The following is a 69,852-nucleotide window of genomic DNA, read 5'->3' on the forward strand; positions in this document are numbered from 1 at the left end:
AATGGACCAGCACAAACAGAAGCCTCAGGCCAAGCAGTCTGGACATGAAGCACTTTTTAGGCCCTAACTTGAAGCTGGAGCCCAGGATTCAGATATGCTCCAGATATGAATCAGTGAAGGAACACAAGTGAAGAAACACAACAACTCCTCTTCCTCCTCCTCTTCACCATAGTCCTCAGAGCAATGCATGTTCCAGCAGGCTCCTTTGGTCTCCATCCCACCCTCTGAGGCACCCCCAGCCCCACCACAGCCCCCTTCCCTCCTCCTCACACACTCTCCACTCCCAGCAGGAACTCTTCGCTCCTTTTGCCCATTGGCTGCTGGTTCCCATCCCGTACATTCCCTTCCATTTAGAGATATTGTCAGTTGAGAATCAGAGCTCAGATGTTTATTATTTCTAATGTAATCCCAAGCCAAAATAGGAGGCAGGGTGTTTAGTCTTTGCCTGGGCTCTCACTGCTGAAGAATGGCAGCTGAGCCAGCACCCGGCGTTCCCCATCACACCACGCTCCCCACGGACAGATGGCAAACCCTTAACTCTTCCAGCAGCTCCCAGATATTTTTACTGTCTATTGCTTTTTCGCCTCTGTTTATTTTTCAAGCTGAAATAAGCGGAGTGATGGGAAAAAGAAATCTCCTGCTGAGCGTTGCATCAGATAGCAGATTCCCATAAGGATTAATTTCAGTGGAAACAGCAAGGCCTTCGTTTTTTTGGCAGGGTGAGCACGGCAAGGGCTGAGGCCTGCATCACCCAGCACAGCAAAGCAAAGCTGCTTTCTGTGCTGGGCACCTGTGGACCCTCCTTTGGCCTTTTTAGTAGAGAAAAGGTAAATGTGTCAAGACACCATCAGAAGACCTTGTTGGTTCAGATAATAACTAAAGATCCTTCAATCACAGAGCCAAGAAAACTCCATCCAAACTGTTTGAGGCTTGTTTGAGCCAGTTTGGTACTGCTCAACCAGGGCATCCCAGGGGAGTGGGTGATTCCAGGCAGGCAGAACTGACCTGAGGAGCACACCATGCCTGCCCACACTGTGATGCCCTTCCCTATCCAGAGATGGAGCAGATCCACAGCATCCTCCAGGCCAGCACTGTGGGAACCTTATGGGGATTTGGGAACATTAAGGGGATTTCCCATTCAGTGCTTTCACTGACTTCTGGGGTGGCATCACATGATCCAAAGTCAAGTTCTTCGAAATTGAGATTGCATCACCAATTTTTGTCTCCCAGCAGCTGTGCTCTGTGCTGCAAAGCAAACTGCCCAGAATTCAGCAATTGTTTTTAACCCCGGGCAGGCCATGGATGAATTCACAGGAAAAATAAAACACCTGACACTGCTTTTGTGGTGCCATAGATGAAATCCAGTGAAGACAGAGCAAAAGTGAAGAAATTCCAGGTGGGAGCATTTGGGGAATGAAGAAAGAGCACAGCTAGGCAGTGGTGAGGTTCTCTTACTATTTCCATCCTTAAATCTTAAAGAAATCAATAAAATCTTCCTGAACAGAACCTTTCCCCATAAGAAAGGATCACAACAAGGGGTGTAAGTGTGCCTCTTCTGCAGCCACATTAAAACCATCCCTCATCTGGGTGGCTCATCTGAGAAGGGCAGCTCTTGTGAGAGCTGCAGAAAGGTCAGGGCATGGCCTGGGGGCTCCGAGGGCTGCAGGATGTCCAAGCACAGGGATGCACATCAGGAGGAGGAATCTGGGAATGAGCTGCTTTAGGAATAAGCTCCTCACGTGTCAGCATGAAACTCCCGTTGACACACACCTGCCTCACTCCTGCCAGAAGAGAGCAAGGAGCTGCTTTCATCTTTCTGTGGGAGCAGGGATGAGGCTGGAGCCCAGCATCAATAAATTAATGGAAAGCCTTTGCTTTCGAGCAGAGGCACTGCAGATCTCAGCAGGCTCATCACAGCTTTCTGCTCCTGCCTAAATGAATATTCAGCTGCTAGGGAAACTGCAGGTACAGGCTCTGCCAACACCTTTCTGGGACACAGCAGCAGCTCTGCCCCAATTCTTTAGTGTCCCCTGTGCAACAAGCTGGTCCAGAGCATGTTTGTAGGAACAACCTCCTCTGCCCACCAAGGGGACCAGACCCAGGAGTCCAACAAGCTCCTGGCATTCCTTCATGCCATCCATGCCAGTGCAGCTGACAGCTCAGATTCTGAACCAGAATTCGTCCTCCCAGCCTCACTCTGCTCACAGGTGAAGGCTCTACCCCTGCTCACTCCCCTGAAGCAGCCTCCCATTCCCAGTCCCTGTGTAGTGACCTGTTTAGGCTTATTTAGACTCTGGGGTAGCTGCATTCCTGCAACTGCAAGAAAACGCTGAGTCCTCTGTGCCTGGAGCCAGGGATGTTTATTGGCACTTGAAATCCCATCCTTTTGCTGACCCACCCCAGCCTGGGCAGTGCTGGCAGGGGTGCAGCTCAGTGCTGCCAGCAGCCCCTGGCATCCCTGTGTCCCCCAGCCTGCCCACCCAGCACTCCCAGGGATGGATGGGCACCCTTGGAGCCACCTCCCTGACAAGAGCCCGGGGAAATCCTTTGCCCTGTCCATCCAGTGGCCCCCTCCCTGCTCAAAAGAGGGGAGTTTTCCCATTTGTGCCAGTCAATAGGAGCTCGACTGAAATGCAGCAGCCTGATTGCCTAGCAATGGTGAGGAGCAAAGAAAACTGCCTGTGAGCCAAAAGCTTACAATTAAGAAATAAAATGAGGAACTAACAGGAGGATACAGCCCTGGCAGCTGGCAGGGATGTGAGTGGGATCAAGGGGAGGCAGAGGGTGGCTGTGGGCAGGGGAGCAGCCCAGAGGGGTGAGGGAGGAGAGGCAGGAAAGGTGGGAAGCAATGCCCGAAACAGCATCCCAGTGGATGCAAGCGGACCCACAGAAAGTTTGTTGAGGCCAAAAAAAGGATATTGCAACAAGTGGAGGGGATGTGAAGAAAGAGAAGGTGAGAGTTTTAGCTTTAGGAAAGGCTTAGCAAGGTTATGCAAGCTGTTGAGGTGCCCAGGATGTGAAGACATGGGAGGAGGCAGGAGATGAAGACAGCACTCAGGTTCTGGCAGCAAAGCAGCATCCTGGTATTGCTGAGCTCAGGGAATCCCTGAGCTGAGAAGCAGAGGTTAAAAGCTCTGATCTGGCCGTGTTGTGCTTGAAAGGGTGGTGAGACATTCACGAGATGTCAGACAGCTCCTCTGAGATATGAATTTGGACAGGGAGAGGAGAGCCCAGAGAGGGGCTGCATGCCTGAGTCATCACCATAGAGATGGTATTTGAGTGTAGCTGCAATGAGATTACCCAGAGACACAGCACGGAGCACGGACACAGCTCTGTGAGCACCCAGGGCAAACCAGGCTCCCACTGCAGCCCAGCACCAGCCACCGAGGGGCCACAGGTGGCCAAAACTGGGACATGCTCCAGGCAAGGCTCAGAGCAGAGCAGCCACAGCCCTGCCTCACCTCCAGAGGATGACTTGGACCCTTCTCCTCAGAAGTCCATCTCTTTTCTGTGTGCTGTGTGCTCTCCACACGGGAAATCCAGGTCCTCAAACCATCAGACACCAAACTCAAGCACTTCAAAGGAGGCAGAGCTGAGCTTCTGAGTCTCACCTCTACAAAAGAGGGGAAACCACAAGCTCACACCCCACAAGGGCAACTCCTACAACAGCGAGGAGATCTCAGGGGCACCAGGGACCTCGGAGAAGTGCCCAAATGAGCTGCTGTAAAGCTCCAAGCTGTGGTCAGTCCTGGAGAGTGTGACCAGGAGGTGGCAGGCTCAACTCGTCCATGGATGGTGGCTCTTCTGCAGGAGGGCCTGGGGGCGAAATCGCTCACAATGTGCTTCTCACCCATCAAAAGGAATCCGGAGAAATTAAGTGCTGGAGGAAGAGGGGGAAAAGAGACACTTTGAGCTTTTTTGAAAAGCAACAGCTTGGGAGCGATGCTTCTGCCACCAAGGTTGATGCCTGTCAGGGTCACCGTCGTGATCAACACCAGGACTAGCGTGGGGACAATGGCCAGGACTGCTCCTCTCCACTCCTGTTACAGATAACACACAGGAATCGACGGAGAGGGGGAACATATCTGCACTTCCAGCTGTCCCTCCCCACCCCCAGCATCCCAGCCCCTGGGAGAGCATTTGAAACATTGCAATCGCTATAATTAGAAGTAACACTCACTTTCCAAGAGGAAACTGTGCAAAAGGTTGATTTCCTCTTTAATGCCATTTCAGATCTGCAGCTCCAGTGGTGAGGGGATTTGCAGAGCCGCAGCCTGGATCACTAAGAAGAATTAAGAGTTTTCTCCCACTTCCGTGGGGATTACTGTCTCCAGGTGCAAGATGCCAGGTCCTAAGGTGCAGAGGAGACCGTGCTGCTCTGTCCAATCCCTCTGCAAAGAGCAGAGGCCAGAGGCATTTCCATTATCATCATCTCATCAATATTATGCATTACCCCCAGGCTAATTAGCACTGCTGCATACAGCACTGACTTGGGAATGCCAAAGACTTTGGGAACTTCGTGGCTGGAGCTTTCAACAGAGCTGCAAGTCACAGGCAGGCTCCTTGTGATTCCATACAAGGAAATATTCACAACATACAACAAAAATAGCCTCCATCACTACACGTTATAATCACATCAGGGAGTCTCCAATCTCTGCAGCAATAAATGATGCCCTCTCTCCTCACCCAGAGCACTCTGCAAACACCCATTTACCCTCCCAAAATCCAGAGATGTGCTGCAGAGACTAAGCCACACACCTCAGCTAGCAAAAAAAGCGTGGCAGGGAGTCAGCAGCAACGCCTGGACTATAACAAACTCTTTATCTTCTCCGATAATCTCAGTAACACAAGGCAAGTTTAGTTTGCATTGTCCTTTGCAACCTTTCTGAGACCTTAAGGCCAAAAGAAGCTGCTACATTTTATTCCCCTTCAGAGTTATTTTTGTGCTGAGCCCAGGAACTTGTGATGGATAAAAGCACCTGCAGAAAGGTCATCAGCCATAGCTCAAAATTATTCAGAGATAAAGAAGCTCTCCCTGGCAGAGTGCTCTGCTGTTTCAATCTCACACTATTGAAAAGGTTTTCCTGGTTTCTAATTTGAACTCATTTGCATTTTGCATCCAGATGTTGATCCTTGCTAAGCCCCATAGAGCTGCCTACTGCTCAACTCAAGCATCACAATCAAATCCTTTTGATAAGCTAAAGGCAAAGGGCACTTTGATCTCTCAGAAAGACACCAGACCAGTTCCTGGAAATGCTCCTTCAGCCATGAGGATGGAGTCTTAACTGCGATGAACTTTCTTGCTCAGATTCCTCAGCCCCTCACATAAATTCACCAGATTCACTCAGATTCTCTTTCCAACCACCACTGACACAAAGGGCATTTCAATCAGCCCCCAAATGGTTTTCTTGAGACAGAATTAGGCTCAGTTCTTTGATTTTAAAAATATCTTTTAAATAATATTCCCAAACTTTTTCAGACAAGCAGTCAGACAACATTTTTTCCACTCTTTAAATCCAGCCTCGGAAGTGAGATGTGCCATCCCTGAGTCGTTTGTCACCTTTACCCTCCTCTGTACTGCCAGAATTAGACATGTGTGTGTCAGCCCAAGCTGCTGATCCCTCCTGCTTCCCCAAAAAACATCTGCAGGGCTGTGAGTGGGTTCTCTGGAAGCCGTGGCTCCCATACAAGGCAACTGGTCCCTGGCCAATGAAGGGCAGCTGGAAAGACCTGACCAAGTAAGAGATTGACTTGGCTGAGCATCATTTAATTCTCTACAGGGGGGACAAAATATACTTCAGGTCACCTAAAAAAGTGAAATATCATGTCTCACTTGTTTCCAAAGAGTGATGTAGTTTCTGTGTCATGCTTTTTCCCAAACAAGCAGAGAATAAACTGTATGTGGTGGTGAGTTGAATGCCTTCCTCCTCCCCCTGACTTCAGAGGGAAGAATGCCTTGGATGGATAAACTCCTCCACCAAACCTGCAGGTACCCTCCCCATGCAGCAAGGCTGAACCTCCAGCCTAGGCAGGTCCAGGCTGCTCTGCAGCAAGGCTGAGCATCAGGCTGCCCCATCCCTGGGAATGTTCAGACCCAGGCTGGACAGGCTGCAGCAACCTGGCATAGTGGAAGGTGTCCCTGCCCACGGCAGGGTGTAGAATGAGTTCAACACAAACAAAAGTGTGATTCTGTGATTCCAAGATCAGCATCAGCCCATTGCCATTGCCATTGCCATTGCCATTGCCATTGCCATTGCCATTGCTGGGCTGCAGCTGGCAGGCAGTGTGCAGGACCCTGGGGAAGCTCAGGTCACTCCACAAGTGCCTGTGCAGACCTGGCCTCGTTGTGTGTGGAAAGAGAAAGGCAGTGGCACACGTCAGGCAGATTAAAAGGTGACAAATAGATGGATAGGGCAGGCAGACAGGCTGTCTTTAAATAGTCTTCATATCTTTGCCATTATATCTGTCTGTGAGGGTTTAAATTATGAGCCTTACTTACATCTTTGAAAGAATTTAAAATGCTTAAATCCTTGTTAAAAACTAAACTAACAAAGCTTGGCTGCATACTGCCAATCCACGTACTTTTAATCCACAATGAAAGCAGTGCATTTGATTTGAAGGGCTACAGAGCTCTTATGGAAATACCCTGCAAACACTGAGCTCCAGCTAATGACCAGCCTGCTATAGAAAAGGTTTGGTGTCAGATACAGATCCTGGCTGAAATGAGTTCGTCAAAACTCCCCCATCTCTCTGAGTGAAGAATCAGATATTGAATGTGCAGCTTGTCCTGTTTTGAGACACTTCACGAGCAATAAATGAGATATTGAGGGCCCAGATGTTGGCAGGGATATGGGAGAAATCATCTAGCTGCCTCTCACCCTGGGGAGTGCAGGGAGAGCAGCAAGACCCCGAGTTAAATGCTTCCAGCAGGACCAGCAGCTGCAGCCACAAAGCAAAGCAGCCACACATCCTATGAGCTCTGCTCCCCCACGCCCAGACACAAGGAGGATGTGTCAGGTGAGGCAGGTTCCCAAACCTTTGGAAAAGCCCTTTTGTAGATGATGAAGCCCCAGAGAACACCTCCAGTTCCTGTCAGTCTTTATTTATCATCCTCTTTAAGACAGACAGACGAGTTAACTTCCACCCTCCCGTGCTGATCACATCCCACTGTTTGCAGAACTGCACTGCTCACAGACAAACCCCAAACTTCCCAGCTTCTACCAAAATCTGCAGCATGGCCAGAGCACAGCACAGCAGCTGTGACACTGCTGTCACCCTGCCACCACCTGCACCCTGGACAGGAGCTCCGTCCTGGCTCCTCCAGAACTGATGTGCTCTGAGGGGGAATTATGGAGGTGGCTCTGCCAAGGAGCATGAAAAAGGGATGGAATCCACCCCACTGGAGCAGGGGTGGCACACGGGAACATCCTCACCATGGGGATTTCCCCACCGGAGGAACACGGTCGCTGCCAGATGCGGTGCCTGTTCCCCGTCCAGCCTGCAGCTGGATCTCATTGCCGGGGGAAAAGCTTCTGCCTCCTGACTATTCTGTTTATTCTGCTAAAGACCATAATCATTCTGCTGTTTGGGTTTGTTTGGAGCGGGTTTTTTTTAGCAGGCTCCTATTTCTGTGAGTTCATGTGCTGCACTCCCTCTGCTGGCTGGCTCACTTGGGCTGGGGAGAGGCTCTGGGGAAGGAATCCTGGAATCTGAGAATCCCGGAATGGTTTGGGTTGGAAGGGATCTTGTGGCTCATGTCATTCCAACCCCTTTCCATAGGCAAGGACACCTTCCACTAACCAGATTGCTCCAAGCCCTGTCCAATCCAGCCTTGAAAACTTCCAGGGCTGGGGAAGGGAAAAAACAAAGCCCTGCTCTAACTGGCTGTGAAAAGTACCATCATAAACCTTCCCTTCCTAAATGTGAGTGGTAAGACCTGAGAGTGGCATTCTTGTGTCAGCTTTACTCCTTATGGGTAAGCAGAGTGCTGTCAACAAAGAGAAATGGGTGGTTTGATAAAATTCAGCTGATCTTTGTTAAGGATAGAGAAACTCTCACACTTGAAAGTCACGTCAGCAAAGAGACAGGTTTGTACTGCTGATGGTTTGGAGCTGTGGTGTTCAAAGTCCCTCAGCATGAGTAATTACACCCAGCAGAAATCGTGAGCAAAAACATGAAAGCAGATCTTGAAAATCTTGATTATAGAAGGGCAGGAGACATCTCATGAGGGGGAAAAAAGGAGATGCTTCCACAAGGAGTCCTCCCAAGCCCCTCATGCTTCAGAGAGCATTTCTCACACACAGAACTACTCTTGGGAGCCTTGGAGCCATCCTTCCCTTCTTGGAAAGCTGGTGGATGGGATTAAGCCCAGGGTCCTGCAGCATTCACAGTGCTACTTTCATCATCAAAGGAGCAGAGAAATCTTTTGATGGACATTAACCTAGGAGCAGGGAGTTTTTCATCAGCCCTATTCAGTAGGCAAGCCAAGAAACAGTAAGGGCTCTCAGAATCAGCCAAATAAAAGGCAAGACAACCCCCTGTATAGATACTTTCTTACTAAAACTATTAATAAACATCACACATTGCGTCAACCTCTGAAGGTCAAAGCAATCTTTTTCCCTAGTGGAAGCTCTTAATGGAGGTTTTTGAGCTGCATTTTATGCCTAAATGTGCTTCTTTAATGAGTGCAATTTAACGTCTGCCCAGGTAAAGCACCTTGTTGTACATGTGCTTTTCTTTCTGGTTTTATTACACCTATTTGGCTGATGGTGCCCGGCCAAAAGAAATGAAAGATGCTGGGAAATACAAATGGAGTTTCTGAAAGTGTTTGTCTTCATAATAAATTAAAAAAAAAAAAAAAAAAAAAAAAAAAAAAAAAAAACTAAACAAAAACAGGCTTATGAAGCAGCATGCTTCAGTACTTGTTTACTGAGATTTCGCTGTACACCTTTTCCTTTTATAAAAAGGCATTCAAACATTAAAAAAAAAAAAAAGGAATTATTCTGCTAGATGAGCTGTGGCTCGAAAAGGGAAAATAAGATGTCTGTGAACAGCCTCTGACACCGAGGCCTTGAGGGCTCCCTGCACTGCCCTGAAGCAATGGATGAGAATGGGGAAGTAAGGCTGGGAGCAGAGGATAACCCTGAAAGAAAATTCCCCTCTGGGGCTGGGGAACCTGATCCCTGCTCCACCCTGGAGGTGTTAGTCCTGTGTTCCTTGAGCTTTCTCCCAAGCCTTCCTGGGAAAAAATAAAAAAGATAATTTCTAACATCTATATCTATACAAATATATTTAAGGTCTGTTTCTTCAGCATCCACGAGAAATGTGGTGTTTGAACACAATCATCTGCCCCTGGAGTTGTTCTCAGCCTGAATCAACAGCTGGGCGGGTGAGGATCCCTCTGCTGGCTCCAGCAACGTGTTAGTTACTGAGATTTTCCTCAGAGCTTTCCTGGGTTTTCATTTTTTTGAGGCTTATCATGTTTTATTTAGGAGATGTACTTACTATAAAGGATTTGTGAGCTAGAAGGGGCTTTTTGCTGTCAAGAGCAGCATCACAAAGATTGGTTTTCTGCAGCTCTCATACCTTATTCCCTTTGTGTTATTGGTAATTATGTAATGTTAAAAGAATCTTAAGAAGAAGATGTAGGAAGAAATAATCTCTGTTCCCCAAACCTACAGTTCTGAGTTAAAGAAACAACAGTGAGTGACAGGTGGCAAAAGACAGATGGGGAGAAGGCTAAAAGAGATCTCTAATTCTATCAGTTTAATGAGTTCTTTCCTTATCAGCTTCAGCCCTTGTCCAGGTCTGCTAAGTGGTTTTTCTTAGAGATAGAATCACTATGAATTAGTGTGTGGCAGCTCCTTTTGTTACACAACTGAGCAGATTTTCGATAGTTCAGTCTCTGAAGAGCTGAGCTGGTCTCAAAGCCTGGCTGCTAAAGGGAGCTCTGCTGACAGAGCTGAGCTCTGCTGACCATCCATCCCTGTGCAGGGCCAGCCTGGGAGGACACGGCTCTCCCACCCCCCCAGGCATTATCCAGGGCATCCCTGCAAGGAATTCCCTGCCTGAGACTGCCCTGGGGTGGGGAGCCAGCTCTGGGAGCCAGGGCAGCCACGGTGCTCAGACCAATGTGTGTGGCTGCATCCACACTGCAGCAACCCAGACTGTCCTGGGAAATGCCTTCCACTGGCCTAGGAAACAGTGTTTTGGGGGAAATCATCTTTCCTTCGTTTGCAAAGGTGTTTTCCACCTGGGAGAGCCATGCACTGACTGAAGCAATCCTTGCTCTTCACTCTTCTGCCCAAGGAAAGAGGGGCAGCCTTGGCCCAGAGCTCTTTGAGAACCTCTGGAGTGCTGTAGAGCAAGGATCTCACTTGTCTCATTTTTACCACCATGAAAACCCATCTTGTTTCACCTTGGACCACAGGAATACCAGGAGCTGACCTCCATTTGGCAAGCTGGATAAACACTAAACCTCAATGTGCAACCATTTAGAGAATTTAATTCTCACAAAGGCCACTTCCAGCAGCAAAAAGAAACCTTGAAACCAAAAGAGCCAAGCAGCAGGTGGGCCTTGTTTATTAGGCAAGGATACTTCTTTCTCCAGCATGTTTGAAATTCAGTTGTGCTTTATAAACTGAAGATTTAAAATGTGACTACATTTATTCCTTCTTGTCTTGTCCAGCATATTTTCTCACTGATGAAAAAGCTTTTCCTTGCTCTGCTACAGAAGACAGGGATTGAAGCCTTGTTTTGCCTGGAAGACAGAGGCACATATTTCACATTCATGAAGGGAGGTAGGACAGGTGCCACTGAAGTAGGGACCCTTTGAGCCCCACAGCTGAGAGTTGGGATTTTTCCTTCTGATATTCATCCCTCTGATGCTTAGGTGACAGCAGAAAAATTTATTTCAGTTTTGTAGCAGAAGCTGACAGAATTGATGCATTACTGCGTTGGGAGATTTAATACATATGAGCAGGCACTGCTAGATCTGCCCTGGCTCTGATTAAATTAAATACTGTGGAGTCAGTCTCCTGAATTTCTGTTCACAAGTAAGAAACAGCGTGAAGGTGGGAACCTGCATTTTGTTATGGGCTCACCAATATAACACTGTAATGAAACAATTAGGAGCAAGCCTTGTGAATAACTGTATTACTCTGGGTTTGGATTTAAGGGCTCTGAGAGAAATTTAAGATTTTTCAGCTTCATGCAGCTACTGACCCGAACTCAGCTGCTTAAAAGCCGTGTAGATTAGCTGAAGAGAATCTGAGCTACACAGGAAAAGAAGCACAGATTTAGACTCTGTGTAGAAACAAACAGGCACCTTCATTGAAAAATATGCCAAATAGATACAGATATAGATATATAGCTATCTATAAATACACACATACAAATTCTCTAGGTGCACCCCTATGTATTATCTGTGTGCACTGTTATTTTAAGCATATTTAAATCTGTGGCAAGCGAGTGTCTAGAACAGAAACTGTTTTCATTTGCAGTCACGCAAGGCCTGCTGAGAAACCTCGGCTGCACCTCCTTGGGAGAAAAGAGCTTTGCTGCTGCCTTTGAACCTGTACACCACATCAAGGGGGAAAGGAAAACAACACACCAAGGACCTCAATAGACAGGGATTATCTTGTTTGCTGTAATCACTTCAAAATGGCCAACTGCAGTTCCCAGGAGTCAAGTGCTTTGCCCTGTTTCTATAATAACACCTCGCTGTGCACTGCCTGCTTCCCACACCGAGTGTCCCGAGAGGAGCAGGGCTCTCAGGAGTGGGGCAGTCACCAGACAGCTCAGGAAGGCTTCAGGAGTTTCAGTTCCCGAGCAGGTTTTGCAACAGCAGCAGCAGCCTGGAGCCCTGGGGACGGGGCTGTTCGGGGGTGTGGACGGGCAGGAGCTCACGGAGCCCCCCGAGGTGTCCATGCCCAGGCACTGGGGCGGCTCAGGGGGTGCAGCCTGGCAGGGGCACCGACCCTCCACGTGAATCCAACACGCCTGGCATCCCCCTCGCAGCGCTCAATGTCATCCTCAAAACCACTTCCTCCTCCTCCTCAGCACATCCTGTGTGATTTCCTGTGTTGTTTTGTAAGAGCAGCACAAATGAAAGGATTCCTCATTTTTAGAAAGCCTTTCTCTGTCTTTAGCAGCTTTTCTTTCCAATCTACTTACAAAATCCCTCTTTAAAGCATTTTTCTACCAGGTTTTATTGTTTCTTTTCTTTTTTTTTTCTTTTCCCCTGGAATTCAGAGTATATTTTCTCTACAGTCAAAATCCTTTTCCACGCTTTTTTGCCGTTGTTTTGTTTTATTTTTATTTCAATTGCTGTTAAGATAGAAGCCCCAAGATTCACAATTTCTGTTACAAAACATATTTACAGCACAGCAAAGCTTTTAGGTCATGCACAGGAACAAATTTTTCACTGAAATCACTTACTGATCTTAATAGCCACAAACACTGTTGGCTTTATTTCAAGTAGAAATTAATTTCCTTTCCATCTTCTTCCCAAAATCTACTGTGAAAAGCTAATGTATTCAGAGCCATTTGCAGGCACCATGCACCACTCCCACTGTGGTTGGGATGCCACTCCCTCCCACAGGAATGTAAACTGCTGACTCAAAGATCCAACTTCAACACTGCTTTGATGGATCCTAAGTGAAGTTGGAATTTTCTGGCAGTTTTGGCAGAATTTTAACCTCCTATACACTCAATTAGATTATTTTAGTCTCGGTTAAACCACCATCCTCCTTCCACGGTGGGTTGTAAACCCTCCAAACACCCTAAACTTTCTTTTTTTTCCTATTAATACATGAACTAAATCAATTTACCTTCCTGCTAGGAAGGGTACAGCCCTAAACAGAACCCAGCTGAGGCAAAGGCAGACTGTTTACACTCCACAATATTCCTCTGCTCAGAACGTGTTATTCTCCATGGTTTGTTGGCTTCTCTGCTCAGAGTCAATCCCATTTACTCAGTCTCTGTTGTTATTAAGAACATTGCCCATGTAATAATCCCGAGGGTCTGTGCAGCACAGACAAATTCAAGGCTTGTTCACACCATGGGGATCAAACACATTTGTTCCTCCTGACCAGCAGCATTTCCTGTGATAATAATAGTTTCTGGTTACCACATATTTATCACAAATTCCAGTTTCTGAGAACAAAACGAGTGTGCCTCAGGCTGCCCTTGATGTGAAACTCGGCAGATTTGGTTCACATGATGTGATGAAAACAACCTCAGCTCCCAGAGTTCATCCATGGGTTTGTACTGATCCTCCCTGTGACTTTCACCTCGCCACATTTCAGCCATAATATCTGTGTTTAATCCACATTGAGTATAATTTTCACCTGTGGCCACCTTGTTTTAACCTGCAGCCAGCTATGTTTTACACTGAGGATTGGAACCAGGAGCTGAAGTGGGTTTATTCTGAAATACTGCTGAGACTCCAAGGAACCTGTGCTGGGAGCAACAACAATTCAACAGCAGTTTCTGCTTTACACAGGCTGTTTCCAGAAGCTCACCCTGCCTGTCTGGGCTTCACCCTGCCTGTGAGACCCCTGTGTCTGTGTCCCAGAGCTGTGGTTTCCCAGGGCTGGGATCTGGGCAGTGCTCCCCAGCTGCTGTGCCTGCTGCAGGTGTGTGTCAGCAGCAGCAAGGCATGAGCAGAACTCCCCGAGTCCCAGTTTAATGTGGGTGCTGAGTTTGCAGTCCTTAGTCAGCTAATTACTATTTGTGGCTTCAGTGAAATGAAGATTGTGCTGTTTGGGATCTTCCCAGGCCTTTTACAATGATCCCTTGGTTAATGTTTGTGGAAGATTAGAATATATATGATACTTTCTGAGCACCATGTATGTATAAACATACATATAAGTTTTGTAGGGTTTTTTGTGGGTTTGTTTTTAGTTTTGTTTTTTGTTTTGTTTTTTTGGTTTGTTTTGGTTTTTGGTTTGTTTTGGTTTGGGGTTTTGTTTTTTTTTTTTTGCTTTTTAAGATCCATCAAAACCGTATTGGGATTCCTTGATCTCCTGAGCAGCTGATACCCAGTGGCTCATACCTTCCCCGTTGTTCTCAGACAGAAGCAAAGCACACACAAGGCAGCATCTCTGTGCTTTTTATCCTTGGCTAGACCATGGCAGCCCCTCGTGCCTTTGACTCATGTCCTCAGCTCCCACTGCAGCTGGGATGGCCACTGGTGACCTCAGCACTTAGACTGGGATTGAGCCACAGTTCCAGGAATGCTGCCTGGCCCAGCTTCCCCACTGGTCTGCACTGGGGAGCTGTGCTGACTTGCTCTGCCCAGCACCTGCACACCCAGTTCCTTCCTCGGATTTTGGGTTGGTTTCAGTTCCTGCCTTGGAACTGAGGAGGGATTTGGATCTCTCAGGATGCTCTTGACAAGCTGGCACAGTCTGAGCGAGTCAAACAGAGCCCCAGCCATGGCAGACTTCCCCTGTGGTCCCTGAACATTCCAAATCCTCTTGGTTTACAGTGCAGTGAAATGATTCCCTGTGAGTTGTGCTTCTGCTGCAGATATTCTGCTTTCACCCAGAGACAGCTTTTCTGAGAACTTGAAAACATTGTTCTTTAACCAACGAAATTGGACTTTGAATCTCATGAGTGGCAGGGACTAAGTACACTGTGCCTGTAATGCCCCATCTGTCTTCTCTGAAGCTGCACAGAGCTCGAGGACCTTTGGGCTCATGAAACCTGAACTAAAAATAGTAATTACTGGGAAACAAAGGGGACAACCTGACCCCGCAGCTGGCAGCCTCAGCACAACAGCAGTGATATGTAATTGCTGCATATTTCTGAACTACACTTGAGAGCAGCTTCCAGGAACTTCCAAGTAGAGATCCACGAACAGCTCTGCCAGATGGTTCCTCCTTGCAGGAGAGAGGGCTCCTTAGACTCTTCAATCTCCATCCCAAACACAGACTAGGCTGTCTGGCATATTGCAGCTCAACCATCAGCAAAATATCCCAAGTGGGCCAGACCTTACTCTTTTCTCTGACAGCAGAGGATTTGAAGAGAATAGTGAGGCTCTAAATAATCCTGATTAAATAAGACTGGGTCACTAAAAGAGTGATGTGGTGGTAGAAATCCCAGTGTAGATCAGGGTCCTGAATTATTTGGCAGCGAATGGATATCCTGCAGTTCTTGCAGAGAAAATGGGCATAGAACAAGAAATGACAAAGACTTGAGTTTGTGAAGGTTAAAGGACAGATCACCATCAAAGCCACAAGCAAAGTGTCCATCTTCTGAGCCTGACAGCAATCCCTTTATTCATTGGTTTACTAAAGAAGCTATTGACATTTTAAATTAGTACTAATGTCAGTTGACCTCTTCTATCTACTCCCTTGGCCAGATGACCTTTGTATTTTATCATGTAACTCATACCAAGTAATTCAAAAAACCTCTGTCTTCATACACAAATATTCTCCCACCTTCTTCCTCTCTTTTCCCCCTTTTAGGCTGCTTTGCAATGCACAGCTGTAATAAAGCTTCAAGACAGAGAAACTCCCACACACAGAGGACTATTGCTAAACCAAAAGCATCCCTCTGGCTAACACAGCCCAAAAGAGGGCAAGGTGAGTGGTGTTTGCAGAGCCCACTGCTGAGAAAAGAAAACCATGCTGGCCTCCCACGCCTTTGTGGTGGAGAGCAGCGACTTCCCAGGTCAAGCCTAGCACAGGTAAAAAGCAAAAGAAAGAGGCTGGGGTTGTCGGGCTGCTCAGAGCTGCAGAAGCCCAAAATCTCCTTGAAAGCTGAGATTCTGCTCTCAGGATCTGAGCCTAAGTTAATCATCAGAGGATTTCTCACCAGGGATCCAGCTGCAGCAGTGAGAGGCAGGGCTAATGAATGCAGTGTATGCATCAGACTGGTTCAGCCTATCCCAAAATGTCACTTTTCAGATGTTGTCTGCATGATAAGAACCTGGAAGAGCAGAAATAAAAAAGACATTTCATTTTTCACAGTGTATTCAAGTTTATCCATTGCTTTCCATGGGGGGACACCCTCTAATCCAACCCACTAAACTGAGGGAAAATATTCCAATGATTATCACAGATATTTTCATGGGGTAAAATCCTCTTGCCTAGCGTTACAGAAGAAAAAGAAATTTGAAATGAATTTTGTATCACAATTCTATGGTCCCTTATGCCAGGTTTGAGCATGAGTGGATCATTTAGCAGGACAAATTCAATCCAGATCGTGCCTGGGCACACAATGACGTTTCTGTTGGAGTAGCCAGAGCTCACAACACGGCGTTTGTGCTGGCTGGATGCCGCCAGCAGGAAGAAAGACAATATCTAATCTGGCATAAAGCCTACCAATACAGACCTCATGGCATAACTTCTTGAACAACTTCGAATGGGATCAGTGCTTTGGGTTGTATGGTCTAGGATTTTGTACCCAGGAGCCCTAAAGCCAGGTTTCCTGTTTCATCAAACTATGGCCATTTTTTGCTGTGCTTGTGTTTCTGCATTAAATCTTCTCTTATTACGAGAGACCCTTATCCCATTTGAGTCCTTGCTTTAATCCATGATAGTGCTGTACTCTCTATAACATGCATTCAGGATCTCCCTCACAACAGCGTTTCCCAGTCTCTCCTGCAGATTTGTGTGTGCATGTAATTGTGTGTAAATTCTGTAAAACAAACATCCCAGCTGTTTGCTCGACTGGGCCAATGGAAGCCCACGAGCTGCCTCTGGTTTGTGCAGCTCCTCTAATTCTGCCCACGCAGCCATGGCAAGTGTCAGTGCTGGCCTCTCAATCCATCTCTGCAATGGTCATTTAGTGGCATCTGATTTCTGAAGGGACCTTCTCCAGTGCAGAACAGGGTTGGAAAGGCTGTGCTTGCTCTCATTCCCAGAAGGTGCTGTTTTCTAAGAAAACTGACAGAGTGCCAGGCTGTCATTCCCTGAGGAACTTGGAAGAATCTGCCCTGTGAGCTGTTTTACCTGCTGACACTTCTCATCCAGTCGGTTTTACCAGAGTAATCCCTCTAATTTATGGCTACAGGCTGGCGTTTGTGTAGTCTTTGGAAGAAAACTTATACTGGAAAAGTTGCTTATTTTAGAACCCACGGCCTCAAGGAAGATATTTTCCCCTAATCCTAAACTAAATGATATCATACTTGGCTAGTGCTGTAACCATGGTAGTGCAGTTATTTATGACTCTGAAATTAATGCTATAGTTAGCAACACTAGAACAGGGTTTCTTCTATGCTACTGTCCAAGTGCTTCCCTCCCCCAGCCCAAGGCTACACTGGAAAGCAAGACAGAGTGTCTCCAAAGGGTCTTTAATTTGCAGTAAACAATGTCAGCCCTTGCTGATTTCCAAAACTTGGCAACACACGAGTGGATATGTACAAAGATGCATCTTCTAAGCAAAACAAAACACTTGGCTGTGTTTTTATTGATCTTATTTTGTGAGGAGATTTATTTGGGTTTTGTTTGTTTTAGTTCTTAAAGTAAATGTTAATTTCTGTGAAAGGACCTGGAACTCCAATGTGCAAAGTCAGGGCTGGCAAGAGGAGGGAGAACTCGGTTGGACACTGCTCATCAGCTCCAGCATCAGGGAATCACCACGAGGGCAAAGAGAAGAGGTCAGCTCTTATGCCTGGGACACTCTGGAAGTCACCTCCTGGAACTGGATAGCCTGTGTATACAAGATATCCGGGGAACAAACCAATATTTTTCCAGCCTGATCCCTCTGCAAAGAAATCCCAGAGAAAGTTGGGGAGAATCCAGCAAAGTAGGACAGAGGAAACATAGAAAACCACACAATCCTGAATCCTTCCTGGTCAAAGATCAGGCAGTTCCCTGGTTCCACAGTGCAGGAATATTCCTGTCAGGAATACTCATGGCCACATCCTGAGGGTCAGATGGCAGCCTGGGGACCCAGGCACCTCTCTCTGCCCTGGGAGGGGACTCGTGCCAGCAGTAGCTTCTGCATGCCTTACACAGTGCATCACCTCTCAGTCAGGGAATGAAGAGAACCATAAAACAAAACTGCCATAAAAGCACTGAAATAGAAATAGCAAGGGCAAAATGCAAAAGGAAAATTAAATAAATAAAAAGAAAACAGAAGAAAGGAGATACAGAGCCAAGTATGAAGATGTGATGGGACTCTGCTCTAGGATGCAAAGGCAGCCCATCCTCTGATCCACCCCTTGAGGCAGTTTGAGTGAATTAAGCTCAGGCCACAGTGCCATCCTCAGTGCCTGCTCTGGGACAGCAGCCTGAGGCTCAGATACAGCACAGCACTGTTGGACACTTGTGCCACTACCATTTGATGTATATTCTGACTTCATGTCAGCTCTGCTACCTGGATTAACATTTTTATGCTGCCTCTGAACAGCAGTTAACAGAGCAGCCTAATTCTGCTTATGCCAAGAATAAAGAGGATCCAAGTCATTACCCCCCAGTTTAGGACTTTCCAGATACTCTGGCCTTGGGCCCAGTCTGATTTACAAGTTGGTGGAAGAAAGTCTCAGGGCCTTCACTGAGAAGAAGATAAGGCATTCTGGGAAAATTTATTGGGTGAGAATGTAGCATTTATTTGGGGTTTCAGTTTTATTTTGGTTTACAGTCCAAACTTTCAATTCCCAGAGCCACAATTCCCCCATTGCCTTTATGGGATTTATAGTGGAGTCACTTGACCGGGTTTTGCTATGTCTAACATCTTTCTTTATTTTTTCCTTTTTAATTTTTTTCTCTTTTTGACCACAGGCAAAGCAAATAAATCATCTGACCTCGTGCCAGCAAACTGCCATAGGCACTTTGAGACTGGAGGAGTTTCTCCTGCCCCAAAAGAGCATTAAAAAAAAAGCTGGCTGATAACTTGGATGGGGTTCAGGTATGTTTGTGCACATACCAGCAGTTAAACTTATTTCTTTTACTATCTTATCTGTCCATTTCTGGTTTTAAAGGGGAGGAAGTTTGGCAGGCAAGTTACTCTTGGAATGCACTCAGTAAACCATGGGCAAGAGAAGTGAAGAGCATAAACAGAAATAACCATAGGTACAGCAGCTGGGAGCCTGACTGCTGGCTTCTATTCCTGGCTTTACCCATGACTCAGTTGGTGACCTCAGAAAGCCACTTCACCCCTCCATTCTCCAGCTTTCTCACAGGCAAAATCACCCATCCCACAGGTCACCCCAGGGAGAGGGACCCCTGAGTCCTTCAGATGGGGTTTTTTTGCAGGAAAAGCCCCATCCTGCTCCCTCTGCCAGCCCCAGACCTCTCCACCACGCAGGATCAGGACCTGGTGCCTCCCTCCCCGAGGGGAGCTGGCAACTTTACCCGAGTGCATTTGGTGAAGGAAAAGCACTATAACAAAATGTTGCTAATTTTAGCCTGACAGCATACAACACATTCCTGCTCTGGACAGAGCTCTGCTATCAGCCAACTTAATTATCCACTACCTTTGCCCAGTTCCCTCCTTATTAATTGTGGCCAAAGCACTCAGCAAGGCCAATTTGCTGCTCGCTCTCCATTTCTCCTTATGCAAGACCAATTCCTTGACAGCTGGACCGTGAGACTGCTACGCTGGACAGTTTCTGCTTCCCCGCCTGTGCTTCCCCCCTCGCAGCTCTAAACATTTCTCTCCACTTTGTTCCTGCCCGCCTGCAGCAGATTCCTGGGATGTTCGTGCCAGAGCTGTCCCATGGTTGGGGCAGGATGGAGCTGCGCTGCTGCGAACCTGCAAACACCCTGGAATGAGCCACTGGAAAAGCAGACTCTGTTTTTGCAGGAAAATGGTGCTTGGGAACGTCCTGCACCGGTCTCCATCCTCATCCTCGTGGGGTACAGCCAAGGAGGATCGCAGACACGAGCAGGAAAACTGAAATAAAACTCAGAGAGCCCACGGACAGTCTTAACCCCTCTGTGCGCATCGGGACTAGCAGCCGCACAAAGGCATCCTGGATCTATCTAATTTCTGTATAAAAACAGGAAACTGCCCCTCCCTTCGCCAAAGCAGAGGGAGAGCTGCTCGGCTCGCATCTGTCTCACCGAGAAAAGGGGCGGAGGAAGGAGCAAACCGCTCCCTTCCTCTCATCCCGGAGCGTGTCACTAAGGATGCGGGGCTCAATCTGTTCCTGGGGTATTTTTAAGTCTGTCCCCAGGACAGGTCTTGGAAAACAGTGAGAATATTTCAGAGCTCAGAGCAGACAGGGTCAGACCTCTCCTAACACCCATTTCCAGCAGAAGCAGAGTGGGGGATCGGTACAAGCAGCAGGGCAGGGGTGTCTCCCCAAACACCCTGGGAATTTCAAGTGGGGACTCTGGTTCGAGTGCAGTTTGGGCTTAGGGCAGCTGAAGGCCAGTGTCACCTTATCTGAGGGCTGTTAGTGACCTGGAGGAAATGAATCCTCACACACAAGTCCTGGCCTCCCCTCCTCCTCCAGCTCTCACAGCAGGGAAAGCCGAGACTGATTCAAGACTGAGCAAAAATAAACCCTTTCCCTTCAGAAACGGTGCTCCCCACACTGAGCCGGGCTTTGTGAGGCAGGGGGAAGGCTCTTACTTCTGACACTTAATTCTACAGTGAAAATATCTTAAGAGTGCAGCGATGTCAAATAATACCTGGCCTCTGCCCCACATCCACTACAGAAAGAAGAGGGGAAAGTGAGAAAATATCTATTTTCCTACTGTCTTTATTTCCCTGGATTGGGGAAATTTTCTATCATAAGTTGGGAACTCAAATATTTTCTCAGGGCACTGCACCCTGCTCTCCTTTACTCCATCATCTCACCGGGTCTTAATGATGCAAGATGCCAATATAAATCCTGCAGCTCAACTGTGTTTGCTCTGGCATTGCAGGCAATGTGAATCAGGCTGCAATCAAAGCTTTACCCGTTTCAGTGTCAATGAAATCAATGAGAAATAAGGATTGTATGGTGTTAAACCAAAAACCACATACAAACATCATCGTTTTACATGTCAAAGTTGTTCTCGGCTTAGCATGTAAGTGAGAAACCTCAAAAGCATGACCAGCTTTTCTTGACAGTGACTCCTGGACGTTGCTGTGTTAAAAAGGAAATATCAGGGTGATATTTGTTCACACACTCATAACCATCATTTGCTTTGCCTGCCGTCTTGCAGTCAGCAGGTCATGAACTCTGTGTACTAAATGCTTTAGAGATGAGGAAGCAATGGAGAAATGCTCTTCGTGCAAGTAGAATAAAAAAGGCAGAATGTAGTTCTCAGGGTAGATTATACAGCTGAGAGTATCTTTATCTTTTCCTTTTGGGCAAGTACTTTCTTTTCATGATAGACACTTGACTTCTCAAACCTTCCTCTCAAATATACTCATCTCATCTCTAAGCATCAGCATCACCTTTCCCCTGCAGCCAAAGAGTGGAGACTTCCCTTGGGCTCTCCACACATCTGCAGGAGCTGTTCCACCTGCCTGGGAACTTTTGTACAGGGACCAGACCAAACCGTGCTTGTTTTTACAGCTGGAAGATCTCCAAAGTGTCTCTCAATTCCTGTCTGTTCCAATCTGCTGTGATAGTCCTAAAATATCTGTGACTTTTTAAAATGTGGTCCAGCTTTTTCCATTGTCCATCTTGTATCTGCCCAGATCTCCTCTGCCTGACTCGATTTCAGCCAGAAGTAATGAGAGGAGTCCAACCACCTCAACTTTGTCCTTCTTGTCACCACTTCTCTCTGACATACCTCATAATGAGTGTTCAGCCACCTCTCAAACACTGATGAGAGTTTGAGAGAAAGTCTGTAAGTCACTAAGAGGCTCAGGTGACAACTGTGGGGGTAATATGGACTGTAAGCACTATCAGTTTGTGCCACCCAGCAGCAGAGCTGATAACGTGCAGTGACTCCTTCAAGGGCAGCATCTTTACACCACCACGGGCAGGCTTTGGGACCTTTAGCCCCATCCTGGAACACCAGCACTGGCCCTTACGGCCAAAATTTCTGCTAAGCTCCTTCTCCCTGCCCACCCCCTCCCAGCTTGGCACCAGAAAGCAAACAAACAGCTCTGGGAGCTGCAGAATCTGCAGAGTCTGGCTTTCAGCAGGCTGGCGTCTCTTGAGGGACCGACCTGGGTGCCTGTGAGGGCACAAACCCTGACTGAAGCTTTTCCCACGGTTTGGGCATCAATCAAATGTCAGCTCCAGTGGATTCTCCAGTGTCTAATAAGGTCTGACAGCATGTGTTGATTTTTCTCACAGCTGCAGCCCTGGCAGGGTCATTCTTTGCCCAGCTGTTTGTAATGGCACGAACTTAGCTCTAACTGTTCTGTTTTTGATAGAACTGGCCAAAGGGTTAAAAAGTTTTTGAAGAGAATAATTTGGAAGAACATGAGTGGGCTGATACACAGTGTGATTGCATAAGCTCTGTTTCATTAGGAAATCAAAATAATCGACCCTTTTCCCTCTAAATGAGATAGAATTTAAACACTAAGCCTGGTAGCGAAAAATCCTCTTTTCAACTTTGCTCCACGACCTCCAGACACACTCCAGAACTTCAAGTTGCTGCTTTATCTTCAAGCTTGAGTACAGGAGAGGCAATCTTTGCACTTCAGGTCCCTGTGGAAAAAACGTGACCCCAACCAGAATGACTCTTGAGTCAGCCTGTGAGCAGTCCTGGGGAGACATGGAGATATGCAGGTTTAACACATATGGGAGCTAAGGCAGAGATTGGAAATGTGTCTCTGACATTCCACAGGAAGCTTTGAGGCCTTAAAAGAGTAAAAAGGCTATAAAGGGTGCACAGGTACTTCTCACAGGGGAATAAATTAGCTGTGATGAGACTGCACAGCTCAAACCAGGTATTCTGCAAATAGCAGAATAAAAAAAGCTCCACCACCGAGATACACAGGACGGATTTATGCCCTGGAGCAGGGCGGGTCTCCAGAGCAGATCTGCTTCCTGCACCCTCACGTGCCAGCTCTGTGCACACACAAGAGCATCACCTCAACGTGTCCCCAGCTGCCCTCAGCAGAGGAGCTGCACATTCAGGAACAGGGTGAACATGACCTTTACAATCTCAGCTCTGACAAGCACTTCCTGCGGGGTGACAGCACAGAGTTGCTTCTCCTCTGCCTCTCCCTTGGGCTGTAGAAGATCAAGGGCTGTTACTCCCTCAGAGCCCAGTGCCAGGAGCATCTCTTTTGGTCACTCCAGTCTGAATATTCTCTGCTGCTGGGAAAGCTTTAAAAAGCCCAGGTAGATGGGGCGGGAAAGGTTTTCCTAAAGCAAAACATCTCTGGGAGCCTTCATCCATCCAGCCATCATCACCTGCCAACCTCTCAAGGAACACACAAGCTGGAAACACCCTGGAAAGGATCAGCCCATTCTGCTGTTGCAGCCAGGCTGAGACTGCAGAGCACTTTGGAGATGGGATGGAGCAACTGCTGACAGGATTTCTCCAGCAAATTATGCTTTGCAGACTCGTAGGGAACCTTCCTGTATCACAGTCCTGACACAGGCTGGCTCATCTCAGATATTCATCAAAAGAGGCCTCCTGCTTCTGAGCATCCTGCCTGGAGTTACTGGAGTTCTCTTTGAAGAGGAAAATCAGCTCTGCAGGTGCTGGTGTTGTGTGCTGTACTCACAGCTCCCTGCAGCCTAAGGCACAGCTCACGTCTGCTCACCCAGCACCTTCTTAGCATCACAGAATCAGAATAAAATAGAATTGTTTGGGTTGGAAAAGCCCTCTAAGATCATCGAGTCCAATCATTACCCCACAACTGCCAAGTCCACCACTAAACCATGTCACCAAGTGCCACATCCACATGGCTTTTAAATCCCTTCAGGGATGGTGACTCCACCACTGCCCTGGGCAGCCTGTTCAATGCTAGACAACCTTTCCTGTGAACTTGAGGCTATTTCCTCTTGTCCTGTTGCTTGTCCCATGGGAGAAGAGATCAACCCCCATCTGGCTACAATCTCCTTTCAGGTAGATGTAGAGAGTGAGAAGGTCCTTCTGACTGAGCCCCCTCATCTCCCTCAACAACTCCTTGTGTTCCAGACCCTTCTCCAGCTCCGTTCCCTTCTCTGGACACCCTCCAGAATTCACAACGTCATTCTTGTCAACGAAACACTGGTTTTGAGGTGCGACCTCAGCAGCTCCCAGCACAGGGAGGGCAGTCGCTGTCCTGGTCCTGCTGGCCAGTTCTGAGCCTACTTAGCAACACCAGCAGAAAATTAGGGGAAACTGCGACGGAGTGCCCAGCTCTTGCTATCAGGACTTCCTTCGAATGTGTCCGTCGGGTACCCGAGGAACCGGCAGCAGCTCCCGGGATGGTGCGCGGCTGCCCCGCGCTCCTGGGCTGGAGCTGCCCCGCACTGCAGTGGGTCCGCTCCCCTCTCCCCGCTCCCTGCTCCGCACAGGCTCCTTCTCCCGGCGATCGCGGGGACTGGGAACCGCCAGAGCACCGCCGGTGCGTCCCCAGGCCATGGGGACCCCCGAGACTCCAGGGATGCCCGAGCCACCGGGACCTGCGGAGCTCCCGGACCCCCAGAACCGCCGGGACCTGCGGAGCTCCCGGCCCCCCAGAACCGCCGGGACCTGCCGAGCTCCCGGTCCCCCCGAGCCGCCGCCGGCCGCGCTCCCGGCGGAGTCGGGCGGCACCTGCGGGCAGGTCCCGCTACTGCAGCGGCGGGCGCGGGGCTGGCACCGCCGGGACGGCTCCGGTGCGGCCGCGGGAACGGCCCCGAGCCACCGGCACGGGGAGCTCCGGGCAGCGCCTCCGCCCCCGGCTGTCCCCGCTCAGCACCGACACGGCCCGAGAGAGCTGCCGCTCTGTCCGCCGGTGCCTCCGAGCGCGGCAGGATGATGCCAGTCCTTTCCCGGGAGCTCTCCAGGCTGGCACGGGGGAAGAGCAGCTTTCCAGACCCGCAGCAGTGTTCCTGGCTATTGATGGCAGCATTTCCAATTGCTGGAAAAGATGCAAGGCCGAGCTGCTGCACCCTGAGCACCCAGTGCTGCGAGTCTGGCTGTTCACTGACAGCCCCATTGTGCACGGGGTTTGGAAGCTCCAAGCATTTCCTCCCAGTCCGCACTTTAAAAAAAAAAAAAAAAACAAACACAACCGTGATTTCTTGTCATCATCTGAAGGGACAGACTGGATGGAGACTCACAACAAATCACAAGCCCAAATCATCGAATCCTGCAATGGTATGGGTTGGAAGAGACCTTAAAGCTCATCTCATTCCAACCTGCAATGGGCAGGGACAAGGCTGCTCCAAGCCCCTTCCAACCCGGCCGTAAACAATTCCAGGGATGGGGCAAATGTTCGTGGAAGTTTCTAAAAATCCCGAATACATACTAAAAAACGGTTCCTGAAGACGTGGGAGCCTTTACGGGCATTTGTGAGCTTTCAGTTAAATGAATTGCTAAAGAAAATCGTGAGGGCTTGTGGCCCGGTCACACAGCAGGAGGGAGCAGACTGGCAGTCACAATTCCACACTGGAGTTACTCCGAGGATTTGCAAAAGTTGCAGTCAGAGGAAGGACCCTGCTTTGTCTGCAGAGATCCTGGGGCAGCTGCCCCCGGGTGAGAGCTGTGTAGATCCCACTGTCCTGAGCTGGATGGGTGAAAAGAGGAAAATCCAGAGTGCTGAACAGGGCAGATTGAAATTTGTGGGAGGCACATCGGGTCTCTCTGATCCCCCAGTGCAGAGGCAGAGGGATTCAGCTCAGAGATGCTGCTTGCATGGGTGGGGGTCGGGGTGGAGTTTTCACTGCAGGAATCACATTTGGGGCCTATTTTAAACACGTCCCCCACGTCGTCGAGTGCACGTCTCGAGGATTGAAATAGATGGTGGTTTGATCATTGTCTCTCCCAGGGAAATGGTTTTTAATGAGGTTTTAAATAATAAAGTGGGATCATTTCCCTGGCTGGCAAGATAATGAAATTTTTATGCCTCCTTTCTCTCCCAAAGTTTTATCACCCTTTATTTTTAGTGATGTGTAATCCCTGCTTTTGAGAAAAAAAAAAAGGCAGAGAAACCATGACATAGGGAAAGCCACTCCATGGCAGGAGTGGGAAGCAGTTGAGGGGAAGCTTCACAGACAGCCCTTCCTCAGCCCCTGGGGATGGGAGAACACCCAGAGGGTCAGAGGGGATCCCCAGTGTTGGTGCAGAGCGCCAGTATTGGATGCACAATGCTGGGTGTAAGTACTGGGTGCAGGGTGTGAGTACTGGGAGCCAGTACTGACTATGTGATGCTGGTGCTGGGTGCAGCACTGGGTGCAGAGTGCTGGTACTGGGAGCCAGAACTGGGTATGTGATGCTGGTGCTGGGCGCAGTACTGGGTGCGCGGTACCGGTACTGGTTATCATTAGTGGGCGCGTGGGTGCTTGTCCTGCATGCCAATATCTGACACTGGGTGCTGGTGCAGGGTGCGAGCACTGGGTGCAGGGTGCTGGCAGTGGGTACCAGTACCGGTTCTGTGATGCTGGTGCTGGGGCACAGCAGTGGGTGCCGGGTGCTGGCGCTGGGGGCAGGGGGCTGGCCCCGTGGGTGGTGTGTGTGTGCGGGTGTGTGTGTGTGTGTGTGTGCGTGTGTGTGTGCCGTGAGGAAGTGCCAGGGCTGCAATCGCTTTCGGAAGTGGCCGGCGGGGCCGGGCCGGAGCCTGCGCAGTGCCGCCGCCGCCGCTCGGCTCCCGCTGCCGCTCCCTCTCCCTCCGGTGCCCAGCCCGGCGGCAGCGCAGCGGCGGCGGCCGGGGGCGGCGGCGGCGGCGGCGCGGATGCCCGGCCCGTGAGTACCCGCGCCCCGGCCAGGGGCTGCCGCGGATGGGGGGGACGCGCACCCATCGCCCCCTCCCTCGCCCGCTGCCCAGCCCAGCCTCGCTCCCCCGGCGGACCCCGCTTTGCACACCCCCTCTCCCTCTCCCAGCCCCTTTGCACGCTCCCCCTGCATGGACCCCTGCCCCGGGCATCCTCCCTCCTGCACGGCTCCCCCCACACGCGCCGAGCCCCGCGGAGGATGGAGAGCCCTGCCCGCGCCTGTCTGTCTGTCCGTGCGTCCGTGTGTCCGGCTGCTGCCTGTCACCGGCCCCATGTGCGAGCGCTAGGGTGGGGGGATGCTCCGTGGGGACCGGCCGGCGGGGCGGGGGGACCCCGAACACCGAGCAGGGAGGGGGAACTCCCCGCCGCATCCCCCCAGGGGAGGGCAGGGCTCCTGCCAGGAGGAGGAGGAGGATGGAGAGAGGGGGAAGGAGGGGGGCACCCTCCAGCCGCAGGGCCGGCTGCACCGGGGTTTGCCCAGCCCGGGGCGGGGGTTGCAGGGAGGATTCCCCCCCCCGGAGGCCTCCCCAGTTCTTCTGCACCCACAGGTGGGTGCCAGGGCGGCGCCGGAGCATCCAGGCAGCGGCTCGGCCGGGCAGAGCTCCCGGGGCACCGTGCGAAGGGTGCTGAGCCTCGCCGGGGCGATGGGCAGCCCTGACCCGGCCGGGGCTCGGGAAGGTTGCCTGAGGTCAGGGCAGCCTCCAGCTCCGGTCCCCGCGGGGTTCTCCAGCAGCGGCACGGCCAGGGGCTGGCTGAGGGACCTGCCTGGGTGGTGTCGGGGACGCGGCTGTCCCCCGAAGGGACGTGACACGCGACAGTCGCCCAACACGAGCCCGTCACGTGGAGGCGTCGCGGGATGCCGCCACTTGCGCTGCGTCTCGGTGGCCAGGGGATGGAGAGGGCCAGGCGCGGCCACCGCGCGTCCCCGGGCACCGAGAGCTTCCCCGGGAAGCTCCCTCTCCCCGCCGCTTCCACGAGGCTGCTCTGGCACGGATCCATGGCCTTATTTAAGAAACTAAACAAAAAGTGTTAAGCGAGTGGGAGGGATTCCCCTGCTGCGAGGGGAGTTCATTCCCCTCTGGATGCATCTCCATCCCCGTCAATGGAGATGCTCATCCTGTGTCAGCGGAGCCGTGGCATTTGCTGGCCTGGTGCACGTCGTTTTCTTTGGGAAAACGGGTCACCCCAGTGGGCACATATTTCAGAGTATCTCCCAAGGGAGAGCGCCACATCAGACTTCCCTACAAGGATTTTAGCTGCTCCGCGTCAGCCCTTCCCCACAAATGACTCAAGCCACTAATCAAAATACAGTCATGTTCTTCAGCATTTAAACAACCTCCACCTCACAGGATTGTAGTGGAGAAGCAGGAGTTTAGTGACATTAATGTATCTCAGTCAGGGTGCAGGCACCTGTTTTGATATTATTATTTAAAAAAAGAAGGAACTGAAGGCAGATAAATAATTCAAATGAAACACAGAAAGGGTAAGGGAGAAAAATACCTTGGCAGGGTAGTTGGTTCTGAGTCTGCCCAAGGTACTGGAGCAGCCCATCTCTGCCACCTCCTGAAGTGCATCTTCTCCCATCTTGGCTGAGATTTGGTTGTAGTCTTTGCTTTCAGCCGGACCTGGGCTCCAGCATCTTGGGTTTCAGCTGGGCTGATGCAAAGTGAGTGGGTGAGCTCAGTGCTCAGAGCTCTTCCCTGTGAGCAACAGGTCAGGAGTAGAAAAGCAGCCGCTGTGTCGCTCCTCAGCCTCTGCAGAGCATAAGCTCGAGTTGCTGGGGCTTTTCCTCTTTGTTTTTTTGCTTGTTTGTTTTTTGGGTTTTTTTCCAAATTTTATCCTCTGGATAAAATAATTTTGGAAAGCTTAGGAGGAGGTAAGAGCCGTTCTGCCTTTACCCCCCAGCTCCTCTCAGATCAGTTCATGCACCAACCCCTGGCCATGCCTGAGCACCCCAAAAAAGAACAGGCAGGGCACAGCAAGGCCAGCAGGCACCAGCACTGCCATGCCACACTCTCAGGGTTCAGCAGTGTGGGCTCTTGCCTGGAATAGCAGCAGGTTCCGAGTGATCTGGTGCCCATGGCCTTCACCCGAGACTTCCTATTGCTCAGTTCCTTATTCATCTGCACATCTCTGCATTTCCATTACAGAAGCTGTTCAGAGAGGGAAGATTTAAATCCAGCTGTTTATATACATTATTTCATAGTTGTCTCTTATTCTGGGGAGAAGAAAAGATCCTGGACTTTATCAGTGAGTTTTTTGCATCTCCTCCATGTGTTACAATCTGGGTTTTACCTGTGGGGAGCACAGGATAGGGGAAGTGTCTGACGTCTTCCGGGCTGTGAGAGGGGATGGAACTGAACTTGCAGGGACTCCAAACATCCTGTCACAGGCTGGGAATCAGCTCTGTGGTGCCATCACTGCCCCAGCTCTGGTGGCTCAGGCAACCAGCATCCAGCCCCATGCATCTCCCACTTCACTGCTCATCCTGCACCAGCACCACTCAAGCCTCCTCCAGCTCATTCCCATCACTGCTGGGGTCAGCCAGACCATTTCCTCTCCCAGCTGCCTCTCCATGGGTTGCCCTATGCAGCACAGGGAGGGTGACCTGCAGAAAATCCTAAATCCTCACTGCCTTGGCCATTCCGTGAGTGTAATGGTGACTCTGGTAACACCACTGGCCACCTCTCCCCTCTGCTCCCACAGGTTTCAGGACATCCAGAACTTTTCACAGGGATCAAATGTCTTAAATCCAGCTGTGCATGCTCTGCAGGAGCCGTTGGCTGTGCTGGCTCACAAGCCCTGGGGTGAGTTCTCTGTGCAGTTCCCCAGCCTTCCTCAGGACCTGGGGACACAAGAGCTGGTGGCTTCGGGGTGAAACTAGTGAAGGCTCCATCCAGACCCCGAGCACAGTGTAAAACAAGGCAGCAAACCCAGAGTTGTGGTCAACTTTTCACCCTTCAGCAAAAGTGCTCTCTGGGAGCATGGAGAATTATTTTATTTCTGTTATTTTTGGCTGGAAATCCACTGGGTTCCTTCTTCGGTGTGGACCAGTAACAGAAGCCTCCTGCCTGTGATTTTCCCCCTCCCCAGACACTGTGCTGGACATGGAGGGTGATGCCTCAGCCCATCCCATCATCTCCTCTGGGTCCATGGGACCTCAGTCATTCTGGATGAGTGTACCAGGAGAGGCAGGGAGTGCTCTGCCACTCACCCATCCTGCAAAACCTCCTGCCCTTGGCCATTTCGTGGAAGCAAAATTTAACCAGGAGAAGGGTGGAGCAGCAATGGAAACAACAACAAAGACCTTTGGGGTTCAGCTTCACCATTCATCTTAGACATGGAAAAAAGGGGGTTTCCTGACAGCAGGAAAATGTATGGATGAGTTTTAGAACAAGCCGCCCTTCCAGTTCTCCAACCACTTGGAACCAGCCTCGGCTGACCTTTTGAGGGTTCTTTGCTCCTGCTGTGGAGACACGCTGGGCTCGGGGGCCCAGGTTTGCCACACTCCAAACTCACTTGTCAGCACTTGCCCACTCTGGAGGCAGAAATGCTGCAAAGCCTCCAGGGCAGCAACCAACAGGATGGGCACGGTGGGAGCAGAGCTCACGACATTCCTGTGCGTGGCTGTGGCTCTGGGTGCACTGGCAGCCCACTCCCAGTGCTGGAAGCACTGCTGGTTCAGCCTAAAAGGTTTGAGTTTTCCAATTGCTCCCCCTCCTGCAGGTTTGAGCCCAAGCAGGGCTGTAGCTCCTCGACAGAAGGCGAATGCCCAAGCAGCATTCCAGGGCAAAGGGCAGGAGAAGAACAAACAGGTTCATATTGGCATTAGTAGGCAGGAGCTCTAAAAAAGCAACAGAAAGCTTCAAGCTAGACTGGAAAAAAAACAACAAAAATGAAGGGAAGATGCTGCCTGAGAGCCTGGTGTGGGTTTCACCAGGAGAGAGCTGGCAAAGCAGATTTGGGCTGCAGAAATGTATTTCCGTGACAGCAACTCATGTCCTCTGATGGGACCTGCATCCTGCAGCATCCTGGGGGTTCAGCAAAAGGCATCACCATGGCCTGTCAAATCAGGAGTCTCTGAGATCCCCTGCAAGGCCCACTCCCACCATCTGAGCCCAGAGTGCCTGCAGTGGGCACCCACCATGGCCGGGGTCTTGCACCCCAGCCGTGCCTGCCCTGTCTGGCAGCAGTGGGATGCAGCAGCTGCACTGCAAGACACTGCCCCAGGGCCAGGGCCACCTCTGTGGCATGGGGCCACACGGGGTGACAGTGCTTCCTTCCTCCCCACACTGCCAGCTCCTCCCTGGGGTGATGGAGCTGAACAATCTTCCTCTTTGGTTGGTGTTTAAATCACCAGGGCAGCTGGATTCAGAGGGCACGAATTGCTTACTCTGATCCTTTCTGGTGGCTGGGGCAGGGCAGAGCCTCACTGGCACCGTGACCACACCACAGGGGTCACCTGTGAACCTTGGGGTTGTCCAGAGCAATGCAAAGACATTGAGTCACCAGATCCCCTTTTCCCTGGGTGTTTGTGTGCAGGATGGTCTCCTGGGGCGCTCATTCCTCCATCCGTCAGTATTTTAATGCAGGCCCAAAGTCTGATGTGGGAGGAAGTTTTGCTGGTACAAGTGACAGCCCAGCTCTGAAAGCTGTAGTACAGGGAGCTGATGCTGGGGACATGTCCCAGCCCTGGTACATGTCCCCAGCAGCACAAAGTGACATCTGCCTGAAGCCAGGCCTCCAAAGGCATCCAGCAGGGCTGGCAGTGTGCAGGCAGCAGCACCCACAGCTGAATAAACCGTGGTGGGCAAATGTCCCTGGGTGCAGCGTTTGGGACGTGCTCCCCTTGTCCCCAGCTGTCTTGCTGGTGTGGCCCTGGTCTAGCTGGTCCCACTGCTGGTTGTGCTGGGCTTAGCCCTGCCCTGACCACATCAATGCCACATGGGGCCACACTTTGGTCAGGAAGTGTGGCTGGGGAGCAGGGCCAGACCTGTCCTCAGCATGGTCAGACTCACCTCCTGCCCATGCCAGCACAGGCTCCCAAACCTCCTCATGAACCTCCTGGTGCCTCCCATGCAGCCTCTGGATGCAGCCACTGGGGTTTGGTCTTGTGCTGGGGGGAAAATCATCCCTCAGTTGTTTTGGGAGCTCTCAGAGCTGTGCCAAGCCAGCCCTTTGATCCAGCATTACCTTGTGATGCAGTGCCCTTCCTTTTCATCCCAATCCTGCCTTGGTTCTCTGTCTGGTTCCTCATTTCCTTGAAAGATGCCATTCTTCATCACTCCAATTACCCCTGTCCTGTGGTCCCAGGGTCCTGGCAGCTTGCTATGAACAAGGAGCACCCTGCCACCCACCCAGCTCAGCTCTTACCCTGGCCCTGCCAGTGCCATATCCCTCCCTTTCCTCTGATCTTCCCTCCCATCAACCACCAGGCCCCTCCATCCGTTTAGCCCCTGCTGAGTATTGATCTCTGATCTTCTCCTTTCCCATGAATCATTACCGAAGGCAGAACAGGCGCCTGCCCTAACACCACCTCTAGTAGTAGTAGAAACATAATTGTCAGGGCTTGCCTTACTAAATCCCCCAGCTGATTGGTATGGGGCTATTTGTATGCTATAAAATAATTAACTCTATTTCAGTGCAAAAGCTGGGATCAGGGGGGTGAGTGCTGGCAGCGCTGTGCCTGCCATGCTGCCCAGCAGCCGTGGTGCCAGGACAGAGCCGTGGGTCTGTTCTCCTCTTCCCAGCAGGTGCTGGAGAGGTTCACGTGGTTCTTTTGGGAGGGCTTATAGTGCTCAAGCAGAAATGCACTGGGAGCAGAGAAGATGGCTGGTCTGGAGAAGGACCCTGGCATCCTCCTCATCCTGGCAGGAGAGGGGCTGTCAGCTCTCGTGGTGTAAAGGACTGGGGAGGTGTTTGGACACACTGAAGCGTCTCACAGTTCCCATCAGCAGGATTTGCCTTTCCAGCCTCTGGAAATGGCAGAGAAATTACTGCAGGGCAGAGGATCTCCCCCAAGGTACCCGCTGGCCACGGCCACCTCAGCCACGTGTGTGGGCGCATCTGTGGTGTTATCAGTGCCACGGGCTCGCAGGCCAGTGAGGACACGGCAGGGTGCAGCCACATGAGCATAACCATACCCTCATCCCAGCAGGACCCGGAGAGCCCACCCAGCCACTGCCAGGGATCATTGGCGCCTCTGTGCTGGTAGGATTGGGGTCAGCTCAGCCCCATCCCGCAGAGCCCAGGGGCTCAAGCCCTCAACCTCTGTAATCTTTTTCTAAAAGATTGCTAAGGAGGGGGGGGGGATTGAAAACCGAGTCTAAAAATAACTCCTAAAACTTCCTGTGCTGCTGGCAGGTGGCTGGGACAGGCTGCGGGGGCGGGAGGCAGCTGTGGGGCTCCTCGGCTGTTACCATGGGGTAACCCCGGCACAGGGGTCCCGGGGGGTGCCAGCCCCCTGTCACCCACCCCAGCTGCCTGCTGGGCTGCCTCGCCCCTGGTTGCACTCAGTGGCTGGTTCTAGCCAAATTTGGCTGAGATCAGAGGTGCTGGGACCTCCTGGGAGAATGCCAGGGAGGGGGTGGGGAAGCTGCAGGCTGTGCTGAGCCCTTATTAGACACTGGAGAATCCAGCAGCACACGGGCAGCCAGGCTCTCCTTGTGCTGATCCAGCGTGGCTGGTCTAGCAGGTGATGGGTGTTCGCGGCTCCTCCAAGGCATGCAGAGGGGGCAGATCCGGTGCTGCTCCTGGCTGAGGCATCACTGGGCTGTGACAGGGACTTGGCCAGGGATGGTGTCTCCGTTGCCACTGGGGGTTTATTCATTGTCCCCACCCAAACGACCCCTGCAGGGTTCTGTGATGAGCAGCAAAGCTGCTGTCCCGGTTTTGACCCATAAAGTACGAAGGGAAGGTCCTGCCTGGGGTGGAGCGTAGCAAGAGGTGGCCAGAGAATAAAAATACTCTCATTGCCTGTGAACTGGGGGTGCCAGAGGTCGTGGGAGCATGGCTGTATCCTGACAGCCCCAGCTCTCTCCCTGCCTTGTAGCAGCAAAGGGACTCCTGGAAAACCATCTGGGAAATAAACGAGGTTCAGGTGCCCAGAGGAGCGGAGCCCGGCTGAGCCCCTGGAGCGCCAGCGGGTGACGGCAGAGGAAGGAGCTGCCGTAGCCGGTGGTGACTTTTGGGTGACGGGAGGGTTTCCATCCGGATGGAGTGGCGCTGGGGACAGCAGCAGCACAGGCGCCTTGGGTTTTGGGTGCCGGGTGTGCAGGCTGGGGAGGAGAGGCGATAACAGCTCGTGTCCCGGGGAAGGCGAGGGAAGCGGCTGCGCTGGGATGAGCTGATAACAGGCACATGGGAGCGGGGGTGGGTGCCAGCTTCCCTCCTCCCTCCTTCTCCCCTTGCTGCCCTTTTTCACCTGCGGTGAGACTGGGCCACTGAGGGGCAGCCGCTAGCAGAGACCACAAGCAGCGTTGGTCGCTTGTGGGCTGGAGTCTCCTCCGCCTACAGCACTGCCGACGGTGAATTTAATCAAGAAAACCGAGGTTGGCGGCTGATTTCTCTCTCTCTCTTCTGTTTTTTGGTTTTTTTTTCCTGAAGAGGAAAAAAACCAAACAACTTTGTTTGTGAGTCACTCTTGGCCGAGGGAGCAGGGCTGCGCTCTGTGCATCAGGCTGGCACATCCCACCTCGCATGGACGATGCTGCCGGGAGGCAGCGCCGGCTCTGACTCAGCCCACCCTCAGCTCAGCCCCTTTCCCGCACTGCCCATCTCGCTGCTGGTGTCTGTGCCCTGCGGGCGCTGCTGGAAGCCCGGGGACATCGGAAGCACAGCGTGGCAGAATGCACTGTGGCTTTGAAGTGGCCTCGGCTGGTCACCGAGGATCTCGGTGCAGCCTGGGGACACAACCTGCCTGTCACTCTCGGCAGAGCCACTTCCTTGGCCGTGGGGTTGTTCTCACACCAGCGTGCCTGGCACTTTCTGACAAGCTGCCATCAGTGCCAGCCCTGGCTGGGGAGCCCCATCTTGGTATCCCTCGTGCTTGCAGCTGCTGCCAGATCCAGCCCTCCTGGGAGGCTGGGGGCTGACCTGGCTCAGCCCTGGTGGGATCCACTGTGCCCCTCCATGCTGGCCCTGTGATGGAGCAGCAAGGAGAGTGTCTGGGCCGGGCTGGGGCTTTCCCAAAAAAGGCCTGAACTCTTCGGTTGAGTTTGCCACTTCCCTTACCACTCCCTTTCCTGTGAGAGGATGTGTTCGGCTGCTTTTCTTTTCTCTTTCTCTTCTTTTCTCCCCCACCTCCCTGCCCGCAGGCCCGGCGGTCCTGGCGATGCCACGCTCCCCCTGAGCCAGCCGGGGTCACCCTGGCTGGTGTGATGGCCAGGCTGCAGGTATGGACACGCCACAAGAGCTGCTCCCGTACCCCCCAGTCCTCCCAGCAGCCACAGCACAGGGTCGGTGGGCACGTTGTGGGGCAGCACAGGTTGTGCTGGGAGTGCCCCTGCACTGAGGTGGGTGCTGATTTGTGCCCCATGCTGCAGAACTGGGGGAGGCTGCTTTGCCCAGGGTGAGCTGGGCACAGGGAGCTTCATGTGCAGGTGTATGGGATGGGACCAACATCTCAGCAAGGCCTGTTAGAAGGGGAGGTTCCCCTTTAGAAGTGGTTTTGAGGAGAGCTCATCTTGTCCGGTTGCATGGAGGGTCCCCGCTCCATTTAGCAAGAGGACAATGTGGTGCCAGACATCATGGGGACATCAGGGATGTGTGATGCCACTTGGCACAGCTCAGGGACTCCCAGACTCATGAAGGGCTTGGGGAGCTCAGGGAGGGTGGCTTTTGGGGCGTCTCTTCTCTCTGTGGGGAAATGTCCCCTTTTTGTCGTCCTTCCTCTTTCTGCAGCCTCGAGCGCACGCCCTCGCCTTCCCTGCAGCACTTCCCTATCCGCCAGCCCCATGGCAGGGCCTGGCACTGGGGCAGCTGGTGACAGCCCCACGGCACCCAGCCCCCCCCAGCATGGGGAGGTGGGGGTGGCAGGGGCATTAAGGGGTGCACAGTGCTGGGAAATCATCCCCGCAAATCCAGACCACGATGGCAGTGCCTTTCAGTGTCCACCAGAGTGTGCTGGCATTGCCTTCTGGTGCCAACAAGGATCACACCAGCATCACCTCTTAGTGCTGTCAGACAAGGTACCCGTGGTCCTTGTGCAGACCCTCAGTTCCTTTCTCCCTGCTCCCCATGGCACAGCACTCTCCTCCAGATTGGTTCTGGGTGTGTCCCACAGCACCCAGGGTGGGCAGTGACCTGATCCTGCTCCTGGCCGGGTGCTGAGCACACGCCTTGGCATGGGAAGGGGATGCCACCCCCTCCTGCTGCCTCTGCAGGGTGTGTGGGCTCAGCTCTGGCCTAGGAGCAAAGCGAAGTACCTGGATGTCCCCACAGAGCAAAGCCACACGCTGTTCCCACATCCCAGTCCCTCAGTCACCCCCAGTCCAACCATTCCATAGCCCAGGGCTGTGGCAGGGCCAGGCTGAGTTGGGAGGGAGTGGGGCTTTCCCAGTCTTCAGGCTGTCCTGCTCACCCCATTCCCACAGCCTCGACTCAAGTTCCTGTTGTTGGTGCCACAGCCCCCGGCAGTGCTGGTGCCATGGGATGAGCAGTGGGATGTGGGTGGGCAGTGGGAAAGAGGGGGCTGGGAGTGGAAGGTGCTTGGGCCAGGGGAAGCAAAGGAAAAGGAGAAAGTGGGGGGTAAGTAGACCTGAAGGCAGCGAGAGGGAGCAGAGCTGCTGCTGAACCGGGTGACAAGGTCACAGCCATCCTGCCAGTACTTGGGGCTATAAATAGAGACAATTGGGAGTGAAACAAAGTCTCTCTCCTTTTTCGTTCCTGTGGGAGCACTGGGACTGTGGGAGGGTTTGTGAGGGCCCAGGAAGGCACTGCTGGGTGATGGCTGTGCTGGGAACAGGAGGGCTCTACCCTCAGGGCTCATGGGTGGCTCTGGGGACAGCTGTGTCCCCTGCTGCACCCTACACTCTTGCTCTGTCTCCTTGCTGAGTCCACAGCAAGACTCACACCCAAGACAATGAGAGCTGGGGCTACTCAAGGTGGGGATGCTGAGGTTGAGATCTCCAGGGGCTCTCCCTGCCCTGCTGCCTCTGCTCCCATTCCTTCCTTCTGGCAGAAGGACAGTGGTTGCTGAGCCCAGCACCCAGCATCTCTCCTATCCAGGAGCATCCCTGCTCTAGGCTGAGCCAGTGGTACAGGCAGGGACAGGCAGGTGGCATGGGACAAGGTTTGGTTTAGCACCAGGAGCTGTGAAAACTCAGCAGCATCACCCTGTTTCCTTCCACTCACATGATGCCGTGGAGCAGCTCCGACTTCCCCATCCTGTGTCTGAAGACACCAGGGATTTCAGCCACTCTTCCTCACGGCACAGGGCAGGCCAGGGGTGTGCAGGGCCAGCACTGAGCCCCTCACCCTGCCAAGCCCCTCACTGCAGGCGGTGAGCCCCACGGCATCCCTAAAGTGTGGGATGGGATCCCAGGCAAAGCAGGGGGCTGGCAGAGCATGTCCCAATTTCCTCCTCTACTTTCCTTCTCACTTCCTTTTCTTGCACCTTCTGCCTGCTGCCCTACCCTCGCTTGCCACCTGCCCAGGGCTTTCCCCTGCACTCAGCAGCCCCCAGAGCCGCTCGAGGCCGGGGGTTCTGTGCAGTAACCTGGTGCCACTCCTCTCCCTCTCCCCAGGCTCCATCCAGGAGGCGGCAGGGACATTAGCCGGGGGGTCTCACAGCTCACCCGCGGGCTGGGAGGAGCTGAGAGCTGCAGAACAGCCCCTGAAGCACGACCCAACCCCGCCCGCCGTGTATGAGGCTGGGACGCAGGTGAGGCGTGACCGGCTGGGGGCCAGGGTGGCAAGCAGGAGCCAAAACTAAATCACAGCAAGTCACTGCACGGGGGGGTTCTCCTTTATCTCTGTGTGTTCGCACAAGGTGGGGGATGATCACTGGCAGCTCCCTGACCCTCTCCACCCTCCTGCCTTTCAGTACGCAGGACCCGCGTCCACAGAGTCACTCCTTCCGATGTCCCGGCATGAGACTTCTCCGACAACGGTGCAACCCGCCAGCAACCACCGCCCCAACGCCTGCTGCTTCTGCTGGTGCTGCTGCTGCAGCTGCTCGTGGTACGTCCCACTGCCCACCTGGCCCTGGCTGCTGCAGGGACAGTGAGCATCACCCATCCACCTCATCATCCCATAGGCAGGGCCGGCATAGAATCTTGGGTGCACCACGACTCCTGTTCATGAGCAAAATCTCTTAGAATACATAGAGCAGAAAGCAGCAGTGGGACTCCCCAGTGCTGCCCTGATGGTCTCCAGGAAAGGATGGTCCTGGTCCATACGAGCCCTCTGGGAAGCTCTGCCTTGGAGCAGCGGGCACAGAGTCCAGCCCTGCCCTCCCAGCACTGCCCAAAGCCAAGGATGGAACCAGCTGCTTGCCTCCATCTGCGTCTCCTGTCCTTATTGAGCATCTCCAGCTCCTTATTCTCTGGATAGCCCAGATTTTGGAAAGCCCATCTGCTCTTCCTCCTTAGCATCTGTTCATTCAGAGATTGCTGATGGCTCTGGATTTGCAGGAGCTTTGGTCTTTCCAGCCACCAAGAGCAGCAAGCTTGGAGGAGCAAAAAACCCTGGAGCTGAGTCCTGTGCATCTCCCTCCTAGACAACTGCCCTAGGCTTGGTGGCATTCCCTGTGTCTCTCCTTCACCTCTGCAAGAGCCTGCGAGCAGAGATGGAGCAGAAATCCCAGAGATGGGACAGATACCCCTCCTGTATCCGGTTCCTGGAGCAAGCGGTGCTGGTTGCTGAGTGGGGCTCAGGCACGGCAGGCAGTGAGCCCTGGGGGTGGCACAGGCAGGGACGTGGCCACAGCTTCGCCCACCCAGCTGCCCACGCTGGGGCAGAGGTTTGCACAGCCAGTGCTGTGCGAGTGCTGAGGGACAGTGTCGCAAGCAGGAAGGGCTGTGGTCAGTGCTGGGCACTGAAATTCAAGGGCCCAGGGGAAGTTGGCTGATGGCTGCTCTCCACTTGTGCCACCAGCGCCCCCAGGGACAAGGGGACACAGGGATAGGGAACACCGCATCCCCGGGCCCCAACACCTCTATCCCACTCTCTGCCTCCGGGCCGGACTGGTGCTGGCACATCACCAGCAAACGCTGTTTATTTATTGGTGATTATCCGTGACACAACAGTTTACAATAGTTGTGAACACAACAGCTCTGCCTTGGGCCGATCCAGCACTGACCTCTGCCGGCTGCTGTGGCCACTCCAGCACAGCTCAGTCCTGGCACACATCCCTGGCACACAGCCTGAGTGGTGGAGCAGGACCAGGGCCACAGCAGTGCCTGAGCACAGGGACATCACAGGGACACCCTCACATGGTGACAGCAAAACTGCATGAGGGAACCAGGATGCCACCGGGGCAGTGGGTGAGAGGAAGGTGTGGGTGGGGGGTGCTGTGCCCATGGAGGTCAGGGGTCAAGGTGGGGTGTGCATGTGTCCCCAATGCCCCTGACTACCTTTCTGTCTCCCCGTTAGGAACGAGGACCGAGAGCGAGCATGGAGGGCATCCCGGGAGACCAAACTGGAGAATATCCCAAACTGTGAAGCGTGGTGAGTGCAGGGGCAGTGCAGTGGGCGGGGTGACAAGCACAGCGTGGCACTGTCCCCTCTGCCACCCTCCATGGTAGCCAGGACCTTGGGGTACACAGCAGGCAGAAGGTCAGGACACCAGGACTCAGGGGTTCCTGGTGATATGTCCAGCAGCTTATCCTCAGTTCTCACCAAGAAACAGGGAGCCTGGAGCCACAGGCTGAATCCTACTGTGGTTCTGCCCTTGGCCCCATTGCAAAGGGAAACTGAGGCACGGAAGAACCTCAGCAGATTTTGGACCTCGTTCTCCCATTTAGACTCAGTACCAAGAGCTTCTTGCAGTCACAGGGAGAGGAGGGGAGAGGCCATTCCCATTCCATTTCCCACTGAAATGGAAGCAGCAGCAGTGTCCATGTCCACTCAGGGAGGAGTGGGTTGGGCCAGCACACCACTCCAGGAATGCTCGGCACCAAGCAGCCGTTCCCTGAGTGACAAGTGTGACACCCAGCCACGGGGGCTCTGTGCAGTGCCTGGCACAGCTGGGTTAGGGTTAGATGTGCTAATTAGCCATGGATAATGAGTGTACCTGGCCTGCTTGAACAAGTGCTGAGCATTTGCTGGGAAACAGCCTCCCTCCCTTCCTCTCCCCCCCTTCTCTCCCTCCCCAGCTGAGAGGGTGATGGACTCATGTCAGTCTCTCTTGGCTCAGAGCTGCCTCGCCACCAAAGGGCTTTTCCTTCTGTTAGGATTTATGCAGAGCCAGCACCAAAATACATTCCAATTTGGGAAATCCAGCCCAAAACAAGGCCATGCTCCAGCGTGGCTGAGCAGAGCCAGGACAGACCCCACAAGTGACCTCTGAAAGTACCACCAGCCCCTGAGCAGGAACAGCCACGTCAGGAGCACGGGGGATGTGGTTAGGCACAGTTCCTCTGGGACGGGACCAGGGATGAGCAGGAGGGACACAGTGGGATTCCTGACCGCCTGTAACACCATCCCCTTGCCTTCCCATGGACCTGTCAGTGCCAAACCCACGCCAGAGGAGGTGCAGGGCTGGGCACAGTCCTTTGACAAGCTGATGAAGAGCCCGGCAGGGCGCAATGTCTTCCGGGAGTTTTTGCGGACTGAGTACAGCGAGGAGAACATGCTCTTCTGGCTGGCATGTGAGGAGCTCAAAACCGAGTGCAACAAGCACACCATCGACGAGAAGGCCAGGATGATCTATGAGGATTACATCTCCATCCTCTCTCCCAAGGAGGTAGGAGGCAGAGCCTTTGAGGGGAGGGCTCTTAGGGAGAGGGCTCAATTACAGCTGCCGCCAGAGCCCTGTGACACTTTGGGGATGAGTTTGGCAGGGTAACGGCGGTGGGAAGGGGATATTCAGCCCCCCAAAACCCCCGGGACGCTGCTGGCAGTGGGACCGCGGGCCAGGTTGTGCTGCAGGGCCGAGACCTCACGAGGGCACCAGCGGGCCGAGGAAATGCTGCATCTCGTACTGCAGCATCCCCGGAGTGGGGGTACCCAGGGCGGGACCACCCCACCCTCCTCCCTGTGCCCAGCCGGGGAACACAGAGGGGACCCAGAGAGATCCCCACTCCCCCCTGCAACCCTCCCCAACCATCAGGGCTCCAGTGCCAGTATCTTCTGGGACGGAGCACCCCACACCTGGTGCTGCATTGTCACCCAATTTCTCGTGAGAGGAGGTGCAGGGATGGGCCGGGGGCTTGTCCTTGGGTGTCCCCGAGCCCCCACGTTCTCTCCGTGCCTCCCAGGTGAGCCTGGACTCGCGGGTGCGGGAGGTCATCAACCGGAAGATGCAGGAGCCGTCCTCACACACCTTTGACGACGCACAGCTCCAGATCTACACGCTGATGCACAGAGACTCCTACCCCCGCTTCCTGAACTCTGCCATTTACAAATCGCTGCTCCAGACCGTCTCCCACTCCTCCTCGGAGTCCTAAGGGCACCCACTAGCCGTGGGGACACAAGTGGGGACATGGTGGCCAGGGGCAGTCAGTGCCTCTCCCCTCTGCCACCCTCCTTGCCAGACCTCACCAAGTTTTTAGCTTTTTACCTATGAACTGTCACCCCGGTGTCTGGGTCACACTCCAGGACTGTCCCCAGGACACAGCCTGGGCCAGCTCATACTACTGATTGTCTGCCCCGTCCCCAGCGCTGGCCAGAGCGAGCTGGGACAGTGCCTGGGGCCTGGCTCCCCCCACACCCTGTTTGGAAGAGGTCACTTTATCCCATCTCCACCACACCTGGGGACACGGCTCGTCCCCATTTGCCACCTGAGACCCAGTTGGGGACTGGGTTGGGGGTTTTTTGAGGTGGGGGGGAGGTTGACTGTCGTTGGTTTGGGTTTGTTTTTGTTTTTTTTAATTTTAAATGCTCTTTTGGTTGGCTTTTACTGGGGGAACTTGAGGTGTGGGAGGGGGGGTTGATGAGCATCTCTGTACATATAAAAACTTGTCAGGTTTACCTCGCTCCAGCTTTTTGAGGTGGCCCAAAGGGCAGGGGGGTGGTGCTAGAGCCTGTTTGCATTCCCAGTGCATCCACATGGAGCAGAGGGCAGAGCTCTGAGGCACCAGAAGGGACCCTGGGGATGTGCTCAGGGGTGGGCAGGGAGTGTCCTACAGCTGCCTCCCCTGCCAGTCCCCACGACACATCAGCACTGCTTCAGCCCCAGGATACCACACGCCATCACCCCAAACCCAAAGCATCCTCCATCCCTGGTTCATGGGTCTCAGAGATGAGGAAAACACCTGTGCAGGTGTTGTTTGCCCCCCTGCAGAACCCACAGGTACCAGGACACCTGCATGAGAGAGCTCCCAGCTGGCCCAGACCTGCCCTGCCAGCAGGGAGAAGCCCAGGGGTCTGCCCTGGTCCCACACTGAGCAGGGATCTGGGCTCCACACGGGAGGGGAAGTGTCAGAGGGAGGATACAGAAATCCCATGTTTTTGCACAGCACAAGGAATGATTTACTGAAGGCTCAGTACCCAGGATTAAAACATGTTTGTCCCTGTCCTTCACACTGAAACAAAGCCAACACAGGGGTTTTGCTGCCAGTCTTTGCTTTTCCTGATCCACAACAGCAGTTTCTTATTTATCCACCCCTTTCCCTCCTCTCTTCAGCCCTTCCAAAAGAAAAAAGTGCTTTTTATTGAACATATTTTTTAAACAAACCAATTCTTTCAGCTTTTTTTGTTTTTGTTTCCTTCCTTCCTCATGGCATGACTGTGTGGAAATTCATGTCAGTAAATTTAGTTTTCTTTGCCAAGATGGAAATACAGTTCAAGAAAATGTATTTTTGAGAGAGACCAGCAATGGTTTATTAGGAATGTCGGTATTGTTATTACTGGCAGGTTTTCCCCCAGTCTGCACCCTTACAGCATCTCCACCCTGCACAGGGGAAGTTTTAGCTCTGGGTTGATTCTGTGAGTAAGGGAAATACACTCAAATGTGGCCCCTGCCTGAGGGTTGGAGGTTGAGAATCCCTGAAGCATGTTCAAGAGCCCCTCCACACACCACAGAGGTCTCTGCACAGGGAAGACCCCACTGCCACAAGATAATCTAGTTTTTCTCTTGCTCCCAATCCCTTTTAAATACCTTCTGAAACACCTCTTTATCCAGTGTGCTTCCCCTCCCTGGCTCTCCTTGGTGTTATCCCAGAAAATGGCACTGTAAAATGACATGGTACTTGTCCCAAACTCCTGCTTGGGACTCTGGGTACCTAATTCAGGGTTGTCAGAAGGCTGTACACAAGCTCAGCTCTGCTCCTCACAGGAACACAAGAAGAAAGGCAAGAGGCACTGGTAAAGAGCTGGCTCCCTTTCCCAGCACACGAGCCAGTGCTGTGGTCAGCGTGGGTTTCAGATCCTGAAGCTTTTTTTTCGGCATCACTGCGAGGACACTGCTCCCTCCCAAGCCTGGCTTGAATAATCCCATTCACCACAAGACTCGTGAGGCTTAAAGGAGTTGTCAGCGTCTTTGAATATTTTCCTTCTTGGGAGACTTGGCTGCACCCTGTAAAGTGAAAGCCCTGAGCAAAGGATGCTGGTGGGATCCCTGCCTCCGGAGCAGCACAGCCCTCAAAGGGGCTGGGAGCACGTTTTCCGCTGCTTTCATGTGGCTGCTCGCTCCTCTCCAAACATCTCCGAGGCCTCTGCTCAATGTCTGCTGTCTGGCATGCTGGGAAGCCAGTGGAAATACTTGTTTTTCACTCTGGAAGAGGGAAGCGATGCCATGAGAGATGTGATTGCAAATGCTCCTGCCCATCAGCACAAGAGCTGGAGGGCACAGCACTGCTCCCGGGCAGCCTCAGACCCACAGACCTTGCTGGGGTCCCCCAAAATGCTGCATCACCCCAGTTAAAGGCTATGAAAAGGAAAGAAAAGGGATTTTAAGTCTGGCTGAAAGCTGTTGTGAGCTCAGATGGAATTTCCCCACCAGGTTTTAATTAGTTCCCAGAAGGAGCCTGAGTCTGCAGGTCTCCTCCAGAGAGTCACATCTGGAGATGTGGCACCTGGGGCTGGCTTTGCTACAGGATCCTTTCCTTATCTGACCCCTTCCAAGCACCAGTTCTGAGCTCACTTCAAACCTCCTCCACTACAGCTAACAGCTCCCACCCATCCCTCTAGCCCTTACCTTGTCCAGATCCAAGCCTCTGGAAAATTTCCTGTATTTGCAGCATTTTCCCTCCTCCTGAGCCTCTCCAGCAAGCCCCTCTGAAACTCCAGGGTGTTTTTCATCTGTCAAGCTACAAGCAGAGCACAAACAGGAAAGTGCCTGGGACTCCCTTTGAACAGTTTGAGGTGGAATTTTCTGCTTTCGGTCTCTTACAACCTAGGCAGTACATTCTTATCTTCACAGCATCCAGTGCTATTGGCATTTAACAGCTCAAGATGCCAAGGAATCAGTGCAAAATCCAGTGAAGGCTGCCAAGACGAAAAGCAACATCTGATCTCTGCTCCAAAAGCTGTGTCCTGTCAACAGTTCTGCCCACCCAGCTGCCCCAGGCCTTGGCCCAGTGGTTGAGATTCCATGAGGTGACAGAAACAAGCCTTCACACAGAGGGTGTGCCTGCAAGTCACATCTCACTTTCTGCTGCTCCAGGCATTATTCAGTCCTCATCCACCTGGACATGGACCACTTGTCAAGTTCCCATGCTGGAAAAACAAAGTGCTGCACACACAGTTGAAATAAAAGTCAGAAACTGACAAAAATGTTTAATATTAGTTTTAAAGAGAAAGTGACCGTACTCGCTTAGATGAGAAAGTAATGACTGGGTGTGTTTAGTGAGCTCTCCTGCCAACCTGTCAGCCCAGGGCTGTGGCTCTCTGTGAGGCCCAGGCCTCCCCGCTGCTGCACTCAGCGTGTGACAATGCAAACTCACTGGGACACAAAACACAACTGCCGTGGGAGCCGGCGTGTGGAGGCTGCGCTCAGGTCTGCGTTTGGCTGCCGCTCTCGGGCCATGGCACGTGTCAGCAGAACTGCAAGAGAAGGGAGTTTAAACCCCAGTTAGAAACTTCACTGCCAAGGGGAGCTGCAGAAGAAGGTAAGGATCCAGGTGTGGGCTTGTTTCAAAAGCTGGCAAGGGCTTGGGGGTTCTCACAAGTAGGGGCCAAAGGGAGCTCCCATGTGAGTCTCTCCCTGTGGCTCTGGCACTTTGTAGTGGCACCATTTCTGCTCACCACAGACCAGGAGGTTTCTGCTCACCCCTGAGCTCTGTGCACAGCATGAAAGAGCAGTTTTGAAATCCTGAACATCATCACCACACCCCTCAGAGGGCAGAGACAGCATGTAAAGCACTGTAAAGCTGGTTATGGAAGAAGGGATATGAGGAGAAAGCAGGGAATGTGGGAATGTGGAAATGAGACTTGATCCCAGCTGGTCTGCAGGGATGAACCCAAAAGCTCTTGCCTTTGTGCTCGGGGGGAAGATCACTCTCTAGAGCCAGTGAGGGTTTGGCAAACACCAAGGGCCAAGGGCCTGCAGCATGGTGGGTGCAGCCACCCCAAGACCCCTCAGTGCCAGCAATAGCCCTGGTGCGCTACCTTCCAGCGATTCCCACACTCATTGCACACGACGAAGGTGGTCATGGGCTCGTCAGAACTGCGGGTCTGCACCTGGGGGGGACAGAAGGGAGGTGAGAGCTGAGCATCACACGTGGCCCTGTCCCTCCAGCCTCCAGAGATTCGTGCTGGGCTCACAAAAATCAATGAGAGACCAAGGTTTGGGATGGCAAAAGGAGCTTTCCAGTAAAGTAAGTCTGGTGGTTGTGCTACACACAGATATACACATGTAAACACATCATGACCCCCTTCAGCCTGACATTACCTGAGTGACAAGTTTTGGGAGAGCATATTTCCCTCCTCACCCAATCTGCTGCCTATTTCTTGCAGGTGGCTCTGGAAGTGGACATGCCCACAGCCAATCCCTCCCCAAACTGTCCCCCAGGAAGGGATGTGGCCAGCACTGCCATGACAAACCCCTTAGTCCCAAGCACAAGAACATAAAAAAAAAACACTCAAGCCATTCCCATTTACAGAGCAGTCCTACATCCTGGCCTCACAGGAACACGCTCTGGGTTACCAGGTTCTGCACAGTTCCAGTCTGGTTTGTGTTTGAGCCATTAAGGAACTCTGATATTTAACCCAGATGTGATTGCTGCCTCTGACTGGCTCTTGCCAGAAACACATACTTTACTAAAAACCAGATTTTCGTGGCATTTGAATACCACAAGGCAGATCTGGACTGAAAACACTGGTACTCCCCACAATAGTCAGGCAGAACTGTGCCAAGGGGTGATTATGGTGATCCATGTGTGTAATTATCCAATGTGCAACAGTCACAGTATTTACATGATGCAAATTAACCATTTTTGCAAGAATGCTGGATAGCTAAATTTCTGTAATTCTCGCCCTTTACTGTCTGCTTTCAACATGCTCATAAATGCCAGTTCATCTACTTGAGACTTACATCTCATCACCCACTAGTGATTTCACTAGAAAACAAATCAAAACACAGAAAACCTCCTGATATTTCTATTTAGAAGACACTGCTGTCTCCTGCTCAAATCCCAGGCAGTCAAACTCCAGTCCACTACAGGTGGAGACAGTGCCATGTGCTGGGACAGCCCAGGAATGCTTAGTGGGAGCATAGCAGAGCGTGGCCTCTTGCCTGAGCCAGCCTGTGGGATGCAAGGCTGCTGCTGAGCCAAAGGAAACTCCCTAGTCAGATTCCTGGATCTCCTTCTCTTTCCATGTGTTTGTATGTCAAGCCCAAGCAGATGCAGGAGTCTCAGCCGGCGCTTGCACACGCAGTTTGTGCGCAGTCACTCAGCAGCAATCTGGTGGCTGCTGGTGCATTTTTGGGTATCTGCACATTCTAAACCACTGACTCACAGCAAAGGCACATTTATCTCCAGATGCCTGGCATGAACATGGGAGCTAAAAAGCACTGGTAATGCACAAGGCTTCCAGCAGCTGGCTATGGGGAAGGAAAATCCTCTGTCTGCTTACATCACAGCTTCATTTATTCCTTTTGTTTCACCCATTTCATGCTATTTGATCTTAAATAAGTTGGGACTTATCCAGCTGCAGGTTATCTATACTCTTAATTTGTATTTTAATACCATCAACATGTCTGACTCAGTTTCTCCTTTCTTGTCTGAATCCCACCATTCCCAGCACCTGCTTTCAGTGTAGAGCACTGCTGAACTTTTGAAAGCTTCCTCAGTGCTGCACAACTCCTGCTGTTGTACAACTGAGCCAAAAAGGTACACAAGCTCACAGAAACATGCATAGAAGTACATCTTAGGCAGCACTGAAGTTTTTTTGTCCACCAGTAGCAAAATGTGTGCTGTGCTGCAGGGCCTGTCACAGAGCAGTACGAGCTCATGAGTGTGATGCATCATGTCCTGTGCAGAGGCCAAGACAGGAGCAGGAAAACCAACCTGGGTGTAGGTGCAGTTCTTCTTCTTGCATTTCCCACAGGTGAAGAGATCAGTCTGTGTCCCTCCTGTCTTGGCCATCTGATGCTCTCGGATTGCTTCTTTTGTCATGGCTTTCCTAATCTCTTTCAGCTCATTACTGGCCATTTCCTTTAAAAAAAAAGAAAGAAAAAAAAAAGCAATAAAATCACATCTGCCCAGTTTTACCACCACACCCACTACAGTGGAAACAGCCAACACAACAAGGCAGCCTGACAGATGGGCATTAAGACACAAAGCCTGTTGCAATTCTGGTTTCTGGTTCTCTGGTTCATACCCAGGGCCCCAGGATGATGTGAAGGCCAAAAAACCACTCTCCACACTGCAAACCCCATTGCAAACTCACTCCATGCACTCTGGCAGCAGCTACTGAGAAAACTGCAACCCTGGCAGCAGCCCAGCCAAGCCTCAGGACACATCCCCTGTGAAAAGCCAACCCTTCTCCTCAGGCTCCCTCACCTCCGAGGTCATCACTGCGATCTGCTCGGGGGTGATGGCCCCACACAGCACGTTCTTTTTCAGCTCAGGATTTTTGGAGTCCTTCAGGTTGGAGATGCGGCTCCTCACGCGGTTTTTGTATTTCATGTCGGTGTTCTTGACATCCTGGTAGATGCGTAAGGGCAGTCAAGGAGCCTGTAACCAGCCCAGAAGCATCAAGCACTCCTCAGCCACCCGTGAAGAACAGAGATTGTCACCCACTGCCAGGATGGAGGTGTTGGCTGGGACCCAACAGCAGCATCTGCTCTGGGAGGTCTGTGCTGGATTTGACAGCAGGTTTATACAATCCTGAAGTTCAGGGGCTTCCAGCTTGGGCTTTTTCACTGTGCTGGAAATATTCAGCTATGCTCAGGTTCTACAACTTTCCCTTTCCTTTCTCCCAGCAAGGCCACAAACCCTTCCACTGAAAGAGCCCAGCTGCACCTCCAACCCCACAGTTCCCAAACCAAGCAAACTCCTCCCATAAGGCTTATCTGACATCAACATGGAACTTGATCCTCATTGCTCCATCTTTTTCATTGCTTTTGTCTAGATCAGCACACTCTCCTCAAAAGGGAGCACAGGGAAGTTGCATGTATTTGGAAGCAGAATCAAAAGCAGGAAACAGCACTCTGATAGGAAGGACAAACTAGGGATTACAGTCTCTGAGCTCCCAACTCCACAGAACTCAGTGGCCCAGAACTCAGCCAAACAGAGCTGGAACCAGACCCAGAACGCTGACAAGCTGCAGCAGAACATTTATGCACAGACAGTCCCCGTTTTTCCTTTGAGCACATGGATCTCACTGCTGGAGGCATGCAGGCCCCCAAGGAAGCACTGTACAGCAAGGATATACTCTTCAATCTGGGCTGCTATGTGCTCACAGTCAGCACCAATGGCGATGTAGTCGTCTGTAAGACAGAAAACATAGGAGCTCAGTTCCTTCCAAGCAAGCCAGGGCTCCCCAGGCTCAGTATTTCTGACCTACAGATCTGGACAGTTTGCTGGTTTGAGTCACATGCTCTTCCCATCAAATGGCATCTTGGCCTTTGCTCTTGTTACTCTCTTGACCCTTTGGAAAAGGGCAGTGATGAAAACAGTGATGAAATCTAGCCAGTCTGTGCCCTGTGCCTCTAGGATATGGACTGCATGAGACAAAGTTAATAACAGCCTTGGCCCAAGAACTTAGTTTACCAATTTATTTTTCATATAATTGAAATAATCTATATAGGCAGGAATTGAGTTTCCTCAGATATTCACCTCAGCGAGAAGTAACTCTACTCAGACCAACATCTGAGAGGGGCTGGAGGTGTGCAGCACTGGGATCAAGCCTTCCTTCCTCATCTCATCTCAGGACTGTCTGCTCTTCCCCTCTTCTTCCACACACCAGTTAAACAGCATCATATAGAGTGCATAACTGCCATGGATTTGGACAGCCAGTATGATAATCAACACCATAAATCAGGAAAGGTAGGGTACAGCTGAGCTTAGGGAAAGGCTCAAGTGAACTCTTTCCAAGATTTCATATGGAAAGGGTTTTTCTAAGAGCTGTGGGAAGCATTTAATGCAGCATATAAACACATGCACAGGAAAACTAGAAATAAAGACCTCATGAACTTCTCCATCTGTCATCTACATTCCTTGGCTCCAAATTAATAAGACTCTGCAGTGCTTAGACCCCAATTTTTAAAAGGGATCTGCAATGTGGACACAACCAGATGCTCAAACTTCTAGACATGCTGAGCACCTGCAGTTGCCTCTCACTTGAGATGGCACAGAGAGTATGCAAGAGGGATCTGTTCCACCCCAGATCCAGAGGACCACAATATTTAAGGAGATCTTGTCTGCAAAGGCAGCAGAATCTGAAAGCAGATGCTGACTGGCATAAGCACCATTCCTACAAAGTCCATGTACTGAGTTACAGCTTCACTTTGTGCCCCAAGGGTGACAGGAAAGAAAGCTTCACTTTCAACAATCATAAAAGATCTAGAAAGTGAAGCAAATCCCTGCACACCTGAAAGATTAAACTTCTGCACACACCACCCCATGCTGCAGAGCAGAAGACCCCAAGTAACCCTGTGTGACAAACCCAATGTTCCTAACAGCCATTGCTTGACACATTGTTGTGCCTCCAGCTCCAGCCAGGTCCCTGTGTAAGTGTCTGAAAATGCTGCAACAGCAGCCACTTCATCAAAGGGGTGACCAGTGGCTAGACTGAGCTGCTGGCAATAATCCTGTGACAAGGCTGCTCCAGAACAGTGTGTCTAAGCCGAGCTGGCACTGACAGTCTCTGTCAGAATAGTCCAGGAGCTGTGAAGCACTTGGGGCAATGCATGAGTTCCCCCAGCACTTACCATCAGCCTGCAGAGCTGCTGTCAGCATCTCCCTGCATTTGTTGCGCACGGCGTCGCAGGTGACGGGGGCCGGAGGGAAGGTGGTGATTTTGGGGGTGGTCGGAGTCTTTGGAGGCTCCTGCCTTTTGTTGGAGCTAAAAGAAAAACTTCACCTGTCAGAATATCCCAGTTTGGGCCACTGAGAGCAGAAGGAAGCAGCAGGTATGTGGCCAAGCATCCTATTAATCATAATACAGAACCAGTCAGAATACAGTGCAAAGTCATTGTCCCAAATCAGCACAGAGCACAACACAGCAGCCAACGCCCTCAGCCCACACACGAGCTCTCCTGTGGACACTGCTGGCTGCCAGCAGAGGTTTAATCCATGAACAACCCTGCCAACCATCTTGTGATATTCAACACACATCAGCTGCTGCACTACTGGACATCAATTGAAAACATTACTGTTGGACATCACCAGTAACCCAAATACAGGACATCTGAGACCATCACCACTCTCTCAGTGTGCAGTACAGATTCATGGTATTTCTTTCCTCTTTAACTTTGCAGGACACCAGGCCCATAACTGCCCTCAGCAGAAAGCTCCAGAAGAAGGAGCTGTGCTAAGGAAAACAAAGAAAAAGAAAGAAAATGGCTCCTTCAGCTTTGATATTTAAAAAACACCACCAACAAAGTGTAGCACATAAAAGGTTCTTCCTTTTTCCTGTAATCTGAGCAAGACACTGATTACTCATCTCACAAAAGAGCACCCCTACACAGCTCATACAGATGCCAGGCTAGCACAGGACTAAGAAATACTGCTTTTCTCCCAAAAATAACTCCATTTCCACCTGTGAGCAATCATGGGCACAGACAAGGGAATGCAAACACCTGCCTGCTGTAGCTGACCCAGTAAGGTCACCTGCCAGGGGAGCTGGATGGAGACCTGCCTGCACAATCAGCACATGATGTGGGCAGGCTGAATCACTACTGCAGGGTCTGCATGTAGAGAAGGAACCTCAATGAGCAGCTCAGCTGGTTGTGCACCCAGAAAGCCTAACATCTGCACATGGCATTAGTCAGCCCTGCAAATACTGCTGGTAAAAGATCTGGGTTAGTATGATTCACAAATTATTTTCTAGCGCTTTGTTCTTCCCCCTAAATCAGGCAGCAGAACAGCAATTTTCTTTTTTTCAGCAAAGATTTCTCTGGCTTTGGTGATTTGGCTGTTAAATTTCCTGTATTTATGGCCAATGCCTGGTACCATTATTGCACAAAGAGACAGAAAGGGGAAAAAAGAAACCTCAGTATTTTACCCATGCCATGCTGGCAATATCTTCTTGAAGATCCAAGTGGCTTGACAATTTTTGTTAAGCTGGGTCACTACTGCCAGTTCTTTGCCATCAAAAATAAATTTGTTATGAACAAGCACTTCCACTACACTGTCCAGGAAGGGATTAGTCAGCCCACAAAAAAACAGCACTAAGCTGGAAACCTTCCGAATCTGCTGCCACACAAACTGAGCCAGATGACTTTAGGGACTTATCCTGGGAGCTCCTGTGACTAAGGTCATATCCAGTCTGGCTCAAATCCCACAGATCACTACTGGGGCTGCTGGATTTCCACAGTTCAGAGCCTCACCAAGCCCTTTTCAGAAGCATCCACCAGTGAACCCTCACCTCAGCAAATTGCTCAGGTCAAAGCAAAGCAGAACTTTGATTTCTGGCTCATATGAAGGAGATGATGCACTCTGTGAGGGAGATTGTACTGTGAGCTCACTGTGTTTCTCTCTGACCAGTAGCTGAATAAAACCCCTTTTTACCAGCTGGTTTTACTGGTCGGCACTGCAGGAGCTTATTCAAGAACAGACTTGTGTCCAAATAGCTCAAAACATTCAATAGGATTTACACTGCACATGTTACAAAAAGAAGAAACAACTTAGCCTGTAAATAATCCATTAGATGATGATTTTCTCCCATCTGGAATGTAGAAACTGCCATCAGGTACTTTTGTGCTTAAGAAGCTACACACAAATCACAGGCAGCACTCATGGGGGGTGTATATACCAGAGCATACACTAAGGAATAACCCATAATTCAGGAATAACCCATCTAAAAAAATCACAGCTTCTCATGTTACATAAAATAGTTTGGAAAAATTAGACTTCCCGGAGGACAAAGGCAAAACATACAGTAAAAGGAAGGACTGAAGGAGTATGGGTGGTTTGTGGCAAGGGAAATTTAAAGGAGACAAATCCTGAAATTCCTTACAGAGGAAGATGGTAGGAAAAAATCCACAGAAGGGTGTACAAATGAGTTTAGTAAGATAGGTTTTGATTGAGAGTAAGTTTTAAACTGTAAAGGTGAGTTATGAATTGGAAATACTGCCAAGGGCAGCTGTGGAAATGCCCTGCCCTGAGGTTTTCTAGCATTGTCAAAGAGCTTGAAAAAAGCCTGGCAGGGACAGCTTGGGCAGAGGTTGTGCTGTGCTGAAAAGGGGCTGCAGGAGAAGTTTCCCAGAGAGCTCTTCCAGATTTAAATTTTGTATCATTTTGCAAGCAACAAACAAAGGTTCCCCAGAGCAAAACCCTGTGTGTGAACTCTGACCTCAGTGTGAACTCAAGTCACCGACCTTCACTACAATGAATCCTCAAACACAGGTCTTGAAACCTGCACTTGCAGAGATAATACTTGATTTTTCAGGAAATTTCCATCTGCAAATGCTATTGACTTGAATATTGAGATGTTTATTCCTTGGGGGTGGAAAAAAGCTCAACAAGATGCATGGTAGTCCCACTTCTGTTAGCTGATAAGGAAAGATACCTTTGCCTGCACACACACACATCATCCATGCACTGAGATGAGAGCTGATCCCTCAAGAATTAGATGAAACAGATTTCTCAGCCATTCCAAAGACAGAAAATTATTTATTAAGGTTTAGAGGTTAGTTTATAAATAGAATAGTTGGGAAATAGAGCTCAAACAAACCTAGAAGACTTATTTCAGGAAATCCTTGTGGTTCGCACTGTTCCTGTTAAACAGGAGAAAGAGCTTGTAAATCTACCCAGGCAGCAAAAGTTTATACATAAAACAAGGCTATGCTGGAACAAAATGGTGGCAAAGCAGAAGCCAGGGACTGCAATCAGAACTCAGGGCTGCACTGGAAGAAAATCCTACAGAAGAGCTTAATTCAGGCCACAGATCCAAAACCTCCTAATAAAGTTTAGAGAATCCTGGAAAAGAAAAACCTCATGCTGCCAGAGACAGAAACATTAGACACAGCCCATTAAAATGTACTGCACTATGGGTCTGAAACTCTACAGCACAACAGAATATGCTTTAGATTAGAGTAATGCAGCATCTGAATTCACAGGTGCCAGCTCCAAGCTGGCTGGCTCAGAGCCTTCAGGTCTTGTAGTGATAGCCCCAGTCACTACACAGGGATTTCTACATCTGTGCTCCAGAAAGCAAGATGAGTTTCAGGCTAAGAGTTAGTCAAAATTTTTTCCCTGACCAAAATGGAAGGCGTAGCCAATATCTAACAGACTAAGAGGCTGAATTATCTGAAAACAAACGGATCTTTTTGGTGTCTTGACAGCAGCCTCATCTGAACCAGCTATCACACACAGAGCAACAAGTCTGACTCCACTGCAGTCTCTGCTTCAAAGAGCAGAGACTCTGCTCTGCCAATAAATTACTATTTTTTCAAGGCAGATTAGTAGTTTATTTTACAGAACTGGAGAAAAAACATTCCTGTTTCTGGAAGAAAGCCTGGCTCAACAGACTGACACCAGGAGCTGGCCCCTGCTCCTGGTCTAGGCTACACTAATCCACTGGCTTCTGTTCATCCTTCACAGCCAAGGGGATGCTTTGCTAGTCAGAAGATGGAGGCTGAATACATGTAAAAAGCAACAAGGACTAAAAAAACCCATAAAACTGCAGTATCTGCAGCACATTAAGGCATAAGGGCACATCAGCAGCACAAGGTAGACAACTCCACTCCACATACCCCATGATAAGTGACAAAGCAAGGAGGCAGCAAGGAGGGGTTTTGCCTCTGTGCCTACAGCCAAGATCCTGTTCCAAGTGAAATCCCACACAGATCTGGACAGCCCTGGCTCCCATTCTGCACTGCATCACTGAACTCCAGCCTGGCTGTGAAGTCTCCCAAGTCCTTTTACTGCAATATTTAGCAAATCCTTTTTCCCATTTTATGGAAGTGAGATAACCAAAGATACCAATCATTTAAGGTTATGGAGATCAGCATCAGCAGCTCTGTATCAAGGATCACCCTGAAGTGCCAAGCCTGAGAGAGCAGAGCAAAAACAAAGAAGTGACAAGAAAGTGACCAACAAAGGCTGCAAACATGGAAAATCCTGCAAGTCAGCAGGACTACAGCCTGAATACTCTAAATCTTCTGTCAAACTTGGGAAATTGGCTAAATCACTTAAGAGCCAAATCTAGGAAGCACACACCCTCCTGGGATCTGAGGCTGGGAGAAATTTCCAGAACAAAGCTTTCAATCCCATTTTCCCCCTCCCCTTTGATCACTGTCTGCACTCAACAACTGCAGTCACAGGCAGTGGAAACAGGATGCAGCAGTCAAGGCATGGCAAGGAGCAAGCATGCAGCTGACCTGCCAGCTGGGAGACATCAGCCACAGGGAAAAGGGGACTTCTGCTGGCATTTGTCAAGGACAAAGAAATGGAAGTTTTACTTTAGTAATGTATATCAATCAATCCCATCCATCACTTGACACTGCAAAGGCCAAAAATAATCTTCATTCTAAGGAGTTCAAAGTTAGAAATAAACAAAAACGCATAAAAATGCAACATAAAAAAGAATAGAGGAATGTTCTACTACTAGAAAAAACAACACATAACCAAGAATAAAAAACATTAAATGAAATATTAACAAAATTTTCAGACTCACTAAAGCTACTGTATTTTTAGATGTGTATTTCTGTATTACAGTTAATTACTAACACCACACGGATCAACCTTGAAGAAGAAACACTTTCAGTGTCTCTGACCAGAAATTTGATTACACAAAATTCCTGACTCAGACACATAACAATTAAAGTAAGGTTCCTTAAGAAAATTTAAATTCTCTAACAGTGTCATCTTTGGTAAAAAGGAAGTATTACCTTTGGTCTCTTGAGTTACCAGTCTCCCTGGAGGAAGATGTTGGCAAAGACAGGCTTTTCTTTTTCTCCTCATTTTTTTCCTCAGAAGCATCTGTGTTCAAAAGAGGAATCCGTTCAGAACTGGCCTTTATGCTACAGCCCTGCCTATACCCCTCAATGTTTTCATACTACCCGCTGTTAGCCTAAAGCAAGTTACTATTCTCTCAAAAAGAATCAGGTGAAAATGCCTTTATGGCCTTCTTGCTTTCCAACAGATCTTTTCCTTGCCTCCAAGTAGAAACTAATTCAAACAAAAGGTTTCCTCACCAAACTAGAGAGCAATCAGTTCCCTGCCTGGAAGATTAGCTTCCTCACAAGACATGCCTCTTCACAAAAGTTTCTTTCAGAGACTGCTGAGCAGGGATTAGATCAAGTTCTCTCAAGCACAACTAAAAGCAGAATTTCAGGCCAACACCAGCTGAAGGGCCAGTACAGGCTGGTCCTTGTGGGAGTACAGCTTCTTCTGATTCCCAAGTGCTGCTGAAAGCCAACAGCACAACCCTGGAGAGGACTTTCATGACACTGTAGAACAAGTGTGACCCTGAGGTAAATTGTCTGAGTCTAGCCAATACACACCCAATCTAATGAGGAGGTAACAATCCAGGCAGCACAGGAAAAGAGCCCTTTTTACACTCATCCAGCCTAGCAAGAAATGGGAGCCCATAACCAGGAAAGCCTCCCCAGCTGGAAATGATCCATGTGAGTTTATCTACAGGATGGTGAATTAAGATCCTTCTCCAGCTCACCACCTAAAATGCATTCCAGCACTTCCCTTCCTGAGCTGTTGCACAAGGCTGACAGCACACATGGTGTTAATGCCACGCAGAGCACAAGTGGGAGCAGAGGGTCCAAAGCACAGATATTGTTTCTACAAATAGTGTTGCTAATCATTATTGTGATGAGGTATAAGTTAACAGTCCTGAAGCTTTCAGTGCTCTTCCATTGCTGAGCTGGTTAAACAGGAGCTAAATCTAGGGGGATGCATGATAGGACACAAAACTCGAAAGACAGAGAGGGTGGAATTGTAAAGGCTGATTTGCTAGAATGTTTATTCAGATCAAGAGATAAGCTCTCCCAAAAAACTCAGCCTCCCACTGAAGACAGCCTGTTCACAGGCTGAATCTGACAGGAACATGCTGATTTCCTTACCTAGAAGTTTCTTCCAAGATTTGATGAGGGATTTGGCAAGTGATATCACTTCTTCATCTGTGCTCTGCTTCCTCAGTGCATTCACCGACATCCCAATGCGGGTGGACTGCAAGGGAACACCCCAGTGAATCACTCCAGAACAGATTCATCATTAGTTACTGACTGAGGTCTCAAATAACCATGACAAAGTCAAAGCCATGTCCAAGACAGGAGTATCCAAAGGCTTGCAGAATGATTCTGTGACTCTTAAAACTTTGGAAGAGTGAGGTGACATTCTCCAGCTTGCACAACTGAACAGAAGACACATCCAATCTCCAACAAATCCCTTCCCTACACACTTGTGACATTCAAGCTTAGAGTGAAAAACTCCAAGATGCATCACAACCCCAAAATTGTAATTCTGCTCACTCTTCCCCAAAAATCCTAAATGTCCTAAATATCAACATTACAAAGAACTTCTCCCACGACTGCCCTGTGTTTGTTACTTTAACCCAGTCTTTCCTCTTTTTGCAGCCTACAAACAAGATCTGAGCAGTTACACACATGGTGACCCAGAGCTCTTTAATTGCAAGTCCAAAACCCAACTTCTGCACTATTTTATTGGGTTTAATGTTTATTTTGATTCTTTGCCTGAGGAGAGAAGTGTGAGGAAATCTATTAAGTTTATTTAGACAACATTCTGAACTCATCCAGATGCAACCTTCAGCTTTTTACCGTAACTGTGCAACTCACCTGCAGTAAATCCAAAGTCATAGGCATACTTTTCAGTTCTTTCAGTAAATCCATTGCACCTTCCTGGAGAGCAAAAGAGAAAGAGAATGAGTGCCTCAGCTTTTATTAAAGAAATTCAACAGCTTGGGAATAGACAAACAAAGTTAAATTCAAAGGGAAAAACACCAACAAGCATTCCCTGAAACATCACCAAGCTCACTGCTGGGGCTGCTGTTCCAGACAGACAGTAGATCCTGCAACCTGAAGGCACCTGAATTATTGGAATGAGCAAAACAGAAGACAACTGGAGTGCTACAGGTCCTTGCTTGTGTATGGTGCAAGTGCAGCATTAGTTCATTATTCTTACCTGGCATGCTGAACATTTTTAACACCTGAAAAACACATCCTGAATTACAGCTGTCAATGACTCCATGTAGCTGTTTCCTAGTTTTCATATTAATACCACTCTGCTCAGGACAAAAGCTGAGACCAGGAGCAAAGCCAGCAAGCTGTGATGCTGAAGAGTTGGTCACTGGAAATGTGTTCTGTGAAGTCTCCTTAAATCATCTCTACATCCCAGAACCCAGGATCGGGAAAAATCCGACTAGGAATCTGTAGAAACCTAAAACTGGCAGTCACTCAGAGAATTGGAAATCACTTGTCTCCCTCTAGCACATCCCAGCCTGGCGTAGGCCTGTCTCCATTCAGCTGGCTCTTTCCTCCCAACCCCCTTCTCTCAAACAAGGCTTCCAGTGTTCACATTTAGCAGCTCATTTACAACACCGACCACTCCAAGCCCAGTTGCAGCACAAGGCCTGCACAGCCACCACTGTAGGGAATGGAAGCCGCCTGCATTGCCAGCCCTGCCCTCACATCCCATCCTCCCTATGCAGAAGGGCTGCTTCCAACTCATCCCAGGAAGCAATCCAGCTGCAATCCACCCTACAGAACAGATGCCAAAATCAAAGCAGAGTCAAAGCCTTCAGCGTAACAACAACTCACACCAGCATAAACCACACACATTTACAGTACCCAGAACGACTGACTTCCCTCCCGTTCCCATTCCTCCAGCCCTGAATACCCAAAGTGACCCGGTGATTCCTGACCCCAAATGGAGCCATTCGGCACAATGGCAGCAAATGAGGATCCCCGAAAAAACTAGAGCAACAAAGAGGTACTCCAGGAAACTGTCCTGCAGGAAGAGTTCCAAGATTAGCCAACACACAACATGCTGCAGTTCAGCACTATCTCAAATGCCAGCCAAGAGGAAATGTTGCATACCCCTCCTGTAAGAAGCTGCCTCTTTCCCAATGAAGCTGGAAGCAAATTCTGCAAAGTTGCTCCTTTCCTATTTCAATACTGATGCTGAAAACCTGCCACCAGCGAGAACAGACATCACAGGCTGTGCTTTAGCCCAAACACTCTTCCCTGGGCTGTTCCAACAGTGACACAAGTGACAGTGCTTGCCCCACCCACGGCTGGCAGGGTCAGTCCAACATCCAAAAGTTCATGTGATAACAGCACCCAGCATCTCACCACACCAATACCCCACTCCTCTAATCCCTTCCCTGCCTCGCCCATCATCTCCCCACAGCTGTTCTCAGCCCCAAAATCCCTCTCCCCCACTCCAAACACAGATGTTCAACCTACCTCCATCACAAACCCTTGTCAGCTTTCTGCCTTAGCACTTGCATGACACTGTGTTCCTACAAGACTGATACATCCCATTAAGCTGGAAATTCCCGGCTCCTGTTCCCCTAGGCTGTTACACGGGTCACAGCCCACCCTGCGAGACTCCCCGAGTGCACACAGCAGCTTGGCCAGCCCTCCACACTCCAGAGGCCACAGGATTGAGCAGACGGCTGTGGGATGGGGATGCAAGAAGCAAATCCATCAGCACCGGGGTTTTTCCCGAGGGCAAACTGGAGCCCCAGGCCGGTGCTGGTGGGGACTCCCCTTCCAAAGGGCTCCCAGCGGGACAGGGGAGAAGGGCTGAGGATGCTGTGCAGGAGGAGAACAGAGGGCAGGCAGCACAGGCTGCTGAGCCCCGGAGTGCTGAGATGGGGGCACATCGGGCTGCCCTCCCAATTACTGGCAGTGGGTGCATCCCACACCTCCGCAAAGGATGAGGAAGGGAGAGAGCGACGGGGCCTGAGGGAGGGAGCCCTACTTTAATGGGGGGAGCATCTGCTCCAGCACGATGTAATGGACCGGGGCGGCACTGTAAGAGACGCCCCCAAAATGGGACCTGGGGAGGGGAAGGCCCCTCACAACGCGCACCGAGGGAGAGGTGAGGGTCCACCAGCGCGGCAGCGAGGAGGGGATCCTGCGGAAAGGGTGGAGGGGCGCGTTGTCCAGACAAGAGCCCGGGGCAGGGGGCGGTCCCCTACCCCAACCGGGCTGCGGGGGCCCTGCCGCTGCCACTCACCGCGTTCTTCTTGGCCACCATCTTGTCCAGGCGCCTGGCAATGCGCACGATCTCGTCCTCCCCGCCCATCGCGCCGCTCCCCGGGATCGGTGCCGGGGCTGGACGGGGGTCCGGGCGGGGGGAAGCTGCTGTCGGTGCCCGGTGCCCACCTCAGCCCCCGGTGCCGCAGTCAGGGCGGGCGCACGCGGGGCACGACGGGAGTTGTAGTCCTCGGGACGGCAGCTCCACCCGCCGCCTGCCGGAGCGCAGCCCACGGGCGAGACTTCATCTTCCAACGTGCCCCGCGCCCGTCCCGCGTGGTGCCGCCCGGCCGCCGGGGGCGCTGTGGGGGCTGCGGTTCGCCCCGCGGAGGGGGCTCGGAGCGGAGCCGGGGCTGAGGGACCCCCGGGCCCACGGCAGGGACGGGCGGGTCTCAAAATGCTGCTGCGGGTCCCGAGGAGTCCACGGACATAATGAGCAGCTCTGCATGGAGACAGGCTGAGGGCTGCGGGGTTCATTCTGGAGAAGAGAAGGCTCCGGAGAGACCTTTAAAGCCCCTTACTGTGCCTAAAGGGGCTCGAGGAGAGATGGAGAGAGGCTTTGGGCAAGGGCCTGGAGTGACAGAGCAAGGGGAATGGCTTCACACTGACTGAGGGCGGGGTTAGATGGGGTATTGGAAAGAAATTGTTCCCTGTAAGGGTGGTGAGGCCCTGGCACAGGGTGCCCAAAGAAACTGTGGCTGCCCCTGGATCCCTGGAAATGTTCATGGCCAGGATGGATGGCGCTTGGAGCAGCCTGGAACAGTAGAAGGTGTCCCTGCCCATGGCAGGGGGTTGGAATAAGATGAGCTTTACAGGCCCCTTCCACCCCAAACCATTCTGTGACTGTGACTATTGTCCATGGCTGTGCTGATCCCACTCCCGGGACAAACCGAGGCTGTGCCCCGGGAACTGGACAGCATTTACCAGTGGGTGTTTTGGGGCGGCCAGGCTGGACCCCCTGTAGATGGCACTCGCACACTGTGCGAGGGCAGCGCATCCCCCGGGAGCTGCTGCTGAGCGCTGTCGCTGCCTCCAGCTGGTTCCTGGCAGAGGGAGAACTTCCATGCACAGCCCTCGCCAAGCGCCGATGTTTCAGAGAGGGCCCTCCCTGACTGTGCTGGTGAAGAGCGGCCGTGTCCTGCCCCGATGGAGCTGCAGATCATGTGGAAGCACAGGGGATGCTGCATGTAGCCTCGGGATGCACAGTCAGGTCATGGGAACCAGAATTCCCAGCGCTCATCTCCAACTGCACTATGTCCTGGGGCAGCTGAGTCACTCAGGGCATAATCACAGAATCACAAAACTGGTAGCATTCAAAGGCTTGGAGAATCATCCAGCCCCCCTTTGAAGTCAGGGTCACCTAAAGCAGGTGACACAGGAATTTGTCCAGATGGGTTTTGAATACCTCCAGAGAGAGAAGTATTGAACAGATCAGTGCAGAAGCTCTGATGGGTGGCTGACCCCCAAATCTGCCCACTAGCAAGCTGCCAGCTTGCTGTTCTTTGTAGCAATACCATGGAGATTTATAGCAATACCACGGGGCTCTGGGATCCCTTTGAGCAAGAGCTGCTCTCTGGATGTTTGAGACACGTGTCAGTTCATCCCTGAATCAGCAAAGGTGGCCCTAGATCAAATGGGAGCCCCAGACTCTCTCCCTGGCACGATACCTTGAAACTTCCTGGCTTGGCCCCATGTTTGTGAACGAGAGTTCCCTCTACCCCACAGTCTGGAGCCTGTGCAGCACCTGGAAATCCTCCAACCCTTGGGGTGTGCAGGGCCTGGCTGTGGAGTCAGGGGGTGCTATTTTGGAGAGGCTCACCTCTGTCAGGGAGGAGGAAACAAGTCCCAACAAGGGGACCTTCTGTAGGTCCTTGGAAACGGGCAGCTGCCTGTCCCATGTGTGGGGTCGGGTCACGCCGGTCCTCGGCGTCAGAGACACGCTCGAGCGGCACTGCTGCCACTGTGAGTGTGGTTTGTGTCGCTGCAATGCAGAGATGGTTCCTGACCACAAGTATGGCCGGGGACGTGTCTCAGATTCCAGAGCACACAGTCACTGCAGCCAAGTGCCATCACCCCCGTCGCTCCCTGCCTCGAGCAGAAGCCATCACCCTGCCAGCACTGGCCTCCTGCAGTGGCAACCAGCCTCACCCAGGGCCCACTACTGCCTGCGTGGCAGCAAGTCCCCGAGGGACAGAATGGCACGAAATCCTCATGCCTGCAGCCCTATGTGCCTGCCGGGCATGTCCACTGCCCCTGTGTGCCCGTGGGCAGGGGCCAGCTCTGCAGCCCAGCCCTGCAGCTCCGCTCTTGCCAAGGGTTAACAGGACACAACAGGCCAGGCGCTTGCAGAGCAGGGAGGGTTTCTGGCTGACCTTGGCTGGGAAGCAGCGGTGGCGTCGCTCAGCCCAGCCCCCCAAGCGTGGAGCCGGTGGCCAGAGCGCTCCCCAAGCCTGGGTGGAGGTAGATCCAGAGGAAACTCCACCTCCGCGGGAGCCAACCTGCTATTGCAGGAATTCCCAGAGAAATTCCTGCTTGGGGTGATCTGTCAACGGATCCATGAACTTTCTTTTACCTCTTGTGAAAGCAGCTACTTGAATGTGCTAAAAACAGAGCAGGGGCGAGTCCATCAGGGAGAGGCTGGGAGGGGGCTTTTGCTGACCCCTGCACACCAAGAGACTCCCTGAAAATCTCTGTATGTGCTTCCTCGCTGGCAGCTGCCCTTGGCATGGAGATCTGGGAGAGCCAGGAGAAGTTTCCTGCAAAATAAAACCCCACAAAATCTCACCTGTTTTTTCCACTGGGCTACTGTACTTCCCAAGCGGCTCTCAGCATATTTGAACACAGCAAATGGGCTGGATCAAGTTGGATGAGCTTTCTCTGCTTCCACTGTCCCCAGTAAGTTCAAGTCATTTGGACATCAGCCATCAAACCCCACCCTTTCTCTGCTCCCAACCACCAGAGGCTTGGTCTGGTCCACTTTTGGAAAAAGCAGAGATGAGAGGTGCTCCAGGGCCTGCCTTGTCCATCCACCCACCACAAAACCCACAGGGAAGCTCTGTCCTGAGAAACCCCCTAACTTCAGGGGTGCTCAGGTCTCCAGGACCTCAGCCTTGGGTCACTGCTTGGAGGACTGTCTGTCCTGGGTGACACACTGGACTCTGAGCTGGTAATGAGTGACCCCCCCCCCCCCCCCCCCCATCCAGAGAGCAACAATCAGTAGCTGGTAGATGCTGAGACAGGAGATGGGAGCAGCTGCCGTAGGCTTTGCCAAAGCAACACTTATTTTGGGGAGGGGTTTTGGTGTGTCTCCCCTCCTTTTCATCCTCATGAGCCTGCCTTGGCTGGAAGGCTCCTGATTCTGATCCCCTAACCATGTCCTTGTGCCAGCCCTGCAAAGGAGGCCTTTTCTTCCCCTCCTTGCTGCAGCTGTCTGACGTCCATAATCTCCTAGCCCTGGCACTGGGGACATTTGACCCTAGAGCAGTCGAATCCTCCATTCAAACACTTAGGAAACCTGGAGAATGTGGCATGAATGGTGACTTCCATTTGTGTCTTACAGACCATCCTGTTTTCTCCTTTGAGGAGCCAAGGGACCTCTCCACACCTTGGTGGCACTGGCCCTCCTAACACAACAGAAAGCATCATGGTTCCCAGGAAATATTTTAGGACCCATCCGTGCCGTTCTGGAAGAGCAGCCCACAGAGACTCCATGTCCTTCACTCCCTACATTCCCCCACTGCATCTGTCCTGGAGCTGCAGATGAGCACCCGTGCCTGGGGACACTGCCATCAGCACCTCCTGGGACAAGTCCTACACCAGGAAAAGCTGCAGGATTTTGCTACAGTGGGCAGCAGCTGCAAGGGGAACATGGCCAGGACCACCCTGTGTGTTAGCCCAGCCTCTGCCACTCTGAGAAATGAGGAGCATGGAAGTGAGGATGCAGAGGAGATGATGGCTCCCATGGGCCCTGCTCATCGCGAGTGCCAGGGTGGAGTTTGGACCTCCAGCTTTGCAAATGCTCTTCTGAGACACTTTGGATTTTCCCTAAACCTCTTCCTCATAACGATTTTAATTAGACTGGCTGCTGTTCAAAATAATAATGACAGGGAGAGGAATAAATGCTAAGCAGCAGCCTGTCACGCTTCATGAGATGCCCCCGGGGAACACTGGGCCAGAGAAGCAGCCAGCCCAGAGCCATGCCAGCTAAGTGGGTACAGGCTGCCACCCCACATCAGCCACCAGCAGTTTCTGGGGTCTGGTCTGGCCTGGCCTGTGTGAGCATGAGAGCCTGTGCAGGCATTCAGGTCTCCTTTCTCTCCCCCTCTCTGTCTCCTTTTATTCACCTCCATAAAACATAGGAAGTTCAAGCCATTCATTTTGCTATTTGTGTCTCCTTCCCCACGCCCCGGTTCCCTCCCTTGCCCCCTGCAGCCTCTCCTCTCACTGCTTGCCCAGCATCCTTGACCCTGAGAAGTCTGGTGTGTATGCACTTCCCTTTTGGCCCATGGAAAGCACCACTCTGAACTGGTGCCTTGATAAGTCTGCTGTGGGAAGGCAGGGGCTCCTGGGCTCCCACACAGGGCTTTCCCATGTAGCATTTCCTATGCTGTCTCTGCTCACTCGTGCGATCTCCAGACCCGGGCAGTGGGAAGCTCTCTGGCTGGCAGTGCCCCTCCCTGGCATCAGGTCTCACCTCCTCGGGATCTCGTGACTTGCTCTGTGTCAAAAGCCACAATGTATAGAAGGAGGCATCCTTCTGAGGAGGAGGAAAATGATTGACTTCTCATGGGGCATGCTCTCAGTTCAGCCACAGCAAAGGATTGCAAAGGGCTCGAACACCCCAGCCCCTTCCTCTCAGTGCTTTTGCAAGCAAAGCTCTGATACCGTCCCCGACAGAGTTTGGGATCAATGGGACCTGTGTCCTGTCAGCAAAGGAGCAAGCATGTGGCAGAGCAGACGGGATTGGGGTCGAGACCTCGAAGGGGCTGGAGACAGGGATTGCCTGGCAGAGAGGGAGGAAGGAGAGGCTCAGCGAGGAGGGCTGGGGCCTTTTCTCTGAAGTAACCTCAGCAGTTCAGCCGTGGATTGCCGGAGGGTGAAGGCAGCGTGTTCCCTCCTCATTGCCCTCATGGAGCAGAGGCAGGTCAGCTGGGCTGTGCCCTGCCCTCTGCTCCCCGCAGTGATGCGAGCACAGATAAGAGCCTTGTCCCGCTTATCGCCCCATCAGCGGCTCTGCAGCGGCTCCGCTGCCCCAGCGCCGAGCACCGAGCCCTGATCTCATCAGCGCCGAGCACACTTGCAGCTCGAACAATAACCAACACAATTCCCAGAAATGCACAGCCTCCTGCTAAAGCCTCCCCGGGGGAAAGCATGCCAGCCGGCCTGTCGGCACCAGCACAGCCATCGCTGCCAGCCGCTGGCAAACACAGCCTGCGGCGGCCCCAGCCTGGAGGCACCTCTGCGAAAACAAGGATGTGCGGGGTGGGGTGGAGGGAGAGGCCGAGCTCGAGTCCTTGGGACCACCCATGAGCTCTCTGTCCCCAGGAAGTCCCTCTCCCTCTTGCTGTTTGTGACCAGGTGTCTTGCCCTGTCCCAACCACCCCGTTTGCAGCCCCTGCCCGCTCTGAATGCCTGCTCAGTTCACAGAGGGGCCAAGATGTAAAACTAAGACCCAGCTGCCTGGGCTGGGAGGATACAGCCAGGGCCATGGTCACTCCTCATCTCAGTGGGGACCTGCAGTCTGGAGAGGCTTTTCCACATCTCACAGCTTCCCTAAGTGTCTCAGACTGCCAGAGCCTTTCCTGTCACATTTGAGTAATTGCTGTTTCCACTTCCAGATGGAATATCTGGACACCGAAGCAGGCTGGATGCTCGAAGCAGGTATGTTCCCTGTCCCAACCAAGCTGGAAGTGGGAGAGAAAGGGCCAGCAGCTGGCATGACCTTCTTTCTCCAAGCACTTCTTCTGGAGCTCACCAGCCTGTGTCTCTTCACACAAAGCCAGATGTGCCACCCAGGGAAGCAGCACAGTAGAGCATCAGAGCTGTCACCTCCAGACCTCACAGCGATGCAGCAGACACCAAATCCCCATGGAAGAGGTGCAACACCAGCACCATCCCAGAGCCCATATGAGTGAAGAGCAGCACCTGGACTGGAACAACGGCATTCCCAGTGCAGGAGGATGAGCCTTACAATGTCCCAAGTGAAGGAGGACCTGCCTCCCAGTGTCCCTGACACGAGGTGCATTGTTCATGAAAGCACACGGGGAAGTCCAAGGAGGACAGACTCGCTGGCTGCGTTGGGCTTCCTGCCTCCTGGCCCCGGCCGCCGCCTGACATCATCGCTCCCGGTGGGAATGGCCACCCTGGCCCCACTCGGTCCCTGACATTAGCCAACAATTTCCTGACCTCCTGTCCGGCTTTTCAGCCTCCCACGGCCCCCCATGCTGGGCAGGATTTTGTGCCTGAGATGATAGAAAGATAAGAGATAAATAGATAGATAGATAGATAGATAGATAGATAGATAGATAGATAGATAGATAGATAGAAATAGATGCTTGACTCCTGCCACCACAACACAACAGCTGGCAAACCTGCATCCTCTTCCTCACTACCATGGGTACAATAGAGGTGATGCTCCCCATCACTTCACCATCCACATCCAAGGCTATGGGATGGCATAGGAATGTGTGTTCTCAAAAAATGCCCCATTCAGATTGACAGGGGCCAGGAAGGCATAAGAGAAGGAATGTGGGGGTGAGCAGCATGGGTGTTGGAAGAGTGCCTGAGAAACACCCAGGTACTGCCTGGCCTCCATGCACCAGCCCTTGGATGCACCCATGGAGGCACCCATCTTCTCCCCATTATCCTCAAATATGTTCAAGTGACAGCAGGGTCTGGGTACAGTGTGTTTGCAGTGTGTGTCACATTATCCATCCACCCTGCAAACACTGGCTTTTCCAAATAAACAGAATTTTTAGTGAAAATGTGGAGGGTTGTGTAAGACTTGGGCTGTTGCTGCACAGCCTCTCTTGCCTTGCAGGCGTGAATTTTTCACTGAGTGACTTCTCACAAGCAGAACACAACCTTGGGCTGATGTGCTGCAAACCTGCCCTTGTCCAAACCCGCTGCCATCAGCACTTTGCTGCAGCTGCTTCCAGTGCTGCTCTAAGAGTTTTTCCTTACAGCCTAAACCCCCACCGCTGGCTCCATCCCTCTGGCTCCAGCCCACTGGGGATGGAAGGTTTCTCCTTCCCGAATACAAATATAACTGTAATCTGCTAAACCCTGCTGTTGATCCTGACTGCATCCTCCTGTCCTGAGCTTTCCTACAGTGCCTTTTATACCGGTAATAGCACCAGGCTCCTTCTCCCATCATTGTTGACTCGACAATGAAAACTGTTTGTATTATTGTGTCCCCGAAGCTTTGCCAATAGCACATGTGTCCCAAGCTGATAGCAACAGGCTTTGGCAAGGCTGCAGCTCCATCAGATAAGAGCCTTTAACCTTATTTCTCCAGCTCAAGCGCTCCACGAAGGGCCATTCTGTCATGAGCCTTTTCTTATCCTTCCCCTGAGCTTGCAGATCCACGGGCTCCATGGGCCAAGAAGAAGGGTCGCTGGCAAAGGGCAGAGGTGGAGGTGTTCAGGGCAAGCAGCCTGGGAAACAGCCTCAGCTTGGGTGAGAGAAAAGCCCTGGGGGGAGATGGAAAGACAGAGCTGCTTTCCCAGGCAATTTAAGGGCCAAATGCACGGCCGTCCCTTGTCCCCTGCCTTCCTCAGGGACCCACTCCACCCCGCCGTGCTCCACCTTGGCTCGGCTCCCGCACACAGCAGGAGCGAAGTGGAGGAGAAACGCTGGAGCCCGGAGGCCCTCGCACGCTCCCGGCTGGCCCGCGAACAAAGCCTTTCCCTTGGAGCCCTTCCCTGCCGCCTCCCTCCTGCCCCGGCCCCCTGCGCTCCGCCAGCCACGGGGATCCCCGGCATCGGCACAGCCCTGGGGGTCCACAGCATCCTCCTCATCCCACCCTGCATCCCTGTGCCAAACCCCTCCAGCACTGCTCCCAGCAACCCCGAGCTCCAGCTCTGCTGCTCGGGGATTTCACTGCTGCTTTTGGAGCTGCAGCACAAAGGATGTTCTGAAATCAGAAAGCAAAGAAGATGATGCTGCCTGTGGAAATCTCATTTTTAGGCCAATTTATGGGAAGGACTTCACAATTCTTGGGGTTTTGAGCTGCAAATGCAGCATATCTCCCTTCCTTTAATGTCCCCAGTGCAGCACCTAAAAGCAAAAGTTGTTCCTCTGCTGGCAAGGAGGGAATGCTCTCAGGTCCTTCTCTTTATTCTTAATGTTATTATTAGTATTCTCTCTGAGGATAGAAGCACTCTCTGAATTATCCTGCCCTTTGCTGGGGAGATTGTTGTCTGTAATGAGCCAAGGAGAGGCTGGGTCACCCCATGCCCTGTACAAGATGTGGAGAAACTGAGGCACAGACCCATAGCAGCATCTACCCTACCCTGAGCCAAAATTCCTCTCTTCCACATGTGTTTCCCTGTTTGTGTGAGGTGAGGTTCTCTCAGCAACATCCTCATCATCCTCATTCTTTCTGCTGGGTGGCAAAAGCCTTGGTGAAGCACAGAGGTGGCTGTGAGATCCTGGGTGCAATGGGGTGGGCTGCAAGCTTTGGCAAAGGTTGCCACTTCCAGGGATGCTGCAGAGGGCTCCTCCTCCTCCAGGCCTGGTTGTGGTGATGCTCACAAACCAGGCAGCCACCTTCCTGTGAGCAAAAACCAGCCAGTGCATGGAAAATTCGAGCAGAAAGCACTGGTTTGGGGGCTGCAGGGGAAGTGGAGAGAGAGGAGAGGGGAGAGGAAAGAAAGGAAAAGGAAGAGGGGAACATGGCACAGCCAGCAGCCATCTGCCATCCGTTGCTGCCCAGTGAGGTCATGCCTCATGCTAAGTTAAGTCATGCCAGGAGCCACAGCAATTCTGAGAACAGCAAACCTTTCATAGATGGTGATGTCCTGTGCTGCTGGATCAGCCATCCCAGTGAGAGAGAGGATGGGTCACCCTTCTGCTGCCTCAATGACCATAGTGGTACCACCACCCACTCTCTCATATGGGCACAGAGGTTGGGAACGCACAGAGCAGAGTCCTGTGAGAAAGGTGTGTTCAAAGGGGAGACTGCACTTTTCCTGGGGATCACATCGTCTCCTGGGAGTCCCCAAGGCTAAAGCCATGGCGAGGGGCTGTGCTGGAGCTGCAAATGGCTGTGGTTGTCATGGGCATGTGTGCCTGCAGGACCACAGATGGGCAGCTCCAACCTACCTCCCAAAAAATCCAGGCTCACAAATCCTTCCAAGTGCAATTTTCCTTTCCTCAGCACCCAAAAGGAGGTCAGGCATCCCGAGGCAGCCAGCCTGGGCATGCAGAGGGAGCAGGATCCCGGTTCTTGGCTGCATCTCCTGCACAGACACCAGCAAGCAGCGTTTTCTGCCAACTTGAGCGATGGAAGCAGCGAATAACCCCAGCATGCCCAGGCTCTGCACAGCCCAACTGTCGGCCAGCTGCCTGTTCCTGGGAGGATGCAGTGCCACAGGCAGGGAGCATTTTCTTGCTATAATCAAGAAAAGAAATTGTGCGGATCGGAGCAGCTGAATGGCAGCCAAATCTGCTTCTCGGCGGCTTTTCTACACTCTGTATTCATGTATTTGGCATGAGTAGCTCTGCATTGAGGTAATTCATTAATGCTCAACCAAAAATGTGTTTATGGAAGTCTTGAAATAGTTGGTAGAAGTGTAAGACTTTCCTTCCTAAAAGCCTGGGCTCTCTCTGTGATGGGAACTGGGTATTAAAGCCATGAGTGCTGCTGCAATCAGCTGCCAGGGAAGCAACTCCAGGCAGCGTGTGCCCTGTGCATTCCCGCATGCTCTGATCTCCTTGTGCTGAAGGGATTTAGTGTCTGTAAGCATCATGGGTGGGATTTGCAACAGTTCTGCTCATGCTTGTGGTGTGGGGGCCTCACCCCAGGTTTCACAGAGCACAGCTTAGGGAGCAAGCACAGGGTGATGTGGCTGGAAATGCAGCACCCCGAGCTGATGGTGGAACCAGAGAGTTGGCTGAGCCAGAACGGGCTGTAGCAGAG

General features: G+C 51.7%; 2 protein-coding genes across 4 annotated transcripts; one reads left to right on the plus strand and one right to left on the minus strand.

Moving 5' to 3' along the window:
* Window positions 1-26,602: 26,602 nt before the first annotated feature.
* On the plus strand, window positions 26,603-41,893 carry RGS19 (regulator of G protein signaling 19). Its single transcript, XM_014873795.2, has 6 exons — window positions 26,603-26,732; window positions 37,507-37,643; window positions 37,806-37,942; window positions 39,356-39,430; window positions 40,433-40,667; window positions 41,182-41,893. Exons 3-6 carry the CDS (start codon window positions 37,842-37,844, stop codon window positions 41,368-41,370), a joined length of 600 nt encoding a protein of 199 aa, XP_014729281.1. The 5' UTR covers window positions 26,603-26,732; window positions 37,507-37,643; window positions 37,806-37,841; the 3' UTR covers window positions 41,371-41,893.
* Window positions 41,894-44,609: 2,716 nt separating this feature from the next.
* On the minus strand, window positions 44,610-59,960 carry TCEA2 (transcription elongation factor A2). 3 transcript variants are annotated; one of them, XM_014873907.2, is made up of 10 exons: window positions 59,692-59,960; window positions 57,285-57,347; window positions 56,553-56,658; window positions 55,365-55,455; window positions 50,241-50,374; window positions 48,741-48,797; window positions 47,869-48,023; window positions 47,374-47,520; window positions 45,473-45,544; window positions 44,610-44,908 (listed from the first exon to the last, which is right to left on the minus strand). In XM_014873907.2, exons 1-10 carry the CDS (start codon window positions 59,758-59,760, stop codon window positions 44,900-44,902), a joined length of 903 nt encoding a protein of 300 aa, XP_014729393.1. In that variant the 5' UTR covers window positions 59,761-59,960; the 3' UTR covers window positions 44,610-44,899. The 3 variants fall into 3 exon arrangements, with proteins under 3 accessions (XP_014729393.1, XP_014729392.1, XP_088030944.1); XM_014873906.2 differs by lacking the exon at window positions 44,610-44,908 and having other exon boundaries at window positions 45,428-45,544; XM_088174818.1 differs by lacking the exons at window positions 44,610-44,908; window positions 59,692-59,960 and adding an exon at window positions 58,545-58,690 and having other exon boundaries at window positions 45,428-45,544.
* Window positions 59,961-69,852: the final 9,892 nt, after the last annotated feature.

The sequence above is a fragment of the Sturnus vulgaris genome, chromosome 17 (genome assembly GCF_052056855.1).
Source record: "Sturnus vulgaris isolate bStuVul1 chromosome 17, bStuVul1.hap1, whole genome shotgun sequence".
Classification (NCBI taxonomy): Eukaryota; Metazoa; Chordata; class Aves; order Passeriformes; family Sturnidae; genus Sturnus; species Sturnus vulgaris.

Bases quoted from the DNA above. Each gene is read 5' to 3' on its own strand.
- RGS19 (XM_014873795.2), top strand. From the start codon at position 37,842: ATGTCCCGGCATGAGACTTCTCCGACAACGGTGCAACCCGCCAGCAAC. The intron at 37,943-39,355 runs GTACGTCCCACT...TCTCCCCGTTAG, and splicing joins TGCTGCTGCAGCTGCTCGTG to GAACGAGGACCGAGAGCGAG. The intron at 39,431-40,432 runs GTGAGTGCAGGG...TGGACCTGTCAG, and splicing joins ATCCCAAACTGTGAAGCGTG to TGCCAAACCCACGCCAGAGG.
- TCEA2 (XM_014873906.2), bottom strand. From the start codon at position 59,760: ATGGGCGGGGAGGACGAGATCGTGCGCATTGCCAGGCGCCTGGACAAG. The intron at 48,024-48,740 runs ATATCCTTGCTG...GACTGCCCTTAC, and splicing joins AGCAGCCCAGATTGAAGAGT to GCATCTACCAGGATGTCAAG. The intron at 45,545-47,373 runs GTTGGTTTTCCT...TGTCCCCCCCAG, and splicing joins AGAACTGCACCTACACCCAG to GTGCAGACCCGCAGTTCTGA.